The 55,159-nt window shown below is 42.2% G+C and overlaps 1 protein-coding gene and 1 long non-coding RNA gene across 4 annotated transcripts; both read right to left on the bottom strand.

Annotated features, from left to right (window-relative positions):
- Positions 1–24,031: 24,031 nt before the first annotated feature.
- LOC104000044 (galactolipase DONGLE, chloroplastic-like) lies at positions 24,032–26,029 on the bottom strand. The gene has a single exon (XM_018819063.2). It carries the CDS (start codon positions 25,468–25,470, stop codon positions 24,166–24,168), a length of 1,305 nt encoding a protein of 434 aa, XP_018674608.2. The 5' UTR covers positions 25,471–26,029; the 3' UTR covers positions 24,032–24,165.
- Positions 26,030–26,217: 188 nt separating this feature from the next.
- LOC135625914 (uncharacterized) lies at positions 26,218–40,704 on the bottom strand. 3 transcript variants are annotated; one of them, XR_010492203.1, is made up of 6 exons: positions 40,322–40,704; positions 40,103–40,242; positions 38,748–38,846; positions 38,382–38,609; positions 37,944–38,066; positions 26,218–27,314 (listed from the first exon to the last, which is right to left on the bottom strand). It is a non-coding gene; the product is annotated as an uncharacterized LOC135625914 (long non-coding RNA). The 3 variants fall into 3 exon arrangements; XR_010492202.1 differs by having other exon boundaries at positions 38,748–39,322; positions 40,103–40,239; XR_010492201.1 differs by having other exon boundaries at positions 40,103–40,239.
- Positions 40,705–55,159: the final 14,455 nt, after the last annotated feature.

Genomic DNA, 55,159 nt, shown 5'->3' with positions numbered 1-55,159 from the left:
TCAAATTTGTAAATATATTGAGTCATAACCTAATATTTTAAGCTTTTGAGATTACTTATCACACTATCAAAATTTTTATCATAATATCAGAGAATATGATATCTTATCACTCTTTTCTCTTGGGTATATCATCGATCCTTGTTTAACACTGCTTTTTGTCTCATATTAAAATTCACTTATTAGCATCATATACGTAATTTAATATAATATTTTTTTTAAAAAATTAATTTAATTGACTTACATTATGCACTTGGATTTAATTTTAATGTTAGATATAGTCTTCTTTACTCGTGAAAGGAGATATTAAAGCTTATGAAAATATTAGGTCCCTTCATAATAGCTAAAGTGTAGGGTTAATGATCACCCAATTAAAATATTTATGAGTGGTTTATTAGTCTCTCAATGAATTAATGCTTATGGTAATAAATATCGAGAGAAGAAATAATAAAGTTAATACCATCAATATCCGTCATAAGTCTAGATGAAAAAGATGAATAATTATTTTTTATCATTGATAATTAGCGTAAAACTATGTTATATCTCATGAACATTGATATAACTATGTTATAATGAATAAAGCTAGATCATTATTCGAAAGTGACATAAAATATCTTCACTGCCTAAGTATTCCAATTGCAAATGGTTGATTAAGAGGTTGTAAGTAGCCCATCACATTTGTGCCCGAATGTAATGCACAAGTGTTCTCTTAATATTTGGACTGATGGGAGTAAAAAAATTAGTCCAATAGAGGGTTAGATTAACAACTTGAAATATAGAAATTCTTTTAGATAAGGGATTAGAATTTGTAAAGACTATTAACAGAATATATATATATATATATATATATATATATATATATATATATATATATATATATATATATATATAATTTACTTATAAGATATTAGGTGGACAAATAAAAAATAGATTGATAGTATTGGATTTAAAATTTGATATACTAGAAGAGTTAAACACAAAACTAGTGTAAGAATTATAGAATTATTATTGATAAGGATTTTAAGAACAATGTTGTAGATGTAAAAATATTTGAAGATAAAATTATAGTTCTAAAATTTATAAATGATAAGATGTTTTGGATGTTATTAGTGTTCATGCTATTGAATCCTTAATTTTGATAATAAAATCAGTTTATTAGACTAATATGCCTTTGAGATAAGTAATATACAAAATACTTTGATCATAGACTTGGACCACCGAAGGCCAACTGTTGAGCTGGAGAGTCGAACGTTGTGCTAGAAAATTATCATGTCAAAAATTGGATGTCAAGCCAAAGGATTAGTCCACGTGTCAAAAATCAAACTTCGTGCTAAAATTTCATGTATCATGCCAAAAGGATCCAATATTATGTCAGAAGACGAGATGTTACGGGAAAGTTGATATACCGCTGGAATAGGCGATATATTAAAGGAAAGGGCAATGTACCAAAGTTTCAAACGAAGTACTGAAAAATCGAACAACATGTCAAATGAGTATAGGTGTTGAAAGCTTTGTAAATATGTTGAATGTATGGTTGATTTGTCAAAGTCTTTAACGAGATTATTTTGAGTTAATTTAAACTGGTATTAGACTAAAACAAAGTGCACTTATCAAGAAAACTACTAGGCTTAAAGTCGGACCGGATTGGACCCATTAGAAGACCAAATCGATAGCCTAAACTAGGCCTAAGTGGTGGCACCACTAGGCCCAAGTAATAGTATTGTCTGAGTGAACCGATAAGTATTGTTTGTACTTTGTCAACCTTTTCGGTGGTACTACCACTTATGACGGTAGTAATACTTGTTGAATCTCGTATTTTGATAATGAAACCACTTGATATGTGTTTATGATTTAAACTGTATTTTGAGCGATGTAGGTCTACTCGATTAGGTTTAAACAGTTGACGCAGGAGGAATTGACGTTGCGCCAGAAGAGATCGCGTTAGGATATTTGATGGTTGAATGCTTCGAACGTCAGGCATCGGGCCAAGGAGAGCGAAATTGCGACAAGGATATCGAGGTTACGGAGGTCAACCGCCGATTGGGCAACAAGCCGCAAGAGAGGACGATGCACCGAAGAATCGGACGAAGCGCCAACCAATGACGTGCCGGGCAACAGAATGTCAATTCGCGTTGTAATAATTGTCTAGATCGGAGTTGAGTTTTGGTTTGTGTGTGCAGGATTAACTATGATAACGATGAAGACATAAAGCGAAACAAAGTGCTGGAGTCAAGGGCGAATGATTTGTTGCGAGTTCGAGAGTTCAACGGAAGTCCGAAGGTTCATCGGGAATGCTGTCGGAACTAGCCGAGAATGAGTAGGGAGCTTGCCGAAGGGTTTTTCGAAAGCTCGCCGGAAGGTTCGTTGGAAGTTCGCGGAGCTCACTGAGAAAGATCGGAGCTTGCCGAAGAAGCTCGTTGGAACTCGCCAAGATCAAATCGTGAAGTCTAGGAGCTTGTCGGGAGTCCGCAGAATGGTTTTCGAGAGTTTATCGAAAGACCATCGGAAGTTCGCCGGAAGCTCGCCGGAAGAAGTCTTGACTTACGGACTTTGCAATAGCTTAGAAAATGTCTTTAAATTCGTAGTTAGCACGTTAATTAGGGTTAGGATTAGGTGTTAATCCTATAACCCAAGTAGGGGCCAATTGGGCCCGAGTTCGGACTGGTTTGGGCTAAGTTTAGAGCCCAACCAGTGAGCTGATTTGGCCTAGGCGGTGGCACCGCTTGGCTGGGCGGTGGCACCGCCAGCATCGGAAACATAAGAGAATTCAAGTCTTCTCTGGTTTGAATCTTCTTGAGGCCTATAAATACCCCTCAAGTCTCAGCTGAGAATACATCCTTTTGAGAAGCTAGAAGTTGAGAAAAGCTTTAGGAAAAGTCTTGTTTTCAATAGCTTGAGTGTTCACCTCCTTTCTTTTCATTAAAATCTTTGTAAAAGGGTGAACCACTTGTAAGAGGTTGTAAGAGGGGTGTAAGAAGGAGGTTGATCTTTGCCTAGTAAAGGAAGATCATTAGTGGATGCCGGTGGCCTCGACGGAAGAGGAATCGGAGGAGTGGATGTCGGTCACGATTGACTGAACTACTATAAACTACCATCTTCTCTGGTTTGCATTTTATTCTTGCCATTTACATACTGCAAACTACTTTACTTAGTCACTATGCTTCCATACGCTTCTAAGTTATTAAGCTTTTCAAGTTCGATTTTTTATCGTACGAAAGATTTTTCCAAAATCGAAGTTTTAATCCGCTGCACTAATTCACCCCCCCTCTTAGTGCCGCTCCGATCCTAACAATACTTACTACGTAGGTCAGTAGTAGTACCACCAGAGTCCAGATTGCAATATAATTCTAGTGATAGTACCAGCAGTGTTGATGATAGTATCGCTCGTATACCAAAATTTTTTAGATTTAAATTTTGGCTCAATTATTGAAGTCTTTTGGGCCTATAAATATCTTACTCAGACTTGGTTGATTAACCATCCATTCCTAAGCTAATAAAGTATCGTAAGCTCTTATTTTAAGCATAGTCTAGGTTTTCTCATTTCCTTGAGTTTGATTATAATTCTAAGTTATAGGAGATGAGAGATTTTATATAAAAAAAAGTCTGAATATTATCTCCTTAGCTTGAAAAAAAAAAAGAAAATTGTAACAATAGTAGTTGGTCTTCGTTTGTTACAAAAAGATCGATAGTGAAAGCAGACGACCTTGAGAGAAGAAAAATCAGAAATAGACATAGGTCGAAAAGACCAAACTATTATAAATTAATTTATCTCTCTTTACTTGCCATATACTTGTGACTTAGTTTTATTATTTTTATTTGTAACTTTAACGATTCTCTCATTTGGATTAACACCTAAGAGAGAATAAATTATATTTTCAAGTAATCAAAAGGGATACTCTATCACATCCTCTTATGTTCAATGAGATAGAGTACGCTTATTGAAAGACATAAATGAGAACTTTTTGTTTTCTATGAATTTTGATTTATGGAATATTATTGAGTTTGGTTTTAAAAAATCTTCTAAATCGATGGATGAATGGAATAATTTTGAAAAATAAATATTTTCTTTAAATACTAAAGTTATGAATGCTTTATTTTGTACTTTAGATGAAAATAAGTTCAATTGAGTTTCTACTTATTATATTATACATAATATATGGCACACACTTAAAATAACTCAATAAAGCACAATTAGAATAAAAGAATTCAAAATTAATTTTTTGGTTATAATTATAAATTATTTAAAATAAAGCAAAGTGAAACTATTAGTGACACGTATATAAATTTTACAGTTGTTGTCGATGGATTAAAAGTTCTTGGTAAAAATTATACTAATCTTGAATTGGTGAGTAAGATTTTAAAGTCTCCTCTTAAAAGTTAAAATCTAAAGATAACAACAATCTAAGAAGTTAAATACTTAAATAAACTTCCTTTCAAAGAACTCATAGGATCTTTAATGACCTATGAAATGACATGCAAAACATATGATAAAAAATAAAAAAACCTTCTATAAAAATAAAGAATATTACTCTCAAATCCAAAAAAAGATTACTTGAGTGAAAGCTTTAGTGATGACGATGAAGACATAATACTTCTTACAAAAAAATTTAAAAAGTTCACGAAGAAAAATAAGACAAATCTAACAAGAAGAGAATATAAGAACAAATTGAGTCCAAGAAAGAGATAGTCACTTATATGCTATGAGTGCAAAAGGTTAGGACACTTTAAGTATTCACAATTAAAAAAAAAATTCATTAACCCAAAAGAATAAGAAAGTATTCAAGATAATATGGGATAAATCAACTGAGTCAATAGTAAAAAAAAAAAAAAAATCAATCAAGAAGAAGTGACAAATTATGTCTTAATAGCTTTTAATAATGAGGTATTTGACTCTAGGAAAACTTCTTTATCACATGATGAATTAATGAACTTAAAAAGATTGATAAAAAATATAATTTACTAAAAATGAATCATTCTCACTCACTAATGAATTTAATGTATTAAAAAAATAAGTATGACAAATATATATCAGCATCTTGTACTTCTTTACGAAGATTTAGAATCATCTCATCTTGAACTTAAAAATAAATTATTTCAAAAATCATTGGAATTACATGCCTTGAAAAATACAAACAATAACTTACTTGCCATAAATGAAAAACTTAAATATTACTTAAAAGAGTCTTAATAATAATAATGATGTAATATAATCATTTGAAAGAGAAAAGATGTTCTTACGACATATATTAAAAAATTTAAAAATTAAAAATAAGTCACTTGATATGATTCTTGCTAAATAAGATTGTATATTAAGAAAAGAAAGTATTAGCTTCACAAGTAGTAACAGTCATTTAAAAGTCAACCAAGTTTGTAAAAGGACCTATATTGTATACTCATAAACATCAAAAAGTTAAATATATTTTTTTATAAAAAAATTGATCACTATGCTTACACATGCTCTCTTTATAACTATACTTACACATGCTCTCTTAAGAAATATAGTCATTTTAGATTCCTAAAAAAATCATAAGTAATTTAAAGCCAAATGACAAGTAGATCTAACCATAAAGGACACAAAGTTAAATGGGTAACTAAAGCAAACCCTCTTTTTATTGAATCTCATATTTTGATGAAACCAATGAAGAAGAATACTTTGATCAAAAGACTTACAAAGGCATGATAGGTAGTTTATTATACCTCACCATATCTAGACCCGAAAATATTTAATATTGAGATTTGTATAAGATTTCAGTCTAATCCTAAATAATCTCACTATAAAGTAGTAAAAATATTTTTTAGATACTTAAAAGGAACTCCAAATATAGGATTATAGTATCATAAATTTAAAATTTTTTATTTGATTGCTTATACTGATGCTAACTTTGTATGATGTAAAATAGATAAAAAAAAGGTATCTCCGGAACTTATCAGCTCTTAGGTTATGCATTTATTTCTTTGTTATCCAAAAAATAATACTTTATCATACTATCAACAACTGAAGCTAAAGATGTTGCAATTGTGTATATTGTGGATGCAAAATACTTTAGAATATTATGGATTTTACTTAAAAAATATCTCTATAAAATGTGATAATATTAGTATAATTTATTTATTAAAGAATCCTATTTAACATTCTCAAACCAAGCATATTGACATTAGATATCTTTTTATTAAGGATTATATAAGTAATCATGACATATCCTTAGATTTTATTAACACAAAACATAAGCTAGCAGATATTTTTACTAAATCATTGAGTTAGAAATAATTCGATTTTATTAGAAGAGAACTAGGTATGTTAAATTTTTCAAATGTATAATCAAAGACCTTTTGCTATTCATTCTCCTATTATTCTTTATTTTTGCTAATAACTAAGAAAGAAATTTATCCAAATGAATTATAATCTTTTACCTAACTTCTTGATGTTCGTAAGTTGAGATTTTTTTTGTAACTCTTTTATATCAAGTTAAAATTTAAAACTTGAATGAACATTGATTTTTTAGCTTGAATCATAATATCAATAAAATTAAATTTCTTTCCACTTGATTCAGTATAAGTATTTAAAAGGATATATAATCATTTTGTTATGATTGTGAATAGCACTAAGAGGGGGTAAATTAGTACTATCGTAAAAATTAAGACGATTCAAAACTTTCGGCTTAATAAAAACGTGTCAGAAAAGATATTGAAAATGTGCTTTACTTAGAATAAGAGTGATAAACAATTAGGGTAGAAGACAATAGTGATGAAGAGCAATAAAAAAGTGCACACCAATTTTATAGTGGTTCATCGTTGTGACCTTTGTACACTCTCGATTTCTCTTCTGTTGAGGCTACCGACGTCCACTAATGGTCTTTTTTCAATGGGCGAAGAACAACTACCCTCTTACAACTCTTTTCTCCTTTTCATAGATTTAGGAGATAACATTTACAACACACTCACTTCTCTCTTAAATTGAAATCAACAGTTAGAGCTAGAGGAGGAGAATTCTCACAAGATTACAATAGCATTTCCCCTATTTTTGTTCCAAGTTTTTTTTGTGTTTATTGAGCAGGGATAAGTGGGGTATTATAGGCCCTAAATGACTTCAAAAAATAGAGCCAAAATTCAAATCCCTAGGATTTCGATGTATTGGCGGTGCCACCACTAGTACTGGTGGTACCACCGCTAGTACTGGTGGTACCACCGTCTATTGATTCTAACACTAGGCAATACTATTGCTGACACACTAACATTGTGGTATCACCACCTAGTCTAGTAGTACCACCACTTGACACAATCTGAAAGACTATGTCTGAGTAGTACCATTGCCCAATTTGATGGTACCACCGCTTGACATGATTTGGGAGACTGTGTCTGGGTGGTACCATCGCCTAGTTTGGACAGTACCATCACCAGACCCTATTATAGGACATTGAATGGGCCAAATAATAGGCCTAATTCAACCTTAATTCAGGCCCAATTGGCCTCTAATTAAGTTGGCATTGTTTCACCCCAATACCAACTCAATTAGACCTAAACTAACTCGATTTAGACAAATTATTATAAAGCACAAATCATATGTTGTCCGGCATGTCATTGGTTCTTCTGATGCTTCGTCCAATCTTTCGGCACATCTTCCTCTCCTTTGGTGTATTGTCTAATTGACATGTTGACTCCAGCAACTTCGATCACCTTGGTACAATGTCCAATCCTTCAGCTCGATGCCCGAACATATGGCACGAAGTCCTTCTGCCAGCATGTCAACTGATCTTCAGGCCCGACGTCTAATCTCCCGACATGTTCAACTCCGGCCTAATGTCTGATTCCTACTGCTTCAATTAATTTTCCTCTCCTTAATTGAAGCTAGTCCTATGTCACTCAAAACACATATTAGATTACAGACTCATTAATTGATTTCATCATCAAAATCTGAGATTTAACAATCTCTTCTTTTTTTATGATTACAATCAATTGATGATGGAGTTTAACCTAAACTCCCCTATCAATATGTCATATTGATATAATCTTTAAATTTAGAAAATCATGCAATGTTTTAAAACATAAAAGTACATCCTACTATACATGAGTTAACATATCATCATATCTTCTCCCCCTTTATCATCAACAAAAATGAGAAGTGTATCTAGCAAGTTTTACAACATATAAGCTAGCAATAATTTTGAGTTGTGTAAGTTTGTAAATTTTGCTTCTTGAAATGTGCAAGTTTACACTTTTTGCTTCTCTTGAGATGTGCAAGCTAGCAAATTCTTCTTGATGAAATGTACAAGCTAACAAGTTTTTCTCCTTGAAAAGTACAAGCTAACAAGTTTTACATTATTTTTTAACATGTAAGCTAGCAATTATATCTCCCCCTTTATCATTGTCAAAAATAAGGGAAGAATATAATTTTGTAATTTTTTTTCCTTTATATCAATTTTCACATCATGACAAGGATAAATTTAAATCAAATATGATGAGGTATATAATTTATGAATACAAGGGAGTATCATAAATAAATCACATGAAAGATATAATAACAAAGATCATTTGAATACCAAAAGACATTATTCATTTTGACAAATCTCTTGATATGCTAGCAATTTTCTTTCTCCCCTTTGTCATTGCAAACAAGAAAGAAGAAGAGGGGAGGTACAAAATTTTCATCCATGATCATCACATGAAAGATATCAAAGATCATGAAAGATCAGTACAAAAGATCATCAGTCTTTTGTATTATCAAGAAAAACTTCAAAACATAAGAAATCAATTTGATGATCAATACAAAGGAGTCATAATGATCTCAAGTTGAGAAATTAAGATTATACTTTGTATAAATCTCTTAAATAAAAACATCATAAAGAATTTCAAAAATATTGATTTCAGAAGGATTATGATTAAAAGAAATCTCCTTTTTAGTGAATAGCAAAAGGAAGAATCATAATAAATGATTTTGATTCAAATGAAAAACGTAAGTCATTGAAAACCAAAAACTCAAGATAAAAAAATAGATAAATATTCTCTTTAATAAAATACAAGAGTCGAATAAAGAGTAGGAGATTTTGATTAAAATAAAGAAAATCTTAAGTTATAATTTCGAGAATTCAAGATCATGATATAGATAAAACTCATTCAAATTCAAATTATCAAATCATCAACATCACTTTTAGGAGATTCAAAATGACACAAATAGATTGATTAATCGAAAACTCGATAAGATTTTAGGGATAGAGAGACATTTTCAAGAATAATGTATTTCTTTTATTTATGTGTTTCAATTTATGTGATTGATTTTATACAAATATGTCTTTGTCTTTTATACCAAACAAAAACATGGATAGTTTAAAACCGAAAAATAAGATTTATCACAAAAGTCATCAAGATCAATAAATCGTAAATCACAAAAATCATCATTACATGTCCTTAGTTAACCCTAATGGATCCTACCATATTGGATACTAGATCTTCATCCAATTATCTAATCCTCTTAGATGAGTGAGTCTTTACTCAATAATCTCTTATTGGATCTCATCCATGTGATCTAATAATTCAAGGGCTTATTGGATATCCAATAAGATATGGGCTCCAATAGATATCTCATATCTGAACCTCTACTTGTCGCAACACCTACCATATGTGTGACCCTTTAGACCCAATATCAAGTTAGCCATGAGTCATACTTGTTAGAACTCCTTTTGGCTCGGTGGATTATTATCTCCATAATAATTTACTTAACTAATCGACTATGGACGCACTAGGCTACTACGCCACAATCTCCAAACGATACAAGGGGATCCAATCCTTTGGACCTATTTATCCTAAGTTACCATGTACCTATAGTCTCTCGACCATCTAATATCCCAAAGACCATATACCGGGCATGATGTTATCAGGCCATATGGTTTCTCCTCAAGTCTCACTCGAATCAGATTCTTTTGGAGAACTCTTTCTCTCTCAATCTGAATGACCTTGACCAAGGATTTGTCTAAACAAGAATATACACGATATTTCTCTCATGAAACCAAGAACAGATAATCCTCTATCGACACTCAATAACCCTCGTAAGGTTGGCTATCACTCCCAATAACCGATTGTACTAGATTTGGAACTTCCAAACCTATAAATCCGATATCAAATAGTAGAGTACTCATACAGGATATCCTTGTTGTCTCAAGTCTAAGGACCAAATATACTACTGGGACTATAGAATCATAGTATGACAATAAGGCATCATCAACCATCCAATATTCTATGAGCAAATCAATTAGTGAACTCATTCTCTAATGAACACCTGCACTGTATCCTTAGTGCGCCCACATGACCAGTAATGAGGTCAGTTGCCTCTATCATATGGATGAGTATATAGTATACTAGTAACCTATGACTAGAATTATTTAAGATTTGTGTTTAAAAGTGAATCGATCTCATTATCCTGATCTCATCACAATCTATGGACATCACAATATATATGCATATATGTAACAAGCAATATAAAATGATAAAATATCAAAATATAATAAGCAAAAAGAATGTGTATTATGTCACACGTGTCATCACTCACACGATTGACTTGTGATAGAACCTTAGAGGAATTCTATGTAGATTGATCTTTGAGGGAGATCACTCCTTAGAACGCTATAGGGGTTGCACCCTCTTAGAAGTCGACCAAATGGCTACAATTATAGATAGATCTTATTCTCAAAGAGATGGAGGCTATATGCTTATATAGGGCTCCAAACCCTAGCCCTAGGGGCTACTTCCTAAGTGAGTTATCCCTTTTTCCCTCAACCCTAACCAACCAGCCCAATAAAAGGGGGCGACAACTAAGAAGCCCAAATGCCCAAATATAAACCCTAGCCACTCTTCTTTATAGGATAGAGGTAGCTAGGTGGGGTTTATTACAATCTCATAGGGTTTTATTAGCTGCTTCTTGGTTGAGTAGGACCCAACCCTACTAAGGTCCTATCAAGCCCGCCCTCTCCAAATCAGTCTTGTCCTCAAGGTTGAGGTTCCATGAACTCAGGGAATCGGGTCTTCAGCTCCTCATGTGATTCCCATGTGGCATCTTCAAGTGGTAAATTATTCCAATGCACTAGTACTTTAGTAAAGGGACGTCGGTGATGCATCATGATTTTGTGGTCAAGGATGGCTTATGGTTGGGCTTGAATATCTCCATCATCAATGATGTTGGGCAATTGGATCTATGGTGACTTGTGTTCTCCCAAATTGGGCTTCAAGCATGACACATGGAAGATAGGGTGAATTTTGGTATCCTCGGACAATTTAAGTCTATACGCCATGGCTCCAATACGTTCTGTGATCTGATATGACCCATAAAAATATGGGGATAGCTTCATGGAGGCTCGTGTGTTGATGGAGAGTTGCTTGTATGGTTGTAAGTGAAGATAAACCTAATCTCCTACTAAAAATTCTCTTTTGCTTCGTTGTGTGTCGGCTTGCTACTTCATTCTGGCTTGAGTGGTAGTGAGATTATCCTTTAGCAGTTGCAGAAATTTGTTCCTATTAATCAATTCTTGGTCTACCTGATCTATCTTGGTTGAGCCAATTACATACTTTGGAATTACAAGGGTCGGTCGACCATACAGTACTTCATAAAGAGTACATTTTATAGATGAATGATATATATTATTATACCACCATTCAACCAAGGAAGCCATTTTGCCCACTCCGTTGGTCGGTCAGTGGCGAAATACCGAAGGTACATCTCTAAACACCTATTCACTACCTCTATTTGACTGTCAGTTTGTGGATGATATATTGTGCTCATCTTGAGTTTGGTGCCCTGTAACTGAAATAACTTGGTCCAAAATTTACTAGTGAAGATCCTGTCATGATCACTTACAATAGACATTGGCATCTCATGCAGTTTAATAATGTTTTCTATGAAAATCTAGGCAATACTAGCAGTAGTGTAGGGATTTTACACAGCACAAAAATGAGCATATTTCGTAAGTCGATCAAACACCATGAGAATTATGCTTTTATATTTAGAAGGTGACAGCCCTTCGATGAAGTCCATGGAGATGTCAATCTACATTGAGTTCAGTATGGGTAGTGGTTGTAGCTTCCCTGGATTTGCCATTGTTTCACCCTTGTGTTTTTGACATACATCACATTGTGCTACATATTCAGAAATAATTTTTTTCATCCCTCTCCAATAAAAATTTTGCTTCACTCTTTTGTAGGTTCTCAGGAATCTGGAGTGCCCTACTGAAGGTGTGGAATGCATTTTATGTAGGATGATTTTGATACAAGGGGAGTCAGGTATAAGCACAATGCAACCTTTGTAGCGTATATCCCTCGAATCCCAAGTGTAGTGGGCTATTATGCTTGGATCCTCCTCCAATTTTTTTATGGTGTTGTTGATCTCTGGATCCTTCTTCCATTCTTCCCTAATGTCCTCAAAAAAGCTGATGGTAGGAAGGGAGATGGTTGAAAATTTAGCTTGCTCAAGTAGTCGTGAGAATGCATTTGCAACAACATTTTTTTTCCCTTTTTGTAAATAATTTCATAATCAAATCCTAGAAGTTTAGTTATCCATTTTTGCTGCCCAAGGGACGATATCTTCTGCTCCAAAAAGTACTTAAGGCTTCTATAGTCGGTTTTAATTTGAAATCGTCGGTCGATCAAGCAGGGTCTCCACCTTGTTATTGTGTGCATAATGGCGAGCATCTCCTTATCATATATTAACATGTTTTGATGAGAGGGAGACAATGTCTTGCTAGTGTATGCGAGTGGTTGACCATCTTGCATAAGAATGGCTCCAATTCTGACTCCAGATGCGTCAACCTTAATGATGAAGGGTCGACTGAAATCTGGTAGCGCTAGCACCGACGTTATCGTCATGGCTGCCTTAAGTTTGTTGAAGGCAGCAAAGGCTTTGTCCGACCATTGGAAGATATCTTTTTTTAGTAGAGAGGTGAGGGGTGCACTGATCTTCCCATAGTCCTTAACAAATTTTCGGTAGTAGCCCGTTAGTCCAAGGAACCCACATAGTAATTTCACGTTTGTAGATTTTGGCTAGTCTTGCATTGCTTTAATTTTTGTTGGGTCTACCACCACTCCTTCTGATATTATGTGCCCAATGTACTTTTTACTAGAGAAAGCTGCACTTTGACTACTTAACAAAAAGAGTATTTTCATGAAGGATTGTCAAAACAACTCGTAAATGTTGAAAGTGAGTCTCAAGAAGGGTTGTAAATGAGAATATCATCGAAAAATACCAGCATAAATTTACGAAGAAAGCTCCAAAAAATATCGTTTATGAGGCTTTGGAAGGTTAAAGGAGCATTAGTAAGTCCAAAAGACATTACCAAAAATTCATAATGGTCGTCATGTGTGCGGATGTAGCTTTTGGAATGTCGTCTTCACATACCCGAATTTGGTGGTAATCGGATCGGAGGTCCAACTTCGTGAAGACTCGAGCTCCTTTTAACTCATCAAGAAGTTCATCCACCACTGGTATTAGGTATTTGTCCTTGATGGTGATGTCATTTAAAGCTCGGTAGTCGATGCATATTCACCAAGTTCCGTCCTTCTTGCGTATAAGTAGCACCGGTGATGAATAGGGGCTGCAACTTGGCCGAATTACCCATATTTTAAGTATCTCCTTTACAATCTTTTCAATTTCATCCTTATATAGGTGAGGATAATGGTATGACCGAGTGTTCGCTAGTGGCTTGCCCGAAAGGATTGGAATCTGATGGTCATGCTGCCGAGTAGGAGGAATACCGTGCGGCTCAACAAAAATATCGACAAATTCAACAAGCAATTGGGCGAGATTTTGATCTTTAATTTTTATTTTCTTCCCCTTTGGTTTTTGCTAGAGATGCATCAAAAAGTCACCATTTACCTTGTGTAAAACTTTCTCCATTCGTTAGGTCGAAACAGTGGTTACGTTGCTTCCGCGCTTCTCGCGTAGGATGATTTGTTTGCCTTTACAATAGAATTTCATAATTAATTTGGAAAAGTTCTAAGTGACATCACCTAGCATAGTCATTCATTCTATACCAAGCATGGTATTATAGTCATTAATTGGTAGGAGAAAGAAGATGATAATTTCTTGGTCTTGTAGTAATAGTTTCACCTACGGGCATCTTTGGTCGTACTTTATGATTCTACCGTCGGTGACCATTATGTCAAACTTGCTGCAACCTTCGATGTGGAGCATCATCCGAGCAGTAACCTTACTATTTAGGAAGTTATTAGTGTTGCCTGTGTCTATGAGAACAATGATCGGTTGTTGTTGAGAAGGCCTCCAACTTTCATCGTTTGCGGGTTTGAGTAGCCGGCTAGCGTGTGTACCATAAAGTCGGTCGGTTGTGGCTCTTCTTCCGCATCTTCTACTTTATTTTCAAAGGCTCTCTTCTAAATGTTTAATAATCTCTTCTTCTACTAGTTTAATCACAAGAAGTCTCCCTTTTTTACAGTGATGCTCGCGACTCCACGGCTCGTCGTAATGCCAACATAACCCCTTCGTAGATCGCTCCCAAAGCTCTTCTCTTGTCAACTTTTTTGGTGTAATGGCTCGGTTGATAGTAGGGGGTCTAAGGGCTTTAGTATTGCTAGTCAAGAAGCAACCCTAGTCCTTTGGGCTTTATGGTTCAATCGCTCCTCTTGAAGTCGTGCAAAAGAGATGGCTGCCATAAGCATGTACAGTTGTCACGCTTTAACTTCTCCCCGGATCTCCGGCTTTAAGCCCTCAATGAAGGTCCCCAATAGCTATTTTTCAGACCAATTATGAGTTTGATTAGATAACTTTTCAAACCTGGTTTGGTACTCCTGAATGGTAGAGGTTTATCAGATCTTTGCTAGTTGTCCGTCAGTGTTCTCATAATTAGTTAGTCCGAAGCAGATCAGCAGTCCTTCTTTAAATTGTTTCCATGAGAGGATTCCATAAGTGTGTTCAAACTAGTCAAACCATTGTATGGCATCCCCTTCAAGATTTATAGCCACAATTTCCATCATAGATACATCTGTGGTTTTGTGGTACCAAAATTATTGCTCCGCGTGTGAGATCCAACCAATCAGGTCTCCTTCCCATTAAGGGAAGTCCACCCTTATGCGTGGATAGTAGAGATCGGTCATAGAGCCTCCCCTCTCTTCGAAGTTATCTCTTCGGGCTTGGTGTGATTGGTTAGAGCTCTCCCCTTGATATGATTTCTTTGGGCTTGGTGGTCAGCCCAAACTGAGTTCGGTAAAGAGAGTTTGAATCTTATCCTCTGTTCACATCTCGAAAGTTTCAAATTTAGCATTGATTACCTCCTCAAATGCCATAATATATTCCTCCAAAATTGTAATGTTAAGATCTCTCTTTTATTGTCGGGTTAAAGGCATATATCGGTTGACAGAAGTGATGGTCGAAAGGGTTGGTGGATTGGTGGATATAGGCTGTAGTTTTAGGCTTGTTTTGTGGATGTTTTGGGTGCAATTCGATGGTGTGGTCTGGTGGAGTTTTAGGGTTGTGGTGGTAATAGATAAAGGTTAGGAAAAAATGTTTTAGATCTATGGTATATGGCAGTAAAGGTTTGATAGAAATTAGTGGAAGTTGCTGCAGATAGGTGTTGTCTTGTTAGAGCAAAATTATCGTCGAAGAAACAGCAGTTTGTCAACAAAATTTTCATTAAAAACCAAGAGATTTGAGGAGAGAATTTGATAACAAAATCTCAGTTTAGATAAAAGCAACAATGATCAATTTAATTAAGAAAATTTTGGTAGTATAACAGCAAGGAAATTGGTGCAAGTTGTGATAGCAGAATTCTCTTCGAAAAATTTCAATGGTTTGCAACAAAAATTTGTAGCAATACAAGAATGTTTTTATAGATGAATTCCTCAATAGATCAATCTTAGATAGAAGCTAATATAATCGATGAAACATATAAGAAATTTCATTCAAAAAGGATAACAAATAGACTAGTTAAAGGCAATAATATGCGGTTAAAATTTTCTGCAGCAATCCTTCATTCGCAAAGATGATAACTTTTACGACAAAAGCAATTCACAGCATGGGATAGATAAGAAGACTTCTTCTTGGTATTTTGAATGGAAAATTACAGCAGCAAAAGGTATTGGTGATATGAGAATACTAGATCTCTTGGTGCAATTGGAGGTGACGACAATAGATTGATTTGATCAACGGCAGAAGATGACGGTGGAGATGGTGACGTTAAGAGCAATTATGGGAATTGCTTAGCTGGTGGTGGGCGATAGAGGTGGCAACAAAAGTATCAAGATCACTACTCTGATACCATATGATAAAACCCTAGAGGAATTCTATGTAGATTAATCTTAGAGGGAGATCACTTCTTGGAATGCTATAGGGGTTCCACCCTCCTAGAAATCGGCCAAATGGTTACAATTGTAGATAGATCTTATTCTCAAAGAGATGGAGGCTACATGCTTATATAGGGCTCCAAACCCTATCCCTAGGGGCTGCTTCCTAAGTGAGTTACCCCTTTTGCCCTCAACCCTAGCCAACCAACCCAATAAAAGGAGGCGACAGCTAGGAAGCCCAAAGGCTCAAATATAAACCCTAGCCACTCTTCTTTATAGGATAGAGGAAGCTAGGTGGGGTTTATTAGTTGCTTTTTGGTTGAGTAGGACCCAACCCTACTAGGGTCCTATCAACTTGCAGGGCACCTATGATTAGCAGGATTATGTCGTTCTATAGGTCCCTCATTCTAATAGAGTGGACTCATCTTACATGGTGTCAAAGATGAAATGAGTTTTGAGGTGCATGCACCTTATCTCGGAGAAGTATTTGACGGAGAAACCAAGGTGACTCAACTTGTAGAGGCGAAGTTGGGTTAAGAAGGCCTTGGCATAGGGCAAGAGGATACAAAGGCAAGTACTCTTGAAAAATATGTCACAGTTCTGCCATTCAAGTTGCCATGAAGGAAGCGGTGTACAACGAAGATTGTACTGGTGGGGGCAAAGGCCTAGATCCAAACAATGGTGTAGCAAATTTATTGGACTTCACGAGCTACTAGGCGATGGACTGTCCTAGAGTCGTGCTTCATTTGGGTGTGACCCAAGAGTGAGTAGACGATTGTCAATTGATAATATAGTAAATACAACCAAAGATAGAAGAGGTCATGCAATGTGTTGGCAAAGGCCACACATGGAGGGATTATAATCCAAGTTTATCCCACAATGATCAGAATGCAATGGAGATATCACTAGGAGACAACATGGTGCAACGAATCATAGTGGAACAATTCGTTGAAATGCGATATATATGAAACTAGTCTTGTGAGGGACTAGATCATATGGAGGTATGATCGAGAGCTACTAGCAGCTCTACTTTGGTGAACAATATTATGACAAGAAAGTCTATGGATTCAAGGAGTGAATGTCATGGTATCGTAGAGGCAAGTCTTCCATGTGTGCATCGAGTTTTGCATTGGATAAAAGCCTTGGTCATCAGCATATGGGGGCTGTGTACCATCGAGTGAGAATTTCAAATGTAAGTACTATGGGGGAGGGGGAGGGGGGGGGGACTTGATTATGCAGAGGTATAATCAGAGCAACTAGAGAGTTGGACTGCTCCAAAGCTTATATTCGCTTAAGGGAGCTCGACAAGTTGGATGACAAGGCCGAGTAAACGAACATTTCTACCAAGGAAGCGAAGGAGAACATAATCGATTAGAACCCTGCAATATGATGGTGGAGGCCATGAATGAGAGTTACAATCTGTCTTTCCATCGACCAAGGGAAACTACTCGGAGAACATAGAGGTTTTGAAGCTGGGGGTCGAAAAGGGCGAGGAAGTAACAACGAGTCCAAAGGAACTTAGCTACCCAAAGCTAACCATCGGTTAGAATGGAGGTGGACTCGAAGGAGTGTCATAGTGCCACAGAAGCATATTTATCGATCGCGAAGAAAGGGACACAGATGTAAGGCTACAGATAGTAGAGCCATAGGCAAGACAACACTATATTACCATAGAGGCGGGACTTCCGTGAAGTCATTAATCCTTTGTTCTTATGAAGGGAGAGCGCTTAGTCATGAAAGGGGTCGAAGAGGTAGAGAATACAAAGGCAAACTCTAAGTACCGAGATAAAGCTGAAAGGCAAAAACCAAGGAACTTTGTAAGACTAGTGTCAATGAGCTTCTCATCAAGATAGCCAAAAGTATAGGACTTCGGATCAATGCAAGAATGCTCGACCAAAGAATAAAATAGGTAGTATGTGGTGTTGTACCTTTGTGACTCAGAAGAGTAAGCGACAAAGATGATAGAGAAGATGGTATAATCCAAGAGACGACCAAAACTATTAGAGACTTGCTCCGAGTTGGGGTGAAATCTTTTTACATTCCAGAAGTTTGATAGCATTAAGAAGGTGAATCATAATAGCTAACTCAATGTAAAAAGTGCAAACACTTCGAGTGCTTTAAAAGTGTGAGCAAAAGAGCGGGCGAAGGCTAATAACCAACTCAATGCATGGAGTACAACCCTTAAGAAGGCGGGAGAAATCAAAGTAACCTTTGCCTTCTCAACTCTTAAGAGAATGAGCGAAACTAAGTACCCCAATTCTCTTATTAATCCAGCAAAGGAGCTCTACATAAGTTTAAAGACCCTTCGAAGAAACCTTATGGAAGATAATAGTTGTTAAATCCTCACCAATGGTGATCAGTGCTACGGAGAGTGGATTATCCACTTCATTTTCCAATAGAATGTCAATCAAAAGTGGAAGTGATGCGAACATACTTGGAAATGACGACTAAGTGGAAAAAGAATCGATGAAAAAATTTTATGGAGGAAGGACCCAAAAACTAAAGTCTGCGAGGCGATGCTCATTAAAGCTTCAACAAGCATCCACCTAGTTCAAGTGGTATAAGGTATTTGAGAGACTAGCGCATACTAAGGATGGTTTTTTCCTTTATCTGAGAGATTCGTAAGAAACAACAAGGATCATCACAACTCAATTGACCCCACACCAAAGTTAGAGTCATTAGTTAGTTGAAGCAGCATGGCAGATCAAAGCTCGACTACTCAACAATAGCAGCAAAGTGTAGTTGGGAGCCAAGAAGCGTATTGCAACTGGAGCAGAAGATTAAAGACTTAGCAAAGGCCAGGAGATGCAACATCTGCAAAGGTTTTGACGAGGACGTCGAAAGAATAAGGGAGAATGTCACTGAAAAAATTGTAAATGAGGTGTTTGATGTAATGCTCATGTATGTTCATGTCTTTCGGTTTTATTCATGCTTTGCATAGCATGTAAAGGGCTGATAGTAGGCTTAGTAGCCCCATTTTCTTTGGTTTTGGTTGCTATCCTAGGCTTATAAATAAATGTAGTATCATGTGGCCACTTGTGAGGATTTCGATTTGTAATGGACTATTTTGGATCCTTTGTTGTACAACCATTCAAAGCTTGTGAAGTCTGTTTGTAATTTACTTTGGTTATGAAGTGTTTGTTAAAATAATTGCTTATAGATCTAGAGTGAGACACTTTCTCTAACCCATTTTTTTTTTTGTAGGTCATAAGAGACCATAGGAGGTTTCGGAGAGGTTGACCTTTGTAGACGGACACGTAAGGGTGCCGTATGACTTAGGAAAAACCAGCTAAGTACGTGATAATAGGTCAAAAAGACCGAAATACTATAAATTGATTTACCTCTCTTTACTTACTTTTTACTTGTGATTTAGTTTTAATTTATTTACTTGCAATCTTAACTTGATTAATCGAGTTTTTGAAACATATTGATTTAATAATCGAGTATTAAAATCGATTAAAAATGCTATTATACTAGTTTACCTAACCCTCACCCCTCTTAAGGTCATTAAGATCCTAACATATGCCCCTTAAGTTGGATTGAATTATCAAAACAAAAGAGAATTTTGAGAAAGCTCAGATAATATCATTCGAGGAATACCTATAATAAAAAAACTTATAATTAGAGGAGATTTGAATAGTTATATAGAGAAAACATATGATGAATATAAAGGATTCATGTGAGCTTTGGTTATGGGGAGTGGTTATGGGGAGAGAAATAAAGATTGTGATATGATTTTAGATTTTGTAACTCCATATAATCTAATAATTATAAATACTCACTTTAAAAAGAAAGATAAATATTTAATTACTTATAAGAGTAGTCACAACCATAATCAAATAGATATTTTTTCTTACTAAAAAGATAAACAAAGTTCTTTGTAAGAATTATAAAATTATATCTGGTAAAAGTTAGACGAATCAACATAAGTTAATGGTACTAGATATTTATTATAGAAAATAAAAGAAGAAAAAGATAATAGAAAAAATTACTAGGACTAGATTGTGAAATTTTAAAAATGATAATGTGAACACTTTTAAAATAAGATGGAAAGAGAGACAACTTAGAATTTAGATACTAGAATTAGGATTTTAACAAAAGTGACCTATGGTGAAATTAAAGGTAGAGATATAAACTTAATAAGAAGTTGGTGATGGTGTGAGAAAGCTCAAAAAATAATTTTTATAATTTTTAAATATGAAAAAAATTAAAAAAAATTAAAAAAAATAAAGAATCTAAAAGAAGCTAAAACTGATTAGTATGATAAAATAGAAATCTTAAGATAATTTTTATAATAAACTAGAGACTAAATATGGTAAAAAAAAGATACATATTGAATTGTTAAAGCTTGAGATAGAAAGTATAAGAATTTAGATAATATTAGATGTATTAAAGATGAAAATCAAACAATACTTGTTAATAATAACAAGATTAAGGAAAGATAAAAAATTAGTTCGTAAATTATTTAATGAATATTCCATTCAGGACTTAAAATTAATGATAAATAATAGTGATAGATTTAATATTATATATTTATTCATAAAATTAAAGCTAATGAAGAAAAAGACGTATTAAGAAAAATGAAAATAGTTAAGAGTGTGGGGTTTCCTATTGAGATTTGAAAAAGATTAGAGGATAAGGAAGTATCTTGGTTAATTAAATTATTTAACATAATCATAAGATTCATAATAATATATGACGAATGTAGAATTTTTTTTAATACCTATTTATGAAAATAAGGGTGAAATATAAAATTATTCAAATTGTAGAGGAATTAAAATCATGAGACATATTATAAAACCCTAGAAAAAAATTATCCAAAGTAAGATAAGACTTGAAATAAATATCTCTAAAACTTAATTTATTTTTATACCTATAAGATCAATTATAGAAGTTATTTATTTACTAAGATAATTAATAAAAAAATATAGGGAGAAAAAGAAAGATTTGCATATAATTTTTATTGACTTTGAGAAAGTCTATAATAAGTTTTCTAGAGATTTATTATGGTGGATTTTAGATATATATATATATATATATATATATATATATATATATATATATATCTACTAATTATATTGATGTTATTAAATAAATATATGATAATATAATTACTAGTATTAGAATTATAGAGAGTATGTGTAGTGAATTTTCTATTAGTATAGGATTACAGCAAGAATCCATATTAAGTTCATACCTTTTCATATTAATAATGCATCGACTTACTAGTCACTTTTATGATAAACCTTATTAATGTATGTTCTTTATTGATGATATTATCTTAGTTAATAAGAGCTTAAGTGAAATTAATTATAAACTTAAGCAATAGAGGTAAGCTTAGATACTAAAAGTTTTATATTAAGTAGAACTAAAGTTAAATATATAAAATATAATCTTAGTGAGTCTAGAAATAGATATAAAAATATAGTTAAATTTGATGGACAAGAAGCTTATTTAAGTAAAAGTTTATAAGTATCTTGGATTAATTATTCAATAAGATGAAGAAATCAATGAAGATATTATTCATAAAGTAAAAAAACAGAATGGTTTAAATGACGAGGGATGTCAAGAGTCTTATATGATCATTAGTTATATTTGAGATTAAAAAAATATTATAAAATAGTTGTGAGATCAATGATACTTTATGGATTCGAGTGTTAGAAGTTATAAAAAAGCATATACAAAAAAATTATATTGTCGAGATAAGAATATTAAGATATATATGTAGAGTAACTAAAAAAGATAGGATTTTTTTTTTATTTATGAACAACTAGGTATCGTTTCTATAAATTATAAGCTAAGAAAAAATCATTTAAGATGGTATGAGTACATGTTGAGAGGACCTCCAGATGCGATAGATGAAGACAAAAAATCTTAATAGAAACTATAAATAAAGATATATGTATACTTAACTAAACGTATGCTTTTTTAAAGATGTAAGTGATAACAAAAGATATATATAGTCAATCCTAAATAGTTGAGATTTATGATTTTATTGTTATTGTTATAGAGTAAATAATAAAGTTGTTGAATAGTGACCATCTCGTATGTAGGACTTTCCAAAAGACCAATAATTTGGGCTTAAGTAGGCTTAGATGTCAGGCTCAAGTCTAAGCCCAAACCCAAATCATTGTCTTTAGGAATAATCGACTCTATAGAGAGAGAGAGAGAGAGAGAGAGAGAGAGAGGGGTCACACTGATAACAAAGTAGATAAATATTACTCAATGATTCCTCATGTTAGTTGGGTGTTGATATCACATGAGACAAATCCACATATATTCTATCTATTATTTCACTTTCTGTTTCTTTATTTGTTTTCACTGATGTGGAGCACTAGATTTGGTCCTCTTCTCTTTGATTCACTGGTGACAAACATAACACACTTACTATTAAAGAACTTGTTCACCACAATCAACTTTCTTCCTTTATTATATTCTCACGTTCCCAACTTGTTGTACCGACTCTTTGATTGAGCTCATCATATATGTGATTCACGAGTCTGAAACCTATGCAGTGCCGCATCTCTCTCTCTCTCTCTCTCTCTCTCTCTCTCTCTGAGACTTTTGTTTGGCCAATGGATGACATGCAAGATATGTTGTGGTCCTCCAAGCATGGTGGATGTCTCGTCTGTCGTGTCATCAATAAGTTTACAGTAGATCTGGTGTCCTTTTATCCGAAAGGCTAAGACAAAACTACACTTTGAAGAATGATGCTTGATGGAAGGGTGTTTCAATGATTAGGTGAATGCAATTGTGCCCACAGTTTGGCTACGTACGTCTCCAAGGGAAGATTGGCCGGTGGTGTCTGTCAGAAAGAACACATGAGCTTTTCTTTTCCTCATCGCTTTCTCTCCACTTTGCATCTTCACAACCTTACCTAACGGATTGGCCGGTGGAATCTGTAAGAATGTATATGGCAGCTAAGTCTCGTTTGTTAATTACTCAGCACGTCATTAGAAGAAGATTAAGGAGTCAAAAAAAGACCGAAAGAGCATGTAACGATCTGTAAGAATATTCTCAGTAGTTAAAGAAGGGCTTCCATATTCTATACTTTAATAGCCTAAAGTGCTGAGAATAAGATGAAAGTGTTAACTTCTAGATTAAAGAATATGGAAGAAGTGAAGAACCATGGAAGTATAATTACTACATTTTAAACACATTCCCTTGCAAAAGGATGTTTGCGGACATAGTTATGCTTTATTGAAGAAGAGTTGTGAAAATTTTCAGTTCATTTTTTTGATTTCATCATCATGTCACTTGGTGATGGTAAAGTCAAATGTTGATATAGAACTTCATCTCGTAGGAAGTCATGCAACACACACACACACACACACACACATATATATATATAGGATTACAGATTGCAAATTACTAAGAAGCAACTGAACTTGTTGGTAGGAGTCGAACAAAGGAAACGTAAGCTCAGCTTTGACCTCTCTTCACAAGGAAGAACTGGAAAGTCAAATTAGAGGATGACTTCTGTAACTATTGTAGTTGAAAAAAATTAACATGTGTGTGCAAAACTCATAGTATGAAACTAAGCGTCAGTGGGAATCAGAAGATTTAGCTGGCGTTGTATTCATTGATATCACAAGAACACACATGAAGCATAAACTGTTTCATGTCCCTCAGTTAATTTTAGTATATTCCTATTTGAATGCTAAAACACAATCATAAAAAAAGGTCAATCATAAATCTTTGAGAGAAGTTGAAGAATTGTCTTCTTATGTGTGTGTATATGAATGTATGACAACTTGTTTACAGTGTGTTAACAAACATAAATTACAAAGAATTGTCTGCAAAGAACTCTGAAGATAACCCCTAACCCCTGGGAACAAAAATTATGAGGGATTAATGGGTCATCTACTCCCCCCATCCACAACACAGAATTGGGCCTCAAATTAGTCCCAGAGATTGCACCAGATTCCCCACTTGCATTGCTGCATCTTGCCATGGCCATCCCTGTAACTTGTGCTTCCTGAGCGTCATCTTTGCCTTTGCCAGCAGATCCACCATGCCCTCCTTGTGGACTTGCACCATCTTGGGGCACTTGAGTAGCCCTATGTATGTCCCCAGGTCATGAACACACGCAGGGTTTTGCATCTTGAAGAAGTCGAGGGCGAGCTCGACTCCAACGTGAGCGTAGCAGGAGCAGCTCCATGGGAGCTGATAGGTCTCGCCGAGAGCACGGAAGTGCTCGTTCATGAACAGGCCGGGCAGCTTGGTGACCGGATCATGGACGTTCACCACCCTCAAGACCTTCACTCCGAGCTCTTCGCACCTCTCCTTGAAGCCGGTGTTGCCGACCCTCGGCCCTCCGAACGAGTACACCGTGATCGGTATCTCCCGCTGCTGCTGGAACCGGTTGAGGCCAAGCTCGGCGAGGTCGTACCCGGAGAGGAGTGCGAGGGCGCTCCCCATGCTGTGTCCGGCCAATGTGATGCTCATCTCCTCGTCCTGGTACTTGTTGGTGAGCCGGGACACTTCCCCGAGCAACTGCTCCCGGCAGCTCCCTTGGCCGAACCTACAGGTGCTGTCGTCGGAGGTGTACAGGCTGAGGAACCCCGACTCGACCTTCACGTCGATCCGGGGGTCGTGCGGGTCCAGGTTCGCCGGCCTCAGCGAGCTCATGAAGTTGGCGATCCACTCGGTGCTGGTGACGGTCCCCCGGAAGGTCACCAGCACGTCCCGCCGCCCCAGCCGCCTCACCTCCTCGTCCGACGACACCGCAACGTACCCGATCCACCGGCCACAGCAGGTGCCGTGCTGCATGGGGATGCTGATGTCCGGCGTCGCGTAGATGTACTTGGTGATCTCGTATCCGGACGACTCCAACCCCACCTCCTCCAGCATGCGGCGCTTCCCGTACTTGCAACTCAGGTAGCGCTGCGACGCCGGGTCGAGGTCGAACGCCTTGTAGCACGCCATGACGAACTCCCCGTACCGGACGATCTCCTCGCGCAGCAACGGGCTCAGCGGCTGGACGAGGTCGTTCCAGTCGTCGGCGCCCTGGATCTTCCTCCACACGCTAGCCAGGCGGCTCGTCGCCTCCCGTGCCCTGTCCGCCCGAGACCGGAGCACCGGGGCAGCCGACGGCGTCCGCCGGGGCGCGGCGACAGACATCCCGGGGCGAGGCCGGCATGGCCGGGGGTTCCGCAGGGCCAGCTGCTGCTTGGGCATGGAGACGGTGGAGGAAGCCATGAGGGCGGTGCAAACAGGCACGAAGGGCAGTGTCTCAGATTATATAGACAGAACCAACCGGTGAATATAAAATGGGAGAGCGTGTTTGGCGAGGGTTTGACTGGGTTTCTTCCTGACCTTTCTTTTTGTCAATGGGTCGGTCGGGCTCCCTACCACTCCGCCGTTGGTGATTTGTTCCCCTAGCCTCGCTTCATCACCTGCGTTACGGCTCGCACTTGCCAAGGTTGCGATAGATTGTGCGGCAGGAGTGTAAATCCATGAAAGACACTGCCCTGCGACACATGGATTGGAGCATGCCATCGCCAGTTGACTTATACTCTCTCGGGAAAAGGAAAGCCCGCCAAGTCTCCTTATGAACGCCGACATTTCGCTCCCCCACTTTCCCTCGTCGCTCGTTACTTTATTCCACGCCGTGAAGGGGTCGACCTCTGGCCGTCCGATCGTGTCGGGGACGAACACAGCCGTCGGATCTGCTGACCACGGCCGCAAATCTTGGTCTTCGCCCACCCCGTCCTCCACGTGTACTCCTCTACACGGGTGGGACCCGCGGAAATCTTGCAAACCTGACGGAAACAGCCATCTAGATACGGAATTAGTTCACCAAGAAAAAGGGACACCGCGATGAGGTCCAAACGCAAGTGTGAGGGAGGTGGTTACGTAATGAATGAACCTAAGAGTAGACACGTCACGCGTGTCCATCGTCGTACATGCAACAGCTCACAGGATGAAGAGATGAGAGGTAGGCAGTGAGAGCAGTGGGGAACAGAAAACTGTATTATATCTCACCTCTGCTATCTGATACAATCTGATGCGCAATTATTGGCCATGGCCTTAGCTGTGTCTTGCAAAGGTTGGTGAAAGAAGCTTTATTGTAGTACTGGCTCGATATAGTTTTTGGAGCTTGGAAGATTGCGAGGCCAGAGAAGGTTAGCCTGGCTTCCAATGTACTCATACCTCGTGTCAGCTTCCAGGCAAGTTTTGTGAGATCTTGTTCTTCCATGGACGTTTCAGAAACACTAAAAAAGAATGGAACTTGCTCGAGTTTGTCAGGAACAAAGTAGAGGTTCCAACTGAGGATGATGCCACTAGATTTTGATGCAACTACTCAATACAGCTAAACCTGCTGTCAGATCTTCACCCATTAGTGCAGCATAATAGTGGTTGAGAAAGTTCATTCTCCCTTCTTTTTAACAAGTTGCTGATGTTGCCTCCTTTTCTTTCTTTTTGGTGTTTTTTTTTTTTTTGTGACAGAGTTCTGATTGGAGATTTTTGTAACATCTCACCAAATTGTCTGTGTTATACTATGACTAAGAAGCCTTATAATACTTGGAAGGCTGAAGTGGATTGCATCAGCCAGGTTCAGCAGCAGCCCTTGACTGATCTTTGTCTTCGTCTATAGCTTGGTCCTCTGGGATTTGAATACACAATTCTTCTATAAGCAGCAGCCACACAATTAGGTTTACTGCTTTAGCTTGGCCTCTTTCACTGCATCTAGCCCAGAATTCCATTCCTCGGCCTCTCTCTCTCTCTCTCTCTCTCTCTCTCTCTCTCTCTCGTGTCCTTTATGGAAATCAATGCCTGCCTTGCTTTACTGACCAAGTGGAACGTAACTGAAAGTGTTTCTTCTTTGGATGCAAAGCCCCTCTTTTTCCTTTCTTTTGACCACAGCCACCATTTGTTTATTGCATCTTGTGCAGCAACCTGAGCTTACCAAAGTGAGACCGGCAGAGGCTGCAAACCGACCTTGAGCAGCAATCTTCAGCTTCAAAAGGCTGCTGTTGTAGTCTTAGAGATGGCTTCCAGAGTTTTTGTCACTGGTATGGTATTACTTGCTCCACACCAACCTGGGATGTATCAAATCAATGTTAGCAACAGTAACTGTTTAAGAGAGATCAGTTGAATTCCCTGCAGCAGCAAGGTTGTACCCTTTTTACGGAAGCTACTGCTGCATCTGAGCCACAGGTATATCATAGGAGTTTTACATATTTGTGCTTGCAAAGTCGGAAAATTATAGTTGCGCCTACAAGTTCCAATATATAATAGCATACATGTTCCCAAAAAACTAGGATCCTCACTGTAGACATCTCCAATTAAAATCCATCCAAAACCCACTACTATCCATGTCTACCAGTGGCTAATTGGAATTTAGAATTATTAGAAAATATATACAATATCTAAATACCAAAAATTCTTACCATCATAATGCTTCTTAAAAAATAATAATGTCAATTAAAATTCCAATGACTCCATTCTAACAGATAAATGATGGCTAAAGTTAGTTACTAGAGAACAACTACAAGAACATTATATAGTTTTTGGGTTTTGCTGAGATGTAAGTATGCTAAACTTGAATTTAGAGATAAAACTACAAAAAATCAAATACTTCCAAGGGTCATTTGTGCAATTTTGTCACAGATACCATAAGTAGGCCAAAAACAGACTAATGTCAACCAGCTCATATGGGCCCGGGGTTGAGATGATTACATGGGAGTAGATTTGACTCCCTCTGTTTAAATTGGACGTGCATAAGTGTTTATGCACCATATCAATTCCCTACGTACATGTTCTGACGAAGCTTCTTAGAACTATGAAAACCTTATACAGAATCATCAGTTAATGTTGCCTTGACCTTCAAGTAAGTTTATTTCCACAAAATCTGAGGTGGCAAGGACTTTTGCAAGTCAAAATCTTAGGAAGACCAGCAACTTGTTCCAGTTGCAGTTGGTAACTACCTCTGTATGCATACAATAAGTTGGCCTATAACATAGAAAGACATAATCCTGTTCTTATGGTCCTGAGGATGAGATGTTTACATGGGGAGTAAATTTGGCTCCACATGGTTGACCTGGATGTGTATAAAGTGTTGATGCATACTATCTATCTTTTCCATTCATGTACAAGAATGTGAGGAAACTTCATAGAAAGATCATGAAATCCTTTTGGAGAATTTTCAGCTAATAGTGTCATAGTGTCTTGATCTTCTCTGCAACAGTCAACATTTCATTCATAAAATTCCTAAAAGCAGAAAAGAGACCATAGCAGCCTATTATTCAAGGGTGCCCATTGTACTTTGCATGGAGGACATGACGGCATCATGATAAAAGATAATATATGAAAAATAACAAATATTTTATTGTTGACAAATGAGCATACTACATATTTCTCATCAGCAATAATCATCTTCAGCTGTTATCTTAAACTATGTTCATGAAGGAGAAATAATAAAATCAAACAGCAATGATATCCTTGGGTTTTGTATGTACATTATCTTATTTTCTTTTAAGACAATGCATACAAGCAACAATGACAAGTATATTGATAAGACCCTAGGGTTTTATCACTGAAGAAAGGGGAGAAAAGGGGATGATTAATTCGAGGGAATCGGTCTCCTTGATTACTTCGAGGGGATCAACATCTTAGAGTTTGTCAGAAGACTGGAATAATATTTCATTGATTACCGAAAAGAAACAGATACATCCCTATTTATAGAGTTCCACCTAGAGTCCACTAGGATTTGGACTCTTAATAAATAAATAAATAAATATCAAATAAACCCCTATCCAACTTTTATTAAACTAGACCAACTCAATAAAACATTATTCAAAACTCAGAAAATAAATGGATCATAATAATTCCTTCCCCTTCAAATCAACCTTGTCCTCGAGGTTGAGCAGCATCAAACTCGAGAAATTTCTCTTTCAACACTTCAATCACAAGGTATCTACGACGCATCACAACCCGTTGATCAAATAAGTACGATCTCCACTTTTTGATAGTGTAAGCAATAAGGTCAGCCTTTCAGTGTAGTAGTCGTTGCAGTCTTATGAAGAACTCTCTCTATCCGATGGCTAGTGGCAGTTGTGACCTTACTTCCACGTCTTCCTTTTAGGATCATCTGCTTTCCATTAATAAAAAACTTTATGATTAGTTTAGAAAAATTTCAAGAAACATCACCCAGGGTTGATAGTCATTCAATTCCAAGCAGCACTTTGAAGTCTTCCAAGGGTAGCAAAACGAAGTCCAAAAGCAACTCTTGGCCCTGTATAATCAATTCGAACATTTGCTATCATAAGTTAAAATCTGTCCATCAACAACCTTTACTTCGAATTTGTCACATCCTTTAATGTGGTAAGCCAATTGGTCAGCAACCTTACTGTACATAAAATTGTTAGTGCTACTAGTATCAATTAAAACTGTAACATGTTGATGTTCCAAAGTTCCTCCAACTTCCATAGTTTGCGGGTCAGAGTAGCCGGCTAATACATGCACTATATGTATGATAGGTCCAACATCTTCATCAGAATCCATACCTTCCTGATCGGAGTCCACATTATTAGCTTCGGGTTCCTCTCCAATTTGTTCAATCATTAGAAGTTGCCCTTGTTTACATCGGTGCTCCCTACACTTTTCATCATAGTGACAACACAAACCCTTCATTGATCTTTCCTTGAGTTCTTCTCGGTTTAGTCTTCGGGTGTTAGGGTTTTAATTGGGAATAGATGGGGCGGGTGGCTTACTGATCATCTGTTTGTTGTCACTTCTATTTCGACGATTTTCCCTGATGATTTTTTCCTCATGCAAACGTGCAAATGAGATTGCAGCTGTCATAGTGCGGGGTTGGTGAGCTTTGACTTCACATCGGATATCTAAATTAAGTCCTTCAATAAATGTTCCCACCAATTATCGTTTGGATCAGTCTCTGACTTGATTTGACAATCGTTCAAATCTACTCTGATATTGTAGTACTGTAGAAATCTAACGAATTTTAGCAAGCTGCCCATCAACATTCTCATATTCAGATGGTCCAAAGCGAACGAGAAACCCTCTCTTGAATTGTTCCTACGAGGGAACCCCATGACAAGTTTTGTATCAATCATACCATTATATTACATCTCCATCTAGTTGGATTGAAGTTATTTCCACATTGGATTCTTCTGGAGTTTTGTGAAAACGAAAAAAAATTTCTGCTTTAGAGATCCAACTGGTGAGATATCCATCTTCCCATCTTGGGAATTCCACCTTCATACGTGAGTAGCTTGTGTCTTGTTCTTGATTCCTTTTTTCCTGTGTCTCTAGATTGGTTCAATGTAAGACTTTAACTTTCATCTTGTTGAAACTTGCTAAAGCTCTCCAATAGACTCTTTTTAAGATCGTTAAGGGTTTCTTGCAACCGATTCTCAATTATGGTTTCCAAGGCTAGTTGGGCTTTCACTGAGTTGTCGATAGCCCATTGCGTAAGACTACAAATCTGTAATCTCCAACTCTTGTTTCTGGTGTCGGGTCAAGGGCATTAGTATTGCACTATTCGGTGTGGCTGTTGTGAAGTTTGGCCTGTGGCAACGTTGAGGGCGTAAGGGAACGCGAAGCTGCCGAGGAAGCAGATGCCGAGGACAGCGTACAGGCTTGTTGCAGTCGCTGCGAGGAGGAAAAGTTGCTGTTCTATTTCTGTCGTTGCATGGGGTGAGGCTGTAGGGACTTAGGCTGCGGGGGTTGGAAAGCGACGGCGTCGGTAGGGGGAGCGGTTGTGAGGGTGGCTACGCGTGTGGCGGCGGTTGCTGCAACCTAAGGGGAGCGATCACCGAACAACCGGGGTTGAGGCTACGGTGGTGTGGTTGGGAGTAGCTGTCAAATCTACTGTCAAGGCTGGGAGGCTGGTGTCGACCGAGGCAGTGTTGAGGGCGTGGCTGGGAGGCGACGTTGACAAGGGTCGAGAGGCGGCAATGGTGGCAACAGGCAACTACGGCAGTAGAGGGTGCTCTATTTCTATCGCACCGCAGAAGGAGACGCTGGTGATGCCAAAGGATCGCGAGTGGTTAAGGACAAGGCTGCAGCGGCTGTTGTCGATGCCGGTGGCGTAGAGGAAGCAGTGGTGGCAACCGACGACTGCGATAGTAGAGGGTCGACTGGTGATATCGAAGGATCGCGAGCAGTTAAGGACAAGGCTGCGATGGCTGGCAGCGATGGTGGCACGGTTGGGAGTAATGTCACCAATGGTCGCCGAGGGTTGGGATCGATGAGGGGGATGGTTCGTTGGTCGGGAAACAACGACGACAACCCTTTCTTGCTCTAGTAGGATGGCGGTGGTCCACTGGCCGGAGAACTACTATCACGGACAAACTTCTAAACAGGATGTTTAATGTAATGCTTATGTATGTCCGTGTCTTTTGGTATGTTCATGCTTTGCACAGAATGTAGAGGGACGACCGAAGGCTTAATAGTCCCATTTTAGTTGGGTTGGTGGCCGCTTTAGGCTTGTAAATAAAGGTTGTGTCATGTGGACACTTGTGAGAGATTTTCGGTCTATAATGAACCATTTTACCCTTTGTTGTGCAATTTTTCAGAGCTTGTAAAGTTTATTTGTAATTTGCATTGTCTATGAAGTGTTTTTAGAGATGTTTGCTTGTGGATCCCGAATGAGGTATTTTCTCTAACCCGTTCTCTCTTTTGTGGGTCCTAAGGGACATGGGAGACTTCGGGGAGGTTGACCTTTACGGACGGACACGCAAGGGTGCCGCACGACTTAGGCAAAACTAGCTAAGTCCATGACAGATGATATCAGAGCGGGACAAGCACTCATAAAAACACTTAACATGCAAATGTGGGGGACCTAGCGGGGCTGCGTTGAGGGCAGTCAGCACACGCGCGACCGTTTGGGGGAAAACGGGCATAGAGATATAGGGAAAAGGAGTCGCTCGGAGGAGCGGACATCTGACATTGGCTATCAGAGGAATGGCCAACCCTTCGCGCAAGAGGCACCATGAGAACAAGCAAGCTTGGAAGAATGCGGAGCGCACAAAGGTTGGGATGGCTGAGTTTGAGCTACGACTCAACGTTGACAACTATACTTGATGGTGCTCAAGACAAGCGAGGCGCTTGGTAAATGATGAGACCATGCAAGGTGGAATGAGTTGTTCAGTGACTTAACGAGTTGTACAAAGCTCACAAAGGTGAGGGGAATTGCTAACTCAAAGAATTTGGTACTCATGCATGGGCTTGTATGCGGACGATGGAATGTTCGAGGCCATCCCAAGGCGACCGAAACTCGGCGCCATGGAGCATTGAAACTTTCTCTTCGGCATGTGAAGGATACGTCCGTAAGAGGCTAAAGAGTGCAACGAGTTCAGCATGTTGCTAGGCCTTAAGTGGTGCAGCGGGGGCTGTATTGACGTGGAGTCGCAATCTAGCAAGTTGCTGGAGGCAGAACAATGCATAGTTTGTTCAGCAGATCGGAGTAGTCCAAGGGAATGGTGGTCTCCGAAACGAAGAGAGATGTTGCTCTAACATGACAGTTATCCAGGAGGGATAAGTCTCGGCTCTCTAGAGGGAGAATCATGTGGGACGGATCTCACATGTTGAGGAGTACCTCAACAAACAACAACTCCACGAAGCTCAATGGACTGAGCAAGCGGCGAGGAGTCGTTGTATGATCTCGCTCGAGAGAATGCATTGGTAGATGCATTGCGAGATCAAGTGGGGGAGCGACCCAGAGCAACTCAAATGAAGGCACACTTGGAGTCGATATGGAGATCGGACTCAAGGGGGGCCTGACCCGTGGAATGGTGGGCGTGAGGGCCACCATCGACTCAATGCAAAAACGAGGAGCGGAACAACTTGGGTGTAACTTGGCGAAGTACCCAAGCCGCATGAAGGGAGCCAGCATAGAAGTTGGAATATGGAGCAGAGACACAGTGCTTTCCTAAGACAGAGGTCAATGACATGAACTCTTACAGAGACAAGAGTAGGATCATGTTGTTCCATGGGTCCTTCATTCTGACGGAGGGGACTCATCTTACATAGTGCCAAAGACGAAGGGAGCTTCTGGGCATATGCACCTTATCTCGGAAAAACATTTGATGGAGGAACTAAGGCGACTCAATTTGTGGATGCGAAGTTAGGTTCAGAAGGCCTTAGCATGGGGCAAGAGGACGCAGAGGCGGGTACTCTTGAAGAATATGCCACAGTGTTGCCATTTAAGTTGCCATGAAGGAAGTGGTGCGCAGCGGAGATTGTGTTGGTAGGGGCAGAGGCCAAGGATCCAGACAATGGTGCACTAATTACAGCGAAGTCGGTGGACTTCGGGAGCTACTAGGCGACGGATTGTCTTAGAGCGGTGCTTCATCTAGGTGTGACCTAAGAGTGGGTGGATGAAGGTCGATTACCAAAGGAGCGAACAAAATCGAAGGTGGAAGAGACCCTGCGATGTATTGGCAGAGGCCACACATGGAGGGATCACAATTCGAGTTCATCCCACAAGGATCGGAATGCAATAGAGATATCACCAGGAGGCGACATGGTGCAACGGATCATGGTGGAACAGTTCGTGGCAATGCGATACACACAACATAGTCCCGTGAGGGACTAGATCATACGGAGGTATGATCGGGCACTACTGGAAGCTCCACTTCGGTGAACAACACGACGGCAAAAAGGGCTATGGATTCAAGGAACGAAGCCCATGGTACCGCAGAGGCAGGTCTTCCATGCGTGCATCGAATTTTGCATCGGATGAAAACCTTGGTGCATATGGGGGTTGTATTCCACCAAGGGAAAAGTTCGAATGCAAGTACCAGTGAGTCCCATGGGAGGGACCTGATCATGCAGAGGTATGATCGAAGCAGCTGGAGAGTTGGACCGCTCCAAAGCCCATATTCGCTTAAGGGAGCCCGACGAGTTAGAGGACAAGGTCGAGTAAGCGAACGTTGCTACCAAGGAAGCTAAGGAGAACAGAATCAGTGCAAACCCCATAATGCGATGGCAGAGGCCATGCATGAGAGTTGGAGTATGTCTTTCCATCGACCAAAGGGAGCTACTTGGAGAACACAGAGGTGTTGAAGCAAGGGGTCGAAAGGGGCGAGGAAGCGACGATGAGTCCAGAGGGACTTAGTTATCCAAAATCAAGCATCAGTTAGAATGGAGGTGGACTCGGAGGAGTGCCACAGAGACATATCTACTGATTGTGACAAAAAGGGATGCAGATGCGAGGCGACGGATAGTAGGGCCATGGGCATGGCAGCGCCATGGTACCGCAAAGGCGGAACTTCCTTGAAAGTCATTGATCCCTTGCTCTTATGGAGGGAGAGCGCTTGGCCGTGAAAGGGGCCGTGGAGGTGGAGCATGCAGAGGCAAACTCCAAGTACCGAGATAAGGTTGAAGGGCAGAGCCCAAGGAACTTCGTAAGACCGGTGTCAACGAGCTTCTTATTAAGATAGTCGAAAGTGAAGGACTTCGGGTCATGCAAGAGTGCATGACCAAGGAATGAAGCAGGCAGTATGCGGTGTTGTACCTTTACGACTCAGTGGAGTAGGCAGTAGGGTTGATGGAGAAGACGGTACAATCCCAGAGACGACCAAATCTATAAGAGAATTACTCCAAGTTGGGATGAAAACTTCCTGCATTCCAGAAGTTCGAGGGCATTGAGAAGGTGAATCATAGTAACTAACTCAACGCAATGAGTGAAAACACTTCAAGTGCTTCAGAAGTGTGAGCAAAGAGCAGGCGAAGGCCAGTAACCAGCTTGATGCATGGAGTACAACCTCGAGGAGGTAGGCGAAGTCAAGTAACCTTTGCCTTCTCAACTCTTAAGAGAATGGGCGAAACCGAGTACCCCAATTCTCTTATCTATCCAGCAGAGGAGCTCTGCACAGGTTCAAAGACCCTTCGAAGATAATAGAAGACAATAGTTGTCAAATCCTCACCAACGGTGATCGGTGCTACTGAGAGTAGATTGCCCGCTTCATTTCCCAACGAAATGTCAATCGAAAGTGGAAGTGATGTGAATCTACTTGGAAGTGACAACTAAGTGAAAGAAGAGTGAATGGGCAAATTTTGTGGAGGAAGGACCCAAAACTTCAAAAGTTTGCGAGGCGATGCTCGTTAAAGCTCCAACAAGCATCCACCCAGTTCAAGCAGGATGAGGCATTTGAGAGACTGACGCATAGTAAGGATGGTCTTTTCCTTCATTTGGAGGATCCGCAGGAACCAACAGGGATCAACACAACTCAGCCAACCCCACACTAGAGTCAAAGTCATTGGCGAGTTGAAGCAGCATAGCGGATCAAAGGTTCAACTACTCAAAAACAACAGCGGAGAGCAGTTGGGAGCCAAGAGGCGCATTGCAGCTGGAGCAGAAGATTGAAGACTCAGCAAAGGCAAGGAGTTGTAGTGTCGGCAAAGGCTTCGACGAGGACGTCGAAGGAATAAGTGGGGGAGAATGTCACAGACAAACTTCTAAACAGGATGTTTGATGTAATGCTTATGTATGTCCGTGTCTTTTGGTATGTTCAGGCTTTGCACAGAATGTAGAGGGACGACCGAAGGCTTAATAGTCTCATTTTAGTTGGGTTGGTGGCCGCTTTAGGCTTGTAAATAAAGGTTGTGTCATGTGGACACTTGTGAGAGATTTCGGTCTATAATAGACCATTTTACCCTTTGTTGTGCAACTGTTCAGAGCTTGTAAAGTCTGTTTGTAATTTGCATTGTGTTTGTAAGTCTGTTTTCAGAGATGTTTGCTTGTGGATCCCGAATGAGGCGTTTTCTCTAACCCGTTCTCTCTTTTGTGGGTCCTAAGGGGCATGGGAGACTTCGGGGAGGCTGACCTTTGCGGACGGACACGCAAGGGTGCCGCACGACTTAGGCAAAACCAGCTAAGTCCGTGACACTACGGCGACGGTGGTTGCTGGCTGGGAAGCAACGGCCCTTTCTCGCTGCGAGAAGGATGGGTATGGCTGCTGTTTCTTTTTTTCTTTCTTCTCTTTTTTTTTTTTTTTTTTTTAAGATGATAAGAGCTACGATGAGGTATTGTAAGAAATTGCAACGAGAACGCTAAGGATCGTTGTTCTGGTACCAAATGATAAGACCCTAGAGTTTTATCATTGAAGAAAATGGATAAAAGGGGACGATCACTTCAAGAGGATCAGCCTCCTAGGGTTTGTCAGAAGACTGGAATAATATTTTATTGGTTGCCGAAAAGAAACAGATACATCCCTATTTATAGAGTTCCACCCAGAGTCCACCAGGACTTGGACTCAATAAAACATTATTCAAAGCTTAAAAAATAAATGGATCATAACATAGATTTAGTAATATATAGGCCTGATATTATGACCCTTATCAGTGATTTAAAAAGGCGCTCGGGCGAGGCGAGGAGAGGCCCGAGCGCCTCGCTTCACTTCCGAGCGACGCGCTTCAAAGAGGCACCGCCAGCCCAGGTGACCGAACCAACGTTTTAGGTCTGGTTCGTCTCCGATGCTTTAGTTGGTTCAATCGAACCAACTAAAGCATAGATATCAGTTGTCGTTGCCCAACCTTAACCCTGCTCGTTGCCGCTGTCGCTTCTCGCTACTGCTGCTGTTGTCGTCGCTTGCTGCTCGCCGCTCCTGCTCCCGCTCCCGCTACTCACTACTGTTGCCGTTGTTGCCGCTCCCGCTCCCGCTGCCGCTTCCTCTTTTCTCAATCAGCACCTCCTTACACTCCTCTTCCTTCTTCTCCTTTTGTATACTAATAATAGTATTTGTATTTATTAGATTAATAATATATTATTTTGAATTTTGAAACTTTATGTTAATGTGACATTATGATTTTGTATCTTAGATTTTTTTTAATTTAATAGCATATTTTTATTTAAAATTTTAAATAATTATATTTATTAATTATATTATATATTTTTATATTTTAGCGCCTCGGGCGTTTTTGGACCTTAGCGCCTTTTGGCGCCTAACGCTTTTTAAATCACTGACCCTTATTAAAGTCAACATGATTAATCATCTGATTTATCACATGTGTTTTTTAGTCTAGTAGTTGTTCGGGTTAAACTTATTCAGTCTTCTGTATCAAAAGGAAGTAAATGATCAAAGCTTGATATTTATGAAAATGGGCACGAAATATCTAGCATCTGTCCATGACTAATCCATTCTTACAACTTAAATGATATTAAACAGAATCTGCATCACTAAGTTGTCAAAATAACATCTAAAGTTTTCTCAGTTCATACAAGCAATGTTATTAGTTCTTTTGGCCCCTTGTCTCTCAAGATGGGTACTAGGAATGCTAATTCTGTATGATGTCTACTAAGTTTAAACTGAGATAAATTCCTCACACAAACAGAAATAAGCAAGATGCATGAGTATCTAGAGTTTTTGGCATCCATGCGCCAACATTCATGCTCAATGAAAAAAGTGAGTGTGTCATATATCTTGTTATAGTAACGGGATATTGTGGTTTCCATTAAGGCAATGTTGAAGAAGAGCGATGCCACAAACCAACACATTATCAAAAAGTTAAAAGGAACCTAAAAGCACATAACAAGGTATAGATCCAAAAGACATGCATCTCTATGTGCATAAAATAAGAACACCAGAGGTAGCTAAGATCATAGAAGCAGCACATTAGAAAATGTTGCTAACCATTAATAAATCTATCTCCAGATTACAGAAAGAGTACAGAAGTTGACTATTCTTAAAACTAAAAGAATGTACCTCCAGTGTTGAGATTGATATCCCAATCAAATATAATGGATAGCTCACAAGCATGGAACCAATCTCCTCAAGTTCAACAGGATTCAGCATTGGAGTTCTTTCCCCACCTTCAAGCATGCCAGCCTGAGAATAGGAAAAGAATATTGTACCAAGAAATCCATATGCTTCATAACAAAAGTTGAAGGATTTTAGAAACAGAAAAAACTAACTGGTGTTATCAATTTCTTATATGAAAAAATTATCAATTACAACCCAAACAAGAGGAAGAAACATATCAGGAAGGCATCCTGAAGATATTCAAGTAAACCATATAATAAAAACCTGAACCATTGCCTTCTACAGCTACACATGAACGGAAGTTGTTGACCAAGTAGACCTTCTATGCATTGTTGCAATAACATGCCAAGCACATGAATTGACATTAGCTATTTGACTCACCTTCATGATGATCTGAAGTATAACAGAGGGAATTTTGAGGCCACTAAGAATCTTATTTTGCTGAACAAATAGCTGTTTGTTCTTCAAGATAAAATGATGAGCACATGCAATATGATTCCGAACACAAACAGGTCCTTTGTCTTGCTATTGCCACCAGTTTCTCTGTGCAAACAATTTTACCATTTTTGGAAGTAAATGAGGATGTTGCAAAGGCCTTCATCTCTTCCCCTGAAGCAAGTGATGAATAGAACATTAGCTCCAGCATCAGCAAAGGGTCTCAATCACTTTAGAGATTCCTCAAAAGGTAGCATGGCAAGAATCAGCCTGTGCTACCATCATAATATCACAGCCAATTTTCCTACATACCCCAATAGTTGCTTTTATGCATGTACCACTTCCTCTCCAGAAACTACCTTACTTCCACAAGTATGACCGCAAGCTTTGGTGACACCTTAACAATAGCATCTATCAGGAGCAAGGCGAACAGCAGTATATGAGTCATTAACTATGACAAACACAATCTTCACTTTCTTGGAGTAACAAAGTAGCATCTAAAGAGAAAAAGAAGACTCTCCCATTATAACCAAGTAGAAGAAAACAAATGAGAGAGATAACCATTCATAAAGACTCATAATTGCAGAAGCAACATTGTCTAGTATAATTAAATTTTTCTACTTGCATTTACATATAATTCAGTATGTTTAAGTTTGAATCTAATCACTTTAGAAGGAAGATCTCCAGAATCTAATGCAGAATCTTTACCTAGTCTTCAGGAATTATCCCTGCAAAGCCAGATTGAATGCAACCTTTCACTGTACTCCTGACATTCATAGCATTTTTATATACATTGTCACCATTTCTAATCACAAGAATTGCTATGGCCTGGGTAATTTGACATCGTTGAATGACCATTTCTCCATTATAGGATATATGACCAATATCTGGCAACCCCAAAAGAACAGCTAAACTAAAAAAAATCTGATGAACAACACAATACCAAGAAATGCCAAGTTAATAGTAATGATGTTATAATAACAAAATCAGTTCAACATTACCATTAGTGTGAGCAGGTAGCAGAGATAAGTATATCATCCTTTGAGGAACTATAAAATGGCTTATTAACTAAATAATGATATACAAGTTAAGAGGAAGAACTCAGATGAAAAATCTGAATCAAACAGTAAAAGATATAAGTTTGCTTTTATGATGTCATGCAAGTGAGATCAACATAAAGTGGATAATATGTTAAAAGTGAGCAACAATGATAAATGAGAAGGATTTAGTATCATCAAGTACAATGTGATATACAAATTTTTCACAGGAATTGTCATCATTGTCAAGACAAAAGAGAAGCATCGAAGAACAACTGTACAAAGAACAATTTAATTGCTTGGAATGAAAAACATGTAAGAGAGGAACATGTTGGTTGTGATGATACTTAAGCTTCCTTCTATACTAACCCAAAGTAGACCAAATCCTGCAGACGTTCACTAACTAAAAAACTACAGAGTGAGAATTGGAGCATGGCAAGAACGTGATTCTACCAAAAGAGGCAATGGGCTTCCAGTTGCATTACTCACAACCATGATGGAACATGAAACAACACAGCATGGACCAACAAGTTCAAAACCATAATCTGGTGATGAATTCTACAACTGTTTTCTCAGAATAAAATATCAGCGTCCTATTCAGATGTTGATGTAACATATAAAAGTACTTACCAAGGACCAACTTTTGGCTCTTATCTGGAGCAAGTGGAACAAGAATGAGAGTGTTTTCATAAGTTGGAGATCAATTGGAACTAAAAGCAAGACATGACTTATGTAACTTCCTCCAGAGAGTTGTATTATGCTATGAGCTGCTAAGAAAGAGTAATTAACATTAAGAGTCAGAGATTGAAACAGATTCACTAAAGAAACATAAGGCAAAGCAGTACTCACACTAAAAGGGAAGTGGAGGCCAAAGTAAGATTGCATTTAGTAGCACCAGCTTTCGTTTATGCCTAATGCACTACAGTCAACAAACAAGAAGGCAAGACCAGACACAACTGAAGTCAAATCTCTGCAACTCTTCAACACGTCCCTGACAAGAAGCAACGAGTCAGTGAGGCCCGAGAGCAAACACCTTCCGCTCGTGAAACGGAACTGGACTCCCGCCTTTTCCACGAGCTTGCCGCTGACAGCGTCGAAGCAAGCGGGTCCACGGTAGACCGCGGCAGACTCCGAGATCATGCGGAGCGCATCTGTAATGGAGTCGCTGGCGGCAGAGCGAGCAGCTAATGCGCAGCGTTTGCTCGGATGGAGGTCCCACCCGCGGTTTGGAGGCGAAGCGGGCGGAGGAGATATATATATATATATATATACATACATATATATATATGTATGTATATATATATATATACATACATATATATATATATGTATGTATATATATATATATACATACATATATATACATATATATATATACATGTATATATATATATACATACATGTATATATATATGTATATATATATACATGTATATATATATACATATATATATACATGTATATATACATGTATATATGTATATATATATATATATATATGTATGTATATATATATATATATACATACATATATATATATATATATATATATATATATACATATATATATATATATATACATATATACATACATATATATATATATATATACATACATATATATATATATATATATATATACATACATATATATATATATGTATATATATATATATATACATACATATATATATATATATATATATATATATATATATATATATATATATATATATATATATATATACATATACTAAAGAGCAAGCTCAGTTACTGGATCATATTTAACTGCTCATAGGTTGTAACCACTGAAAAGTTGATAAATATAGTCAAATCCATAGATTGCTTTTGAAAAGTTACATATTTGATAAATATATCAACTCGCCTTGTTACTCTAATCAAATATGTATAGACCAACTTTTATTGTGCGAAAAATATTTGACTATGTACATATATTTGATAAATATATGTACATAGAATGGCCTTACTTATGAATCATATCTGTATAGTCTATGGATTCATTCCACAACCTCAGCCTTGGATTCATATATGTCCTTGGAATGAATCCATGTATGTCCTGACTAGGACTTACTTGCTGTTTATTTACTCTAATCAAATCTGTATAGTCTAGCTAATACTCAGGCGGAGTTTACTTATGATAACTCTAATCAACTTTTCAGTGAACATTATAGCCTTGCAAGTAATCTGTATAGTCAAATCCATAGATTGAATAACTAAAGAGCAGTTGCCAGTATTGTCTAGTAAAGGTAATTGGCTTGTCTTCTATCTTTGCCTTTGCTAAAGAACTCCCTGCCGCCATGAACTCAGGACTTGTTAATAACTGCTTCATGGATCTGAGCAGTTCGAGCATTGTCTGCAAGAGATGAAGCAGAAGCATCGGAGCTAGACTCTGTACTAAGGGGAGTTGGGGCAATCAGCTTCAAGTGTAGTTAGGGCAATCAGATAGTAGCAACTGAGTTTAAGGCTTGAACACCAGAGAGAGAGAGTCCCTTTGTCCTCAATGGGAGGAAGAGTAGACATTTATACATCGGTATCTATATTAGCTATCCAACCAAGCTTTTCCGATAAGGATTATAAGAACACCCTACTTCTTACCGGCCGGGATGCTCGTTATACGCACTAGTATGGATTGTTAGACAAGGTCTGCCCTGCTTGGTATTAATGTGAGCCGAGCCCTCCGACCCTTGACCACTTAAACTTTAGGAGGCTTCTCTCTTTTTATATCTTTCCCTAGACTAAGCGTTGTTCTATTTACTAATTCGTTATCTTACTATATCTTTCCTTAGACTAAGCGTTGTTCTATTTACTAATTCGATATCTTACTAGATCTTTCCTTAGACTAAGCGTTGTTCTATTTACTAATTCGATATCTTACCTGGTTGTCCAAAAAGAACACTTGGAAAAGTCATTTGCTTGATCACTGACTTCCTAGCTTGCATAAGGAAGGTACTGTTACTTATTCACTACTTCTACAATAGGATTGTACAAAAGGTACGAAGACCGCAATACTCCTAGAGAGACAGCAATTCTTATTACTACACATTGTGATGCGAGATCCAAATCCATGCAATCTGTTGGTTAAATACATTAGGTGAGAGGGCGCCTACATCATTGCTCGGACTGTGCTTTCTGGATACACCTTTCCATGCTTTAACAAGTCCTTGATCTTCTATTATAAGCAAGTTGCTTTGATTTGGCAATAAGCAGGGTCAGTATTTGAAGCGAAGGGCCCGCCAAGTAACTACTAGACAAGCAACAGCAGCTGACCTTACTTTAGAGCCAACACCTTTCATCGTGTTAGTGTAAGTAACCTTTTTAGCCGTGGCCTCGGGGCCGTCGCGGCTTGGTTTGGGTCCGGAAGGTGGTGATCTCCTTGGGGGCGCTCCTCGAGGTCTCCCGGCGGCCGAGCTCGGTGGTTCGGGTCGGGAGGTCGGTTCGGCAGCTCGGGTCACCCGGTCGGTTCGGCGGCTCGGTTCGGGAGGCAGCTCGGGTCACCCGGTCGGGTCGGCGGCTCGGTTCGTCCCGGTCGGGAAGAAGCTCCGCCGCAGCTTCGGGAAGAGGCAACACCGTCTTGCACCTGCACACGGGTCGGGCCGGGAGCTCGGCCCGACCCCTCCGACGATCAAGTTAGAGAAGGATGTGGAGGGGATTGTGGATGAGGCAGAAGAAGAGCCTCTCAGTCTTGTGTTTGAGTGAGTTCCCCCACAAGCTCGGCGGTTCGGGTCGGGAGGTCGGGTCGTCCCGGTCGGGAAGAAGCTCCGCCACAGCGCCAGGAAGAGGCGACACCGTCTCGCACCTGCACACAGGTCGGGCCGGGGTGCTCGACCCGACCCCTCCGACGATCAAGTTAGAGAAAGATGCGGAGGGGGTTTAGGAGGAGGAGAAACCTCCGTCTGTTGAGTGTGTGATCTCCCCCCCTTTGCCAAGGGCTCGGGGGTGTTTATAGAGGAGGTTTGATGTTACCTGATGTAGCTGTCTGCAGGGCAGGACTGTACCTTTGGTTGCGTGGGAGGCCGAGCTGCTGCAGGGTATGGCGAGCCTCGGGCAGTGCGTTGGTCAGGGGGATGACGTGTCACATTGCCATTTTTTTGCCATATCACATCGCACCTGACTTGAGATTGGATTAAGATCTGGCTCCTTATGAAAGACGATCAGGACTGACTCCGGGCAGCTACCTATCGCCGACAACTGGACTTGAAACTGGAGACTTCCTTTCTATTCGAGCTGGACTTGAAACTGGAGACTTTCATCGCACCCCTCCGAGTAGAGTTGACGTATCCTTTCCTCGCATCGCACCCGAAGGCATAGAGAGTAAGGAACAAATGAATATATATTAATGAGCTATGAGCTAGTCCTGTATTCTAGAGTATAGTTCACTTTTTCACTCACATAGTTGACTGCAGAGAGGAGCCAGCAGCTTGTTTCAAGAAGTATTAGGTAGCCAGCCAGCCAGCCAATAGGAGTTTTTACGAAAGGTTACTAAAGAACAGGTTATGCTCAATCTTCCGATCAAAGAATTAGTGAACGGTCGCTCATAGACTAATGGTGGGCGCGAGGGCCATCATCAACTCAATGCAAAAACGAGGAACGAAGCAACTTAGGTGTAACTTGGCGAAGTACCCAAGCCGCATGAAGGGAGCCAACATAGAAGATGGAACATGGAGCAGAGGCATAGTGCTTTCCTTGGACAGAGATCAAGGACATGAACTCTTGCAAAGGCAAGAGCAGGATCATGTTGTTCCATGGATCATTCATTCTGACGGAGCGGACTCATCTTTCATGGTGCCAAAGACGAAGGGAGCTTCTGGGCACATGCACTTTATCTCGAAGGAGCATTTGATGGAGGAACTAAGGCGACTCAATTTGCGGAGGCGAAGTTGGGTTCAGAAGGCCTTAGCACGGGGCAAGAGGACGCAAAGGCGGGTACTCTTGAAGAATATGCCACAGTGTTGTCATTCAAGTTGCTATGAAGGAGTCAGTGCGCAGCGAAGATTGTGCTGGTAGGTGCAGAGGCCCATGATCCAGACAATGGTGCACTAATTGCAGCGAAGTCGAGGGACTTCGGGAGCTACTAGGCGACGGACTGTCCTAGAGCGGTGCTTCATCTTGGTGTGACCCAAGAGTGGGCGGATGAAGGTCGATTGCCAAAGGAGCGAACAAAATCGAAGGTGGAAGAGACCCTGCGATGTATTGGCAGAGGCCACACATGGAGGGACCACAATTCGAGTTCATCCCACAAGGATCAGAATGCAATGGAGATGTCACCAGGAGGGGACATGGTGCAGTGGATCGTGGTGGAACAGTTCGTGGCAATGTGACACTCACAATCTTGCCCCGTGAGGGACTGGATCATACGGAGGTATGATCAAGAGCTACTAGAAGCTCTACTTCGGTGAACAACACGATGGCAAGAAGGGCTATGGATTCAATGAGTGAAGGCCATGGTACCGCAGAGGCGAGTCTTCCGTGCATGCATCGAATTTTGCATCGGATGAAGGCCTTGGTCATCAGCATATGGGGGCTGTGTTCCACCAAGGGAGAAGTTCGAATGCAAGTACTAGTGAGTCCCATGGGAGGGACTTGATCATAAAGCGGTATGATCGAAGCAGCTGGAGAGTTGGACTGCTCTAGAGCTCATATTCGCTTAAGGGAGCCCAACAAGTCAGAGGACAAGGTCGAGTAAGCGAACGTTGCTACCAAGGAAGCTAAGGAGAACAGAATCGGTGCAAACCCTACAATGTAATGGCAGAGGTCGTGCATGGGAGTTGCAGTATGTCTTTCCATCGACCAAAGGGAGCTGCTTGGAGAACACGGAGGTGTTGAAGCAGGGGGTCGAAAAGGGCGAGGAAGCGACGATGAGTCCAGAGGGACTTAGCTACCCAATATCAAGCATCAATTAGAATGGAGGTGGACTCGGAGGAGTGCCACAGAGGCATATCTACTGATTGTGAAGAAAAGGGATGCAGATGCGAGGCGACGGATAGTAGTGCCATGGGCATGGCAGCGCCATGGTACCGCAAAGGCGGGACTTCCGTGAAAGTCATTGATCCCTTGCTCTCATGGAGGGAGAGCGCTTGGTCGTGAAAGGAGCCGAGGAGGTGGAGCATGCAGAGGCAAACTCCAAGTACCGAGACAAGGCTAAAGGGCAGAGGCCAAGGAACTTCGTAAGACCGGTGTCAATGAGTTTCTCATCAAGATAGCCGAAAGTGAAGGACTTCGGGTCATGCAAGAGTGCATGACCAAGGAACGAAGTATGTAGTACGCGGTGCTGTACCTTCGCTACTCAGGGGAGTAGGCGGCAGGGTTGATGGAGAAGACGGTACAATCCCAGAGGCGACCAAATCTACTAGAGAATTACTCCAAGTTGGGGTGAAAACTTCCTGCATTCCAGAAGTTCAATGGCATTGAGAAGGTGAATCACAGTAGCTAACTCAACGCAAGGAGTGCAAACACTTCGAGTGCTCCAGAAGTGTGAGCAAAGAGCAGGCGAAAGCTAGTAACCAGCTCGATGCATGGAGTACAACTTCGAGGAGGCGGGCGAAGTCAAGTAACCTTTGCCTTCTCAACTCTTAAGAGAATGGGCGAAACCGAGTACCCCAATTCTCTTATCTATCCAGCAGAGGAGCTCTGCATATGTTCAAAGACCCTTCGAAGATAATGGAAGACAATAGTTGTCAAATCCTCACCAACGGTGATCGGTGTTACTGAGAGTAGATTGTTTGCTAAATTTTCCAACGAAATGTCAATCGAAAGTGGAAGTGATGTGAACCTACTTGGATGTGATAACTAAGTGAAAGAAGAGTCAATGAGCAAATTTTGTGGAGGAATGACCCAAACTTCAGGAGTTTGCGAGACGATGCTCGTTAAAAGCTCCAACAAGTATCCGCCTAGTTCAAACGGCATGAGGCATTTGAGAGACTGGCGCAGTAAGGATGGTCTTTTCCTTCGTCTGGAGGATCCGCAGGAACCAACAGGAATCAACACAACTCAGCCAACCCCACACCGGAGTCAGAGTCATTGGTGAGTTGAAGCAGCATGGCGGATTAAAGGTTTGACTACTCAAAAACAGTAGCGGAGAGCAATTGGGAGTCAAGAGACGCATTGCAGCTGGAGCAGCAGATTGAAGACTCAGCAGAGGCGAGGAGTTGCAGTGTCGACAAAGGCTTCGACGAGGACGTCGAAGGAATAAGTGGGGAGAATGTAACAGACAAACTTCTAAACATGATGTTTTGATGTAATGCTTATGTATATCCGTGTCTTTTGATGTAGAGGGATGGTCGAAGGCTTAATAGTCTCATTTTAGTTGGGTTGGTGGCCGCTTTAGGCTTGTAAATAAAGGTTGTGTCATATGGACACGTGGGAGAGATTTTTGGTCTGTAATGGACCATTTTACTCTTTGTTTTGCAACTGTTCAGAGCTTGTAATGTCTGTTTGTAATTTGCATTGTCTATAAAGTGTTTTTCGGAGATGTTTGCTTGTGGATCCCGAGTGAGGCATTCTCTCTAACCTGTTCTCTCTTTTGTTGGTCCCAAGGGACAATGGGAAAGTTCGGGGAGGCTGACCTTTGCGGACGGACACGCACGGGTGCCGCACGACTTAGGCAAAACCAGCTAAGTCCATGACAAATATGGTATCAGAGCCGCTTGCTTAGAGCAAGCTCTCTTCTCGTTGCCAATTCATCATTGGTGTTGCCACTCTGCGCCAACGTCCGTTCCCTTCCGCTACGGCATCTCTAGTGCTGCTCATCAGCACTGCCCCACCTTTCTTCCTCATTGTAGCTATTTTCCTTCCTCTTCTGCTATAGCTTCCTTTTCTGCTACAGCTTCCTCCTCTATTGTAGTTTCCTCCTTTGCTGTAGTAGCATCACTGCAACATTACTGTAGATTTCTTCTCTACCATCGTAGCCGTCGTAATCGCAACCACGACCAATGTCGTTGAGAAAAGCGAAGCTTCGCTCTTGCCTTCGGCCAGCGACCAACGTCGTTGAGAAAAGTAAAGCTTCACCCTTCGGCCAGCGACTAACGCTGTTGCATTCCTAAGAGGCTCCGTGGTCAATCCTCATCTTCCTCACCGCGGTAGTCTTCGCTGATCTGTCAACATTCGGCAGACTTAAGGAAAATGAAGGGAACGCCTGTGCCATCACAACAACAGCAGCAGCAACGATCTATACTTATCTTACTCATGAAGCCTCTCGCTTGTAAACAATTCTTTGCATCAATCCAAGATTGGTATCCTTGTCAGGAGCACCATCTTGCGGGGGCATGATAGAAGATAAGATTTTCCTAACTATATGAGGAAATTTCTCTATTCTGTTGAAGAAAATCCTTTATTCTGTTAGGGAAATCCTTCATCCTAATTTGTATAAATAGGAGAGGGAACATGTTAATGTATTGAAGCTAAAGTTATTTCATTTCTACAATAAAGCTTCTTCAATTATTGTTCTTATCTTCTATTATTTCTATCACACATCTCTCTCTACTACTGATAAAGATAGAAAGGAAAGAGAAACAAACCCGAAGAGTCTCGCCTTTACATATGTTGTTAGTGTAAGTAACTTTTTTTAGCCGTGGCCTCGGGGCCGTCGCGGCTTGGTTCGGGTCCGGAAGGCGGTGATCTCCTTGGGGGCGCTCCTCGAGGTCTCCCGGCGGCCGAGCTCGGTGGTTCAGGTCGGGAGGTCGGTTCGGCGGCTCGGGTCGCCCGGTCGGGTCGGCGGCTCGGGTCGTCCCGGTCGAGAAGAAGCTCCGCCACAGTGCCAGGAAGAGGCGACACCGTCTCGCACCTGCACACAGGTCGGGCCGGGGTGCTCGACCCGACCCCTCCGACGATCAAGTTAGAGAAAGATGCGGAGGGGGTTTAGGAGGAGGAGAAACCTCCGTCTGTTGAGTGTCATCCCCCCATTTGCCAAGGGCTCGGGGGTATTTATAGAGGAGGTTTGATGTTACCGTTGGGGTTGTGTGGGAGGCCGAGCTGCTGTAGGGTACGGAGAGCCTCGGGCAGTGTGTTGCTCAGGGGGTTGCGTGGGAGATCGGGGGATCGCAGGGTATGGGCGAGCTTCAACCATTACCTGCTTCTGTCCCGTCCGGCTGTGCTGGGTCTGCCATTTTTTGCCATATCATATGCCCCCCCGAAAGGAGCTATGCGTCGGTTCTTGCATGCAGGGGGTCCGATGCATGGCTTTTTACTTCAGGCGGGCTGGTCATGCATATCCGAGGCGTATGACGTAGGCGGGCTAGCCGCGCGGACGTGTCTCATGCAACATGGGGCCGAAGTGCGCAACTCAGTCAGGAAGCCGAGCAAGGTTAGACTCGGGGCCGATGGAGCCGATGAGGGCTGAGGAGCACTGCGCAGGCGAGCTGGGTGGCGTAAAGCCGAAGAGCCGAGGAGCACGACGCAGGCGGGCAGGCCGCACAGGCGTGGTCTTGGGTGGCGTAAAGCCGAAGAGCCGAGGAGCACGACGCAGGCGGGCAGGCCGCGCAGGCGTGGTTTCGGGTGGCGTAGAGCCGAAGAGCCGAGGAGCACGACGCAGGCGGGCAGGCCGCGCGGGCGTGGTCTCGGGTGGCGTAAAGACGAAGAGCCGAGGAGCACGGCGCAGGCGGGCAGGCCGCGCAGGCGTGGTCTCGGGTGGCGTAAAGCCGAAGAGCCGAGGAGCACGACGCAGGCGGGCAGGCCGCGCAGGCGTGGTCTCGGGTGGCGTAAAGCCGAAGAGCCGAGGAGCACGACGCAGGCGGGCAGGCCGCGTAGGCGTGGTCTCGGGTGGCGTAGAGCCGAAGAGCCGAGGAGCACGACGTAGGCGGGCAGGCCGCGCAGGCGTGGTCTCGGGTGGCGTAAGGCCGAAGAGCCGAGGAGCACGACGCAGGCGGGCAGGCCGCGCAGGCGTGGTCTCGGGTGGCGTAAAGCCGAAGAGCCGAGGAGCACGACGTAGGCGGGCAGGCCGCGCAGGCGTGGTCTCGGGTGGCGTAGAGCCGAAGAGCCGAGGAGCACGACGCAGGCGGGCAGGCCGCGCAGGCGTGGTCTCGGGTGGCGTAAAGCCGAAGAGCCGAGGAGCACGACGCAGGCGGGCAGGCCGCGCAGGCGTGGTCTCGGGTGGCGTAAAGCCGAAGAGCCGAGGAGCACGACGCAGGCGGGCAGGCCGCGCAGGCGTGGTCTCGGGTGGCGTAGAGCCGAAGAGCCGAGGAGCACGACGCAGGCGGGCAGGCCGCGCAGGTGTGGTCTCGGGATGGCGTAGAGCCGAGGGCCGAGGAGCACAACGCAGGCGGGGTGACCGCGCTGGTGTGGTCTCGGGTGGCGTAAAGCCGAAGAGCCGAGGAGCACGGCGCAGGCGGGCAGGCCGCGCAGGCGTGGTCTCGGGTGGCGTAAAGCCGAAGAGCCGAGGAGCACGACGCAGGCCGCGCAGGCGTGGTCTCGGGTGGCGTAGAGCCGAAGAGCCGAGGAGCACGACGCAGGCGGGCAGGCCGCGCAGGCGTGGTCTCGGGTGGCGTAGAGCCGAAGAGCCGAGGAGCACGACGCAGGCGGGCAGGCCGCGCAGGCGTGGTCTCGGGTGGCGTAAAGCCGAAGAGCCGAGGAGCACGACGCAGGCGGGCAGGCCGCGCAGGCGTGGTCTCGGGTGGCGTAAGGCCGAAGGCCGAGGAGCACAGCGCAGGCGGGGTGACCGCGCAGGTGTGTCTCGGGATGGCTTAGGGCCGAGGGCCGAGGAGCACAGCGCAGGCGGGGTGACCGCGTAGGCGTGGTCGCGAGGGTCATGCGATCGAGTAGCACGATCAGGCGGGCAGGACGCGAGGACGTGGCCTCGGGCACCACGCGGCCGAGGAACACGACAGGCGGTCGGGCCGCGCCGAGGTGGATCTCGGTAGTGATTGGCCTAGGTGCTCGGTGTGGGCGGATAGACCGCGCATGGGGCCGAGGCAGCGTGCAGCACGTCGGCTGCGCATGTGGCCGAGTGGCCGAGGCAGCGAGGTTGCGTGCTGGCTACGCACGAGGCCGAGTGGACGAGGCAGTGAGGCAACTGCGTATGTGGCCGAGTGGCCGAGGCAGCGATGCTGCTTGCCGGCTGCGCATGTGGCCGAGTGGCCGAGGCAGCGAGGCAGCGTGCTGGCTGCGCATGTGGCCGAGTGGCCGAGGCAGCGAGGCAGCAAGGCAGCGTGTTTGCATGAGGCCGCTTGCTGGCTGCGAACGAGGCCGAGGGGCCGAGGCAGCGTGCTGGCTGCGAACGAGGCCGAGGGGCCGAGGCAGCGTGCTGGCCGCGCATGAGGTCGAGGCAGCGAGGCTGCGCGCTGGCTGCGCACGAGGCCGAGTGGCCGAGGCAGCGTGCTGGCTGCGCATGAGGCCGAGGGGCCGAGGCAGCAAGGCTACGTGCTGGCCGTGCATGAGCCAAGTCTCTCAGGCGATGCCATATCTCTCCTCATGCATGCCGCGGCCGAGGAGCTACTTGCGCGTGCATAGAGGAAGTCTCGGGCAAGCCGTGGCCGTGGAGCTCGCGGGCATACCATGGCCGAGGAGCTACTTAGGCCGCGTAGAGGAAGTCTCGGGTAAGCCGTGGCCGAGGAGGTCTCGGGTAGGCTGTGGCCGAGGAGCTCTCGGGCACGCTATGGCCGAGGAGGTCTCGGGTAAGCCGTGGCCGAGGAGGTCTCGGGCACGCTGTGGCCGAGGTGCTCGGCGCGGTCGGGCTGGCCGCGCGCATGGGCCGCGGGCGGTTATGCCGCGCGCGCGGGACGCGGGCGGTTTGGCCGCACGTGAGGCGCGCGGGTGGTTTGGCCGCGCGTGAGGCGCGCGGGTTGGCCGCGCGCGTGGGACCGAGGGGCCCAGGCGCGCGGGCTGGTCGCGCGCGTGGGACCGAGGGGGGTTTGGCCGATGCGTGAGGCGCGCGGGTTGGCCGCGCGCGTGGGACCGAGGGGTCGAGGCGCTTGTGGCCGAGCCACGCGCGTGGCCGAGGAGCCGAGACGCGCGGGCTGGTCGCGCGCGAGGGACCGAGGGGCCGAGGCGCGCGTGGGGCCGAGTGGCCGAGACGCTCGGCGCTGTCGGGCTGGCCGTGCGCATGGGAGGCGGTTTGGCCGCGCGCGTGGGACGCGGGCGGTTTGGCCGCGCGTGAGGCGCGCGGGTTGGCCGCGCGCGTGGGACCGAGGGGTCGAGGCGCTTGTGGCCGAGCCACGCGCGTGGCCGAGGAGCCGAGACGCGCGGGCTGGTCGCGCGCGAGGGACCGAGGGGCCGAGGCGCGCGTGGGGCCGAGTGGCCGAGACGCTCGGCGCTGTCGGGCTGGTCGCGCGCATGGGAGGCGGTTTGGCCGCGCGCGTGGGACGCGGGCGGTTTGGCCGCGCGTGAGGCGCGCGGGTTAGCCGCGCGCGTGGGGCCGAGTGGCTGAGACGCGCGGGTTGGCCGCGCGCGTGGGGCCGAGTGGCCGAGACGCGCGGGCTGGTCGCGCGCGTGGGGCCGACGCGGGCAGGCTGGCCGCGCGCGTGGGGCCGACGCGGGCGGACTGGCCGCGCGTGTGGGGCCGAGCCGCGCGCGTGGCCGAGGAGCTCGGGACGCGCGGGCTGGTCGCGCGCGTGGGACGCGGGCGGGTTGGCCGCGCGCGTGGGACCGAGGGGCCCGAGGCGCGCGGGTTGGCCGCGCGCATGGGGCCGAGTGGCCGAGAGGCCGAGGAGCCGAGACCGGCCCCAGAAGTCGCTGCTGCTGCTGGTGTAGGTCGGCTGCAGCGGAGCAACCAAGGAGAAAGCTAACGTACCGTCATTTCGGGCCCTCCTTCTAGCGCCATTATGTTAGTGTAAGTAACTTTTTTTGCCGTGGCCTCGGGGCCGTCGCGGCTTGGTTCGGGTCCGGAAGGCGGTGATCTCCTTGGGGGCGCTCCTCGAGGTCTCCCGGCGGCCGAGCTCGGTGGTTCGGGTCGGGAGGTCGGTTCGGCGGCTCGGGTCGCCCGGTCGGGTCGGCGGCTCGGGTCATCCCGGTCGGGAAGAAGCTCCGCCACAGCGCCAGGAAGAGGCGACACCGTCTCGCACCTGCACACAGGTCGGGTCGGGGTGCTCGACCCGACCCCTCCGACGATCAAGTTAGAGAAAATGCGGAGGGGGTTTAGGAGGAGGAGAAACCTCCGTCTGTTGAGTGTGTCATCCCCCCATTTGCCAAGGGCTCGGGGGTATTTATAGAGGAGGTTTGATGTTACCGCTGGGGTTGTGTGGGAGGCCGAGCTGCTGCAGGGTACGGAGAGCCTCGGGCAGTGTGTTGCTCAGGGGGTTGCGTGGGAGATCGGGGGATCGCAGGGTATGGGCGAGCTTCAACCATTACCTGCTTCTGTCCCGTCCGGCTGTGCTGGGTCTGCCATATCATATGTTATCAAGAACAAGAAAGACACACACTATCGCCGGTATCGGTATCGAATCTCGGATCCGAAACTCTAACAACTAAAGCCTACGATCCTACCATCCATACCAAGCCGGGTAAACCAATCTACTGAATTGAATCCGTTTGATGATCCTCGTACCCGCTTATAGATGCCAGCCCATACTTACCATACCTAAGCTGTCTAAAACTACCTTTACGAAAGCTTCTGAAGGAATAGAATCGATCTATCATCTTGCTACATGGATAGGAATAGAATCGATCTATCATCTGCCGACAAGGATGGTCGGAGTCGCACAACAACTAGTAAATCGGGGACAAGGGTAGCAACTTAGATAGCGACATGGATGGAAGGCGATGATGAAAAGAAGCTCCAGTTTTGGTTCAGAAGATAGGGGAAAAGAGAACCTTACATGGTTGTTAGTGGCAATCTCAGGTTACATATTAGAATAGCGGGGGTTCAGTGGAATCCTTATTCTCATCTGCTAGCGGGAAAGAAATCTGGGTATCAAGCTTTCACCGATAAGTCTCAAGAAGTGGAACAAAGATCTTTCCGCAGAAGCTTTCTAAAGAGAAGAAGCTAAAGCCTAAGCCGAATCTCATGCCGCTGGAGCGGTTAAGGCTAAATCCAGTATGTAGTGAGTTCGCTTGAGTTGAGTCAGTAACTTATACTTACTAGGAAAGGTGATGCGCAAGACAGATCCTTGTTAGTGAGCTGCCTATTCAAGTTTCATCAGCAAGATAGATTCTTGGGTTTCCTGTTGAACTTGACTCTAAGCTAACGGGAAGGAATGTAGAGGTCGACAAGGGAGGGAAACAGTTACATCAGTAGAGCAAGAGGCGAGAGATAGATTCCATGAATGATTTGTTGCGCTAACAAGAAGGGATTCCAATTATACTCGCTTAGGTACGGATCAAGACTCTGTTTTGGTGCTTGTGTTGTATACGAGTTCTTTTCTTAGCTTTCCCTTTGCGCCTGCCCGTTGCTCGCTCTCTTGCTCGTTCTCTTGCCTTTGGGGGTATAACCTCTGTTTGCTCCATGCGTGGTTCGATCAATTAACCTTGACCTACATTCACGGATGAAATAGGAGCAAATTACTATTATAAAAGAGACTATTACAAATGTCTTAGGAAGATGTTCCTAGGCTATAAAACACTCAAAAATATTAAATAAGAAAAAACTCAAACTATTTAACTGACTTCAAAGCCCAAACCATTATTTATAGTTCCAATAGGAGATAACAAACCTGATTTTCCTGATATGGGACTATGAGATTTGTCAAACTAACACTCGAAGGATTCCATTATTTGTTTGACTTTGACTTGGTGCTCGATAAGAAATTCAGTATTGGGCGGGCAAGGGGTAAAGTGAGAAAGAGAAAATGCACTATAACTGCTTTTCGGTACCTTAATGTGTCATTTGCCATAATACTTGTAGTGGCCCATGCCTTCAACTTAGAGAATAGCCTATTTGAAAGCTTTCTCTTTATTTATGTGGTCTAGACTTATCGCTTCCACTCAGGAACATAAATCTACTTTACTTACTTTGTTGAATTCCACTCGAATTCAACAAAACAAGCCCAGCAGCTGGCTACTTAACCGACACAAGAACATAAATCTACTTTACTTACTTTGGAAGAGTAATAGGAACTAACTCGGATCCTTAACATTATAGGGTTATGAAGGGCTCGGCTTTACCACTGGTGCTTTTGCTCTCCTCTGTATAAACCATAGTAGTTGGATTCATTCGGAAGGTAAGTATGTTGCCTTACTCTAGCAACAGACTTACCTAACTTTGCTCATATAATAGCACAACACAGAGGAGTGAAAGGCTGAGATTGAATGCATGAGATTGAATGTTTAAGACCAGTGACTTTTGCTTGTTTAAGACCAGTGACTTTTGCTTGTGTAACTTTTCAAAAACTAACCTGGCTCATTCTATACATATTTACTTATTCATCCTTTATATATGTCATTCTGTATATGGATTATGAATCATATATGTCCTTCGATTCATTCCACACTCTAATCAAATATATATAAAGGTTATCTATCCACACTTGGTTATTTATATGTATATATACATATATATATATATAACCAAGGCTATTTATATTTAAGGACAGTACATATAATGTTAAGGATATTGATTCGATCCAAGGCAAGTTAGTTTTCGAAAGAACTAAGGCAAGTTGAAAGGAGTGAAAGTCACATGATTTATCTATCCACACTTGGTTATTTATATTTATATTTATATGCTTAGCTTCCGTATTATAATGCTTCCCTTTATTCTGCTTCCTTGTCTATAACTAGTTTGCTAATTCTACGAGATTTTTT

Source organism: Musa acuminata, chromosome BXJ2-10 (assembly GCF_036884655.1).
Source record: "Musa acuminata AAA Group cultivar baxijiao chromosome BXJ2-10, Cavendish_Baxijiao_AAA, whole genome shotgun sequence".
In the NCBI taxonomy this organism is placed as follows: domain Eukaryota; kingdom Viridiplantae; phylum Streptophyta; class Magnoliopsida; order Zingiberales; family Musaceae; genus Musa; species Musa acuminata.
This window is presented reverse-complemented; position numbering and strand designations above follow the sequence as displayed.

Bases quoted from the DNA above. Each gene is read 5' to 3' on its own strand.
- LOC104000044 (XM_018819063.2), bottom strand. From the start codon at position 25,470: ATGGCTTCCTCCACCGTCTCCATGCCCAAGCAGCAGCTGGCCCTGCGG.